Here is a 72,089-nt window from a genome sequence, read left to right as displayed (position 1 = left end):
TGAGGGTCCAGAGACAATTGATGCTCCGTAAGCTCTATTTCATGCATAAGAGCTGATTCTGCTCGGACAAGAAAGGCATCAAGGGCCCCAACTACCCCGGCGCCCACCCCTGACTTACGCCTACTCATGTTCAGCTAATTACAAGACACACAATAACAACAAATGCCGGATCACACAGTACCTTCTAACTCACACGCATACGTGGGTACAGATCTAACTGTCCGATATCAGTCCACCAATGTACACAAATGTCAATAGCTTGGCCCGGCCCGGCCTCCTTCGGGCTCTGACGGGCGCAGGCCCTTGGCCCGGGCTTCGCCCAGCGCGCCCTCATGCGTCCCGTGTAGCGGAGGGCTGAGCTCACTTTATGGGCAGTCTGTCGCGGGGGGGGGGCGTGACGCATGCGGCTCCTGCCGCAGCGCGCACTGGTTCTTGGGCACTGTGGTCCTCAATGAGCAGCCTGCAGAAAGGAAATGTGGTGGCAACAGAAAGAGTACGATGTGTCTCCAGGCACTATGGCGGTAAGCAGAAATGTGGCGTACTTTCAGAAAAGGCTCCCGCTATGCAGAGTCCTGACCTCGCTTTATGGGCAATCTGTTGCGGTGGGCGTGGTGCATGTGGCTCCTGCCGCAGTGCACGCTGGTTCCTGGCCTGTGGTCCTCAATGAGCAGGCTGCGGAAAGGAAATGCGGTGGCAATAGAAAGAGTTCAAAGTATCTCCAGGAGCTATGGCGGTAAGCAGAAATGTGGCGTGTGGCGTACTTTCAGAAGAGGCTCCTTGTTTATCAGTGAGATTGTATTCTGAAAACAGAGACGACGTGTTAATGAAATGCCAAGGCATATAGCCTGTACGCATGTTTTGTAGCATCCAGCCTAATAACAGAATAGAATGTAATTGAGACTGGCCTTGTCGCAGCAGGACCAAATCTTGTTCCACAATGTCTATAGCAGAGGATACAATGTTGCCCAGTGAATATATCCTGGATGACAGAGTCATTAATCCATTGTCGACCACAGCGAGAGATTTCTCTAAATTAATACGATCAATTTCTCGTATTCTTTCTGAGGCGTCTGCTTGGGTAACCTTCCATATTTCATTATAAGCAGCATAAATGCCGGCATATATGAAATGTTTTTTACACGGTTTTCTTGGACCTAGCAAGAAATCCCTAAGGTCTGCACCTTCTTTAAGTAAAGATAAGTGTTGTTTCACATCCTCTAGTGTAGATTTCTGTAGCTAATCAAGGCATATATTTCTTACACTGTATGTTTTTACTATCCCTGGATGCTGTATTTGAACATAACGGGTCTGGCCTATTGATTGTAAAACCCTGTATTCTGTTCAGGAATCTTTTGTGACAGATGTTTGTGTCTGTGGGCCAGATCAACCATTTTTCCCATTCAGGATCTGATCTGTTGTTTTGTTAAATAGTATGTACATCGACCACCCCCTGTGTAGTGCTATTACTTACAGGTGTAGGTACGGACGGTGTGTTCATGTCTTTAATCTTGGCTAACCCAAGGCAAGACGTTTGTTGGACAGTGTCATTCAAAAACATTATTTGCTGTGGGATGATGCAGGCTTTAAACAAAGCTTTTATCCCCTGCACTTGCCAATCTTTTGTTCCCCCAAACAGATTTCGTGTCAATTGTGTCTTTCCAAAAGCCGAAAACATGTCTAGACAGATGGGCAATAAAGGCTGCAGAATAAATCTGTTTTGTATTGGTTAACATATTTTTCGTTCCTGTTTTGTTCACATTTTTAAAGTAAAACGTTTCCGGATTGGATGTATTGTACCCTGAAAAATATGGAAACTTCATTGCAAACGTTTTTGAGCTACCCCTTGGTGGTGTAGGGCAATGTTCCCATTGGTTATACATATATAAATTTCTAGGTGTTGCAGATCTATGCAAGAAATGATGACCACAGTGGTTGTAACAATAAAGCAATTCATAGTCTGTTGAACCCTCTAAGTATTCATGCTTAGGGAATGCAGCAGACCTTTCTAGATCAGACATCATCTTATTAACAGTCTCAAAGTCCCAATTATCAGAATAGGTACTGGAGGTAATAAAGTCACTTAATGAAATTTTAAATAAGTGTGGAATCTTCAAAAGTTCAGACGGGCCAAATATATCATAATCTGTTTTGTCCCAAACTATACCATCTTGTATAGGAATGGCTGTGATGTTCACTGCTGACAAGTCTCTTGCTTTACGATGGGATGATTTGTGTGGTTTCAAAAGTAAGTTCACATTTTTACTTTCTGTGTCCAAGTGAATATATCTTCCATTTATCATCATGCTCAGAGTCATTACTAAAGCTAGCTAAAGCAGGAAGAAAAGTATTCCAGAAATAATCCATAGTTCAATCCATGGTGAAACCAGATAAGTCTTTTCCAGGAGATGAAACAAGTCTTGTGCTCGTTCTTTGAAAGTTCTTTTGGCTGGCATTGTTTCCGGTTCGCTTGGATCCTCAGAAAAAGTATCAAAGTTAATGAAATAGCCAGAGACAGTTCTGTCAATGGTTGAAATTGCATCAGGATGTTGGTGTAGACAGGTGTATCAGGACAAACTGTTATTTGAGTTTTAAGAGGAATGAGTTCCATAGCATTGTTGCTTAGTCCTTCATTTCTTACTGCTGAATTCTTGATGGTGATGAGTCTTTCAGTCTGAACCTCTTGGGTGGTAGCTAGAGGAGTGCGAATGCTACTTGGTTTGAGTCCAAAAGGCCTACAGCTTAGTATTGGCCACATAGTGTGGTTTGATGAGGTCTATTGACACAAATCTTTTCTCCTTTTTTCCAGCAAGGGGCGGCAGAAGTACTGTTCTTGTTCCGTGGGTGGCTAGGACAGGTACTGGTTGTCTATAAGAAGGCCCAAATTCCTTCTTGTCCGCGATCTCCTCTCTGACTAGATCCCCAAGCTTTGGGATCCAGACAGACCTTGCTGGGACGGCTAGAATTTACCCAGTGGTGGTTGGCTTCAGGAACACGTTGCTTTGTTTCGATCTTAGTTCATTTAAGTTGTGTAAAACAGCCAAACGATCTTTGATAACAAATGGTTTATTTTCCACCACTGTGCCTTTACCTTCGAGATCTGGAACCCACATTCTTGTCCCAAATAGGACCTCATATGGAGTGACCCCCCCAGAGAACTTCTTGGCAAATTGTTTAATGAGCGTTGGACCCCATAAAGATGTTTGACCCACCCATCACCGGAACCTAATACCCTAACTGTTATAGACTGCCTTATGTACCGGTTTTTCGTTTCCACAAAAGAATTTCCCTCAGGATGGAATGGAGAGGCGTACCGCAATGCAACGCCCAAACTGGCCATGGCTTCTTTGTAAGCTCGAGAGCTAAACGCAGGGCCCTGGTCAGAATGTAGTGTGCCAATTGCGTATGTGCCGATAAAGACTCGCAAATCTTTTATAACAGTTCGAGCGTCAGCCAAGCGCTGAGGCCACATCCATAGGAACCTGGACTTAATGTTTGTGGGATTGCATTTGTCCAAAGGGATGCCTGCGCGTAGATAGTTTAATGCTGTCTAACAATGATGTCTGCACTGGGCAGGCTACTTCGTAGTCTGGTGTCTGGTGGCGTTCTGCACTGCGATCTTTATTGCAGTCTATGCAGTTACTGATGAAGATGTGAATCAGTGTATTCATTCCAGGCCACCAGTAAATCTCTTTTAATGTTAATATGGTTTTAGAGATCCCCTGATGTGACAGACCCTCTCCCAGATGTGCTTCATAAATTAAAGCTGCTCTACATTCTATGTTTGGAATTACACTATCCCCCACTCCGGGGATTTGAGCAAGCGGAACGTTGTTCGCATCAATTATATACGAGTACTTGAGTGGAAATTTTTTAGGTAACGCTGAACCACTGCCTTTGCTTGATGCATTGACAGCCAACAGTATCTCACTGTCTATTCTTGTTTTTGAACGAGTGATCACAGCTACGGAAGCCGTTTGCACAGTCCCCTTTGCAGCTTCGTCAGCCAATGAATTCCCTGCAACGTAAATGCCATCATGTTGATGACTCATTGTATCACGTGAGTGTTTTGTAGTCCGTTTCGCAACTGAACTACTTGTTCCCAAAGCATTTTATGCTTGATTGTGCCACCTTTTGTATCTTTGAAACCATTTTGAAGCCAATTCTGTAAATATTCATTATATGATTAAACACAGTAAAAAGATTCGCACACTATAAGTGTGGGGAATTCGCAATCCGTATTTTCAAGTGCCAATCTGAATGCTTGTAGTTCAGCTCGCTGGGCTGTACAATCTCCTAGAGATTGTGTTTTAGTGACCATTGGTCAGAATTTACGATCGCGCATGCGACCTTTAACGATTGCGCACACTGCACTGTAAGCTTCCTTACTTTCCGTAGCGGGTTGTGCTGATCTGTCAGTATAAATTGTAAATTCATACTGATCAAGAGGGAGAATCTCAATAGGCAGATTACATTCATGTTCATATTTCAGGAATGCTTGTGTTTTTAAATAAGTATCAAAAACATATTCAACATCGGTTGCAGCAAGAGAATTAACCCATTGTATCCATCTTGGATGTAAAGCTTTTGCATTTGGAATGCTCGCTTTTGTAACTGCCTCTAAGGCTGGTACCGGACTCACGACAATAATGCGTCTTCCCTGAGCTAGAGCGCTTTCTTTTGCTACTGCGGTTTGAACTGCTGTCAGAATTGTATCTGTCGAAGTGAAGCGCATTTCCGCTTGTGTATACAAATGTGATTTGTATGCAATTGGTATTTTTTCTCTTCATTGAAAGTTAAGTAGGTGAATCCGCATTGACCCGAAATTATTCGGATCACTAAATTGCGTGTATTTACGCGTGTTTGCAAGTGATTTGTTGCTTACATGTCAGCTTGAAGTGAACGCAGGATATCTGTGTGTTCCTGTGTCCAATTTTTGATTAATTCGTAGAGAGGTTTAACCCTTTCTGCGTAATTTAGAATGTAAGTTCTTCCAAAATTCAGGAAACCCAGAATCGACTAAGTTTTTCAGCGTTTTTGGAGGTTGGAGCAGCGCACACTTTTCTAAAAAGTTAGCTGCCAGGCTTTTGCCTTCACTTGAAAGTTCATATCCCAGGAAAAGGACATTGAGATGGGCAACTCTGGATTTTTTAAAGTTGAATTTATAGCCCTCAGAGGCGAAGCCCTGTATAATGGTATTCACCCTGTTCAAGTGCCTATCCAGGTCATCGTCTGTCAGAAAAATGTCATCGACATATGACAATGCCTCGTCATCATAAATTTGTAGTTACTCTTGCTGAGAATAACCCCGGGCTATTCTTGAACCCTTGAGGGAGTTGACAAAAGTGATGCTGGGGCTCCATTATTGAGAAAGCTGTCAAGTACCTACTTTCAGGTGCTATGTTTTGACAAAAGAAACCATTTAAAATGTCCAATGTGGTTTTATATTTTTTACGCACAATGTTATTCATTAATGCTGTAGTGTGTGCATTTTGCACTGCAAATGTCTTAGAACAAGTGTTCAGGTGTCTGTAATCCAAAAACTAGACAGTATGTATTGTCTGGTTTGGAGACAGGAAACAAAGGATTGTTCATTAATGAGGTGCATGTTTCAATTACCCCTTGGTATTCAAGTTGATCTAAGATCTCCCTGACCTGTTGTTTAGCTTCTTGCTTAATTGGGTACTGCCTTTGTGCAGTAGGTTCATTTTTTAACTGTATCTTTTGGTGAGGTGCTCAGCTACTACTCAGCTATGGCGGATATTTTCCCTACCCACTACAGACGTCTTATGGAGTATTATGAGTAGGGGTCTCTGAGAAAAGCCCGACTGAGTTACTTCAGTATCTAGCGTTAAATTAGTGCCTTACCAAACACGTTGGGCACCATGTAGTGTAGTCCCTATTTCCCTTATAGGCTCTGCACATTGTAATAATATACACTATGGTAGTGGCATAGGCCTGAGGTCAGTACACCTCTATTGAGTACATTAAACTTAATTACTTTGTGTGCCAGCTAAGTCAGAGGCCACTAGGAACTCCTTGAATAAACAAGAAGGGAGTAGTTTCTGGGAACCGCATAAACATGACAACTTTGTTTCCCTTAGAATCGGAACATGTCTCAGAATCGTGGAAACAACAGATAACAGTTTCACTCAGTCAATCGTGCATGCTTAGTTTCTTCAGAGTTACACAGAAATAGATAGACGGGCGTTTCAATAAAAGGATTTATTGAACAGTCTTGTTTCTCGTGTAAGAGATATGAGCTGTTACAATTGCAAGACAGTATGCGAGATATATTACGCACATCGTAAGCAATAAGGAGAAATAATACTGCAACTGCATTGTCTTCTAGCTATGACATATATACACATACATAAATAACATAGAATAAAAAGTGGATACTCGTTTGATGCTTCTAAATAGTTCTACCCCAGTGTACCTAGCCTAAGTGTAGTACAAGGTTAAGACGTAGGTGCTGTATTCTATAGTATGGTATGCTATAGATTTGCATATGCCAAGAGTCCCTCTAGGTTCTAGTCAGCTCCATACCTAAGAATGAGAGAGGTGGGAATCTCTTTCCGGGTCTCAAACTCTAACACCCCACGAAGGGAGTCAGAACACTGGAAGCTGGATTCTCTGCGAGCAGGAATGACAACGTCTGGTCAGTGTGTCAGGCGGGGACTCAAATTCTTCCGAACTTGCCGTGGAAGCCGTATCGAGCTGTGCAGCCGAGCCGTGGATTGCCATGGTAAAGGAAAGTGCTTAGGAATGTTAGCATTGACGTAAAGTTGGGCAGAGGAAGACGTCATGAATTAACCCCTAAGGAATAGTAGTTCATGCATAATAGATGAGTTCTTGGAGAAATCAATGATCCTAGCTACTGAAAGTCCCAAAGGCTTAAGGGTCTGGTTTCTAAGAACTCATTGTGACATTGGGATGGATGGATGTAGGTGACCATGCCTGTATTTGGATAGCATGGCTAATGCCTAAATAAGGACTGGGATTCTATGCCTAAATAAGAGCAATACAAATTGTGCCTATATAAGGACATTATTTAGGAAAACCTACATACGGACATCTAAATTGGAACCCAACACTGTAAGTGCATGTACCGCACTCTGTTGAGATTTTGCTTACTCGTACCCGAATGCAACATCCCACAAGCTGTCAGTTAACCACGTATACCACGGTTTGGATTTATGATCTCTTTGGAATCAGATAGAGGGACACATTTTAATAAGGAAGTGATACGAATGCTTTAGCAGCATTGCAAATTGAACAGAAGTTACATTGTGCATATCAACCAGAGGCGTCTGTAGTGGTAGAACAAGTGAATGGAACACTAAAGTCCCGTTTGGCACGGGTGTGTGCATCCACATTTCTGAAATGGCCAGATGCTGTGCCTTTGGTGTTAATTAGTTTGAGTATCCCATATAGAAGAACTGGACTGTCCCCACACAAAATCATAATGGGGAAGGCTATGAGGCAGCCTAAAGTCCCAGCCAATCAGACAATAAATATAACTGATGATTTGGTACTCGATTCCCGAAAACGATTGGTTGATGTGGACCATTCTGAGTCTCACAAGGTTGGGAAGCTGCCAATTCAACACAGCAGGAGCAGTGCCATGACTTGTGCCCTTGAGGCTGGGTGCTAGTCAAGAAGCACATGCACAAAACAAGTTTGGAGACTCGTTGGCATGGGCCATTTCAAATGATTCTTGTTACCACAACTGCTGTCAAATGTGGTGATCTGCTTAATTGAGTGCATGACGCCCACACTCGCTGAGTCCCAGGTCCCCTTGAAAATGATGTGCCTGCAGTAAGACGTCCAACTCATGTCAGTCACATAGTAGAGGGGGTGCCAGCTACTGGGTCTTGAAGCACTGGTTCAAATGAAGGTCCGAGAGAGTAAGTCTCTGTAGGAAACGAGGGCCAAGTGGGAACGGACCTGACTAGGCGAAGTACTGACCCTCCCCACCCGTTCTGAAAAGTACAGGCGAAAAGCGAAAGGTAAATGGAGTCTATTGGCCCAAAGGAACTGACATATTGAGGCGAGTCTTGACAGAAAGTAAAATACCTTCAACTGTAATTGAAAACCCAAGCCAAGTTGAACAAGGCAACACAAACAATGAGAAAATCTAAAAGAGCGTGTACCAGAATGGACTTATTTAGCAGCAGCAAATGACTGGGAGAGAGCAAATCATGATTTTTGTTTCAACAACCTGAATGCGCAAAAACAACTTTAGGGAATTGATTTGACAAGAATACATGGAAAGTGGCCTTTGAATAACGGAAGAAACAAAATACACTGGATAATGCCAAACCATTGAAACTTGCAATAGTGGGAGAAGCAAAGAACATTTGTTTCATGAACTGGAGAAAAATACACATACTGCAAAGTCCAACGTTATAAGGCATTCTTACATTTTGACAAGAATTCTAAGGTCCTCTTCCGGAGAGATGGAAGATCCAAACTTGGTATCGTTAAAATGTAAACACATATGTGCTTGCTTTCTAGCTGCTTTTTCTATTATTTTCATATTAGGACTAATTGTTCTAAATCTCCCTCATCATTTCTACGTGAAGTATGACATTAAAACTACCCCTGTTACTAAGCCAGTAGAAGAAAAGAATGATCGAGTAGTAACTATCGATCTAACTGATAAGATCTTACATCATGATCATTCTATTTATGATCGCTCTTTAAATGACTTCACTAAACTCCTTTATGAGTATATAGATACTCTGAATGCAATGGATTATTAAGTGTACATGCAACTCCCTACCTCAGTATCAGAAGGAATTACTTACCGTCACTTACCTTTAACATATGGCACTTCTTGTAGCGTAGTAACTAGTTTATTTTATTGCAAGTGGAAAGTTCAATATTTTTACTCAAACTATGATTTGATCTTTTCTGAAATACCTGTCAAAAAGAATTTTAACGTTGTGCCAGACTCACATATGGCTGAAATAATGGGTGAGTGTGGGTTAAAATAAAGGGTGAATTTTTCCAACCTACACAGAGCATAGATACAGTATATGTGCATAGATATAATTTAACTTGCTTTTGACATAAGGTAGAAAAGTATTTTATAAATTCAGTTGAAGATAGACATTGGGATATTTTAAAAAAGCTGAAACTCAATCAAAAACTCCACCTTGAACACATCAGGAAGGCGAAATAAAAAAGGGGGCAGCACACTCTGCTATGGATCTGTATTGGCAACACAATGGGGAGCTATGCATACTACGACATACAACCGAATTTAACAATACATTTGTTGGTTCCAGTGAATATGATCACACTTTCCAAACTGTGGGAGGTCGAGGTTTATATCTTGAAGGGACTGATCCTGTTTTCCAGGGGTGTACTATATTTGTGGAAGAAGTGCCTACTATAGGTTGCCAAAACAATGGTATGGGTGCTGCTATATGGGAATAGTTTTTCCCAAAATTTACCATGTATGTCAAACAAGTGGAACCAATGATTTTAAATACACGTTTAAGAAGAGGAATAAGTGCTGCTGAAATAAATTGCTATATTTTTCGTGCAACAATACCATCAGTTGGGGTGATTCTAAATCCTCTCAAAATCTAAAAGTTCTCTACTGTAGTTGATCGTTTGTCAACTGATACAGCAGGAGGTTTCCTTGTTATAAATTCTGAAATGGTTGCTATCAGATCTTTGGTTTTACAAAACATACTTGCATTAGATGTCCTACTTGCAAAAGAGGGCGGAGTCGGTCACATGCTGAAAGTCCAACAGTGCTACACTTATATCCCTGACAAAAGTAAAGATTTTGGGGAATATATCAGTAATATTACTAAATTAGGAAAATATTTGACTGAATTGAAAGCTGACGGTGCATGGGAATCATTGGAAAAGGATTTAAGTTAGTAGGAAAATGGTTTGCCACCTTGGGAAATAACAATTGCTTTTGGCTTACTAATAATAATTTAGAGGTATTATAGACACACAAAATTAGAGTAGAGAAAAAGAGGGATAAAGAGAAACCAAACCGAAATTAAACTAAAAGATAGACAATGTGGATATGATGAATGGAAGGCCTTAAAACAAACAAGACTGAAACTAAAGAAGACATCTGCCTTATCAATGTGACATCAGATAAAGATAAAGATAAGAGTGAGGTGGCTTGATTTGCCATCAAAGGGGTAATTAATAGAGCCTAGATATTATCGTTCATCTGATGTCTATGAATTTACTCTGGAAAAAATATTTGTGACAATAATGTATGGATATGACAAATGTATGTTGAGGTACCATGTTTTAGGAACATGCACCCAATGAAGTTTGATTTAGATCATGCTTCGTAAAAGCATGCAGAATGTTAGACATAGATTTGTGATGACGTTTAACCAAAAATGAACTAATGAGAATTTTATTAAAGCTATTGGTATACTTTTCCTTTCTGCATAGATGAACATGGCATTCTAACTATGACATAGAAATTTCCTTATAAGTGTATGAATAAAGTTGTTTTAGGTGTTAAGAGAACAGACATTAACATTAGAATGTGTAATGTGAGCATTGACATTGCGGAGAAAAACAATTGCTGATAATGTGTTCTTCGTCAAGGTTTACTTTGGCTATGCCTCCAAATACTGAAAGATGCAATAAGCCTGTAACATGAGAAGAGTATTGAAAGATTAGTATACGATTTGACTATATGGTGTTATAATTTTTTTTCAACGGTATTTCATACTTACATAATGTAGATGCAATTATTAAGTGACCTAAATGAAGAACTAATGGATTGTATTTCGATAATGAGAAATTCATATTTTAGCACAACCTTAACGTGCACAAGCTGCATTTCATAAAGGCATAAACTTTTTCTTCTTAGCATTAACTAATTAACTCAATAGTCTGAAGCCTATGAGAACTTTTCGTAAAGATTACACTTGTGCTTTAACACTCACCGATGGGTTACCAGCTGAGTTATATGGATCTTTGGGTGAGGCGATAATCCCGGTATTGACTCAATTATTCAATAAGATACTAGCAGAGGGAGTAAGCCCCCCCCCCTCCCGGGTACTGGAATGACACTACAGTTGTCTTGATTCTGAAACCTGGTAAAAATCCAGCTAGCTGTGGGTCATATCAGCCCATTTTGCACTTAAATGCAGGTTATAAAATCTTTGCCTCGATTTTGGCAGCCAGGTTGGGGTCGGTGGCTGATGACATCCTTCACTCAGATCAAAAGGGGTTTGTTAAAGGAAGACTCCTATCAGACCTCACATATGATATGGTTGGAGCAATAGATATTGCCTCTACCTATTTAACTCCCTCTTGCAGCCTTGACTCTTGATGCCACCAAGGCTTTTGACAGGGTAAATTGGGCCTACTTGTCCGAAGTCATGGGGAAATTTAACTTGGGTAAAAAGTTCTGATGTACCATCCAGCTGTTATATCAAGCATCGTCAGTTAGGCTGTTGGTCAATGGCAACCTGACTAAACCACTTAAGATCACTATGGGTAACAGGCAGGGCTGTCCTCTTTCCCCTCTCCTTTTCGATATGTACACAGAGCCCTTGGCACAGAGGCTCAGAGAAGATCTTAGCATTGTGCCTTTTAGATATGGATAGTGGGAGAGAAAGGTGGCCCTGTATGCAGATGATATTCTGGTCCTTTCGGCAGACCTGGAAACAGCCTTCCTGGCAGACATCAGAATGGCACAGGAATTTGGGCAGGTCTCAGGATATGAGGTGAATGCCGAGAAGACTGAGATCATGACGTGGAATCTTGAGAGGTGCCAACATCAGCTCAGCCCTAGCATGCGATACTTGGGGGTTAGAATCGTCCAGGACATTGGCAAGATTGCAGAAGTTAATTTAGCGCGAATCTCAAGGGAGTGTCAAAAACAGATGAAATCTTGGGCCCATCTCCCTTTAACCATTCTTGGGAGGGTGAATTTAATTAAGATGGTGGTATTACCCAAGATAACCTTTCTCTTTAATTCAATCCCCCTACACTTTGACAAACCAGCCATTGATAAATTTCAGCAGGTCATAAACTCTTTTATCCGGCCATAAAGAACCACCATAATAGCCTGGAAAAAGTTAAGGCGTAGGAGAGAGAAACGGGGTCTTGCGCTACCTGACTTACAGTATTACGCTTGGGCGTTTCAGTTTTCACATAACCAGATGCTGTTAAAAAATAAAATGCCTGCAAGCATAGGGGCAGGAGGCATGTTCCTGGCCATGTTAAGAGGGGCCAGTCTACCTGAGGAGGACTTTTTGTTTAAATTTGGGGGACCAAAATTCTTTTAAAAGAGTAAACTCAAGGTCCTCCAGGCAATGGTTAGAGCATGGGCTAGAGTAAAGCACCTGGTGGGCCTCAATTACTTTTCAAGTTTAGCAGGACAGGCTTGCTTTACAACTCAGAGAAGCAGATCTGAAAGTATGGGGAGATCTGGCCTATGAGGGTACAGTCATTTCATGGGAACAACTGAGCGGGAGAGTGGGAGTGGTCCTTTCAAAGTTCAAGTACATTCAGCTGTAGAGCTGGGTTCAAACCCAGCAAAGCCAGAAAAAATCCATAGGTGGGGGCAATAGTCTTGAACAACACTAGTTGCCAGGCCAGTGGGAAGGAAGGAGGTTTCCTACTGGTACTGGGTGATAGAAGAGGCCGTGGATGGCAAATTCAAACTCGCAAATGAAGTATGGAGTGAACATCTTCCAAATATACAGTGTGAGCAGCTGTGGCAGAACTCATTTAAGACTCTCTTTAGCATAGTAAAACCTGCCTGGCTGAAGAGAAACCACCCATTCACTGTACATAGGGCCTATCTTTCCCCTCTAAAGTGGTCTGAGTTTTCAAATGGGTCTCAAGTCAGCTGTAGGAAGTGCGGTCTAGTTGAAGCCTCAGACATTCATATGTTCAAAGATTGTCCTGTCATTGTTTTGTTTTGGGAAGGAGTACGAAAGACATTGGAGAGTACTTTGAGAGCCCCAATTCAAATGAACTTGGCCTTGATAATCTTTGGCCTTACCAAACAAGTTACTGGTCCAGCTAGCTCTCTTTTATTTTATGCTATTTTGCTAGCCATGGGGCAAATATGCAAGCATTGGATTGATCCTGTTCCTTCCATGCATTCTGAATGGTTGACGTCAATGTACGAGACATCTAAGATTGACTTGACCAGAGCTTTCAGCAGGAAAAATACAGCATTTTGGTACCTGCTGCTAAAGTGGGTTAAGGCATGAATGAAAGGAAGGCTTACTCTTGTTCTATCTATGTTTCCATGAATGATGGGTCCTATGATTATGCCTCCTTGGTACTCTTCGGACCACGTTGCGCACCCTTGCTCAATTGCCAAAGAATATGTCCATTAGGCTCTTGTGGACCTAGTCGGAGAGAAACCTCTCCCCCTATTAGGGGAAGTAGCATCCATGTCTGCCAATGTACCTTACAGGCTGAAGGCACCGTGAGATCCTAACATACTGCCTACTCTCCTCAGATTGTTGAGTAATGGGACGGACAGACTGTATGTTCAATGGGGTTTGAGGTGAATGAGGAAAAAAAAAAACACTCAATGATTCCTTTCAAGTTTGTAGCTTACTTGATTAGACTTGCAAAACATTTTTACTTCCTAGAGTATATGCTTGGGAATGGACTGATAAAGAGAGCATGGACTCCTGGATGTCATAACCAATCATATGATTAAGGACAGTGGTCTTATGGAAAATGCAAAGGAACGGATTACTTAATCTTCCAGGTTTGAATATTTTTACCTATTACATCATGTCATCCTATTGAAACCGACCAATGGGACAAACTGGTATGACAAATTCGGTGAATTCAAGGGGTGTAACTATGAATCAATGGAGTACAATTACCTAAATTGTGGAAGGGGACACCGCCTAGTTTGTACACCTTCTCAATCCACCTTGTGGTACAGAGACTGATGATTTGGACATTCAGAAAGTAACACAAACTGGGAAGTATTACTGCGATAGCTGCCGGCTGGTATGCTTGTGTAAGTGGAAGGTTTCCGACTGGAAGATTACCAATGAAAACTGTGGCATTGACGCTGCAGTGTGGACAGGGGCAGATGCTACTACTCATGAACTGGAACTGGTCATTTGCCGATTCCTGAATTTATCTCTATAGGTTTGTTTGAGGGTTATATTGCTTTAAAGGACTCACTTCTCATAATATAATCTCCATCAGCTGAGGAAGGGAAAAATCTTTTTCAAACTTGATTCTTACAGCTTTATTAATGCTTATTAAATCTCTATAAGGCATATTTTAAGATTGGCATGGGAAATTCTTCAAATGCAAGAAAGATATCAATTTGAGAAAATTATTCTGATGATTCTGTTTCATTCATTGGTGTGGTCATTATATCTGTTCCAATAGCATTAACCTAAATAGATTCTGCCTAGGTAACATCTATTTGATCATGAACTAATACTAACTATTATCTATTCCAGGTCCTCATATGATAATAGTTCACCCCCTAAATATTCTAGTCCCCTTCAGCACAGAACAAGATCCATCGGAGGACCTAATGAGACCGATGTGGTAGTTGATGTTATTCTGAGGCTAATATGGTTGATGTATAGAGTTATTAAGACCCAAAACATTTACACTGCAACACAGCCACTTTGAAGTATCATTTCACAAATAAAATTGTTCTAGAAAAGAATACTGCTAAGCCATAATAGGTACGAACACAGTACAATCAGCCTTTTTTTAATGCGGCTCCACACAGAAAAGTATCTCCTTTACTGTGTTTGTCATACCGTATAGACGGTTTAAGTGTTTTGGTAAGCGTTTCATAACCCTATAAGAATTGATTGGTGTGCTTATCACAACAGGTTAAACTGTGTTGTTAGTACTTTTCCATACCTTATTTAATTTCCTTTTAGTTTTGAATTTACGGTAACAGCTGCCTCCTTCATGTGTTAAGTGCTTTCTGTTGAGCGCGTACTTTTCTTTTTCGCCTTTTTTTTGGCTTTCTTACCCTTACAAGCATTTTTCCCATATTTTCTTGGTATCCCAGTAAGGCCCAGTGCCCCATGTCTTCACACGCGCCATCATGTGAAGACCACCAGAGGCACCAAGGGCAGCTTGCACGCTGCCCTATGCTAATTTGGCAGAGGGGCGGAAGCCCTGCTTCCTCGGCCTTGAGGTTTTACCCCATTTTGGGCTACTTTGCAAGTGCCAGGATGGTCTGGCACTCACCTTTCCTCTAAGCTGAATTTCTTCCGCCACACAGAAATGGCATGACGAGTTCGGAGAATCATATTAGAGAAAACTAGTGGGCAACAGCCCTGCGCAGCTTAGAGCATTGGAGCAAATACAATATTTCTGATGGTTGGGCACAGTTGATCGCTCGAGATCCAGTGATGTCTTTAAGAACTTTGACAGTTGCGGCATCTCCATTGATCAGCTGTCCTCTCATTTAACAGCCGTTTAGTGGGCCTTTGACCCTTAAGAAATATTTCACTGGGCTTTAGCTTTATTGTCATTAAATTACAGTGTACACGTAAATGGGCCTCTCTCACCTTTGAAAGATATTTTTCTGGGTGTTAACATTCTTTTATCAATTGCAGTGTACTTGGAAAGGAGAATTCTTCTTCTTGGAATACCGTTGGTCTGTCTAAGGACACTCCTCATCATTTTTCCTGTTAATATGTCTGACCAAGTCACTCATAACTCAGCTCTTCTCTGTTAAAATTTTAACAAGGACCTGATTAAAAAGATAATTAATGAAGAGATGCACACCTGCATGCGCAAATCTTTTTATCAGGTTATGGCCAATTAGAGGCCTATGGTTTCGGATGAGGAAATAGACCTAAACTCCACATCAGGTGGAGACTCCGATGGCGGTAAGCAAGGGGGCAAAAAGTTACGAAAAATTAAACACACTACATCTTTCTTCTGTGTGCATTACGGGGGGTCCAAGCACCTCAAACAAACTGGAGGTCTGAGCACCTCAAATCAAAAGAGAGGTCTAAGCACCTCAAGAGTATTGGGTGCCCTATGAGGATAACATATGAAGAGTGCCCAAAACTGCAAATCTGTCCTTGGTGCTCAAAAAAAGGCACAGGACCATGCAATGGAAGACGTTGGGTCACTGAATTAGGAAACCCTTGTTCAATATGAATTTAATTTAAATCAGGGTGACTTGGAAGTCAATGGCCTCTTTACTGAAGAAGAAGCCCCTTCCACATTTAGAGGACTAGTTTTAGACCCTTAGGGTCAGGAGATGTTCTTCCCTAATAATATTAAGGCACCCAAGGTGTGCCGAATGGTGCCTCCAAGAACATGTAGAAAAATTCATTAAGTAATGGATCAGGAATCCCCTTGAGAAAGAGGCATTAAATGTCCTGTGAGCAGAATGCTCAAGACTTGTGATTTAGGAGAAGATCTGTCTGACTCCGAATCGAGACCCAGAGTTAATTCAAACTAGGCAGAGATCCTAGGAAAAGATTGGAGAGATCCTTTAAAGCCTGACAGGATAGTCTTCTGGACGCCCTAGGACCCCTTTCCAGAGTAATCAACATGGCAGAAGAGTGCCATGTCAATGAGACCCCGGTGGATGTCATGCTTCTCAGGTGTTGGAGCCAGAGGACCTTAATCCTTTTGGGTAATACTAAGGCTAGCATTAACACTGAACAGCATAGGTTTATTTTAACAAAGATAAACCCTAAATTGGGTGACTTGGCCATTAAGGAGCCTTCTGTGAACCCAAGGGTTTTCTGTTTGGGGAAGACATCATTAAATATTTAAGGAAACATGTTGCTACTTTTACAGCCCTAGATAAAGCCCAAACTAACATGAGGAAAGTCTTTAACCAAGGTATTTTTGGACAGGCCGGAAGAAGGTGCCTTTCTGCTGGCTGAGCTTCTTAAAGGCCCTATTTTAGACAAAGAGGTTCTGGTAGGGGCTTTCAACCGGGAACGTCCCCATCCTTCTACCCTCAACGTGAGCGAGCTGCTCGGGCAAGAGGCTTATGGGCCCATGAACAACTTTCACAGTGAGTACAAAGATTCATCCTTTTTCGTTTTCCCGGGGGAAAAGTGGGTGGTGGTCTCAGGTAGTTTTCCCAGACCTGGGAATCAATTACTCGGGATCCTTGGGTTTTGAACACCATTCAGGGGTTCACAATATACTTCTTGCAGTTACCATATCAAGCTCATTCCCCGAGAGAATTAAATCTATATCTAGACCAACAGAAAGTGGTGAAGGAAGCGGTGTCCTCCATGTCAAAAAATGGGGCTATAATAGAGGGTCCATAGGATCAGAAAGTTTTTTTAAGTACTTCCGTCCTGGTGGAAAAGAACGACTAAGGTTGGAGACCAGTAAAACATCCCAGAGATCTGATCAAGTTTCTAATATACAAACACTTCAAAATGGAAGCTTTCCATCTTTTAAGAGATATACTATTGGAAAGAGACTGGTTGGTGAAACTTGACCTCAAAGATGCCTACCTCACCATACCTAGGGCAAAAGAGTACCAGTGTTACCTCCAGTTTTCTGGAAGCACTGTCTCTTTCAATTCCAGGCACTTCACTTTGGACTCTCTTCAGCACCATGGTGTTTTACTAAGGGGATGAGAGTGGTCACGTTCTTCCTCAGAGAGAGGGGAGTACGTCTCATTATCTATCTGGATGCCTCCTAATAGTGACCGAATACCAGTCACATATTCTCAAGGACTTGGATATGTTTGTATCTCTCCTGGAGAACTTGAGCTTCATTATAAACTGGGATAAATCTATTCTGATTCCCTCTAGATCTCTAGAGTTTCTGGACTTAACTATAGACACTGTAGAACAAGTTATTTACCTTCGGTAACGATGTATCTGTAAGAAACATTAGTTAGTTAGATTCCTCACCTTAGAATATCCCCAGGCGTCAGGCTGGATCCGGAAAGATTTTTGTAGCAATACCCCTTGCGCGTCGCTAGACGTCGTCTGCGGCTCCGCGTCCGTCGTTGGCGTCGTGCGCCGGAATGACGTCGTCGGAGTACTTAGACGCCGCCCTCGCGCGCTGACGTCAGTTCTTGTACATAGCTTTCCGCGCCAGGAACGCAGAGCCATGCAAGAGACCGACACTGGTGCCAAAAAATCTAGGGCCCTGAAAAGGATAGCCTTAATCCTAGATGTCAGTTCGCAAAACGGGGAGGATGGGTGGGTCGGTGAGGAATCTAACTAACTAATCTTTCTTACAGATACATCGTTACCGAAGGTAAGTAACTTGTTCATCTGAAAGAAACACGTTAGTTAGATTCCTCACCTTAGAATAGATACCCCAACAATACCAACCCCGGTGGTGGGTCTGCGAACCAAGATCACACCAGAAAGTCCTGGAGAACAGAACAGCCAAAGTAGCCATCTCTCCGGACTTAGCTGTCCAGGCAATAGTTCTTGGCAAACGTGTGCAGTGAAGCCCACGTCGCCGCCTGACAGATGTCCTGCAAGGGAACTCCCCGGCCCAGGGCAGTAGTAGCCGCTGTGGCCCGGGTGGAATGGGCCCTCAGCCCAACAGGAGGGTCCTTTTTTGCCAAGGAGTAACAAAGTTTAATACACAACACGACCCACCGTGAGATGGTCCGTTTGTGTACCGCTTTCCCCTTCTTAGCTCCTACGTATCTAACAAAAAGTTGGTCGTCCACCCGGAACTGTTTGGTGCGGTCCAAATAAAAGGACAGCGCCCATTTTGGGTCCAGACGGTGGAGCCTCTCTTCCTCTTTTGAAGGATGCGGAGGCGCAAAGAAGGTGGGCAACGTGACAGATTGCCCGATGTAAAAGGGGGTCACCACTTTTGGTAGAAAAGAAGAACGAGTCCGGAGGACAACCTTGTCCGGAGGAACAGAAAGAAAGGGAGGCTTAGATGACAGAGCCTGGAGCTCACTCACCTGTCTAGCCGAGGTGATAGCTACCAGGAAAGCAGTTTTCAAGGTCAGAAGACAAATGGGACAATTGTGAAGAGGCTCAAAAGGAGCGCACATCAGAAAGGTCAGAACAAGATTCAAGTCCCACTGAGGCATTATGAAGGGGACAGGAGGGAACATGTGAGTAATGCCTTTGAGAAAACGTGAAACAACAGGGGACCGGAAAAGAGAAGGCTGATCAGGAAGCCGTAAGAGATTGCAGCAAGATAACCTTTCAAGGTGCCCAAAGCAGAGCCCTGCTGGGCCAAAGAAAGATGAAAGAGTAGAACCTCAGAGAGAGGGGCGGAAAGGGGATCCACAGCCTTTGCTGTGCACCATGCCACAAATTTGTTCCACCGGCAGGCATATACCGTCTTTGTGGAGGGACGCCTGGCTGCCAGAATAACATCACAGACTTCAGGAGGCAAGTCAAATGGCATCAACTGCCACCACTCAATCTCCACGCATGGAGGTGGAGGCTGGACAGGTTTGGGTGGAGGACCGTCCCCTGCTGCTGTGACAGAAGGTCCTCCTGAAGAGGCAGTCTTATCGGGGGATCGATTGACATACTGAGTAGCTCAGGATACCAGAACCTTCATGCCCAATCCGGAGCCACTAAGATAACTTGGGCCCGGTCGCGCCTGATCTTCTTCAGCACTCTGGGCAGAAGTGGTATAGGCGGAAAGGCGTACAACAGACCGCAACTCTACTTGCGACGAAAAGCGTCTCCGAGCGAGTGCTGCCTTGGAAATTCCAACGCGCAGAACTGCTGACATTGCGCGTTCTCTTCGGTGGCGAATAGATCTAACCAAGGCTCTCCCCACTGCAGAAAGAGACCTTGCGCCACGTCCGAGTTCAGGCGCCATTCGTGATCCATCATGCACCGGCGGCTGAGTTCGTCTGCTCTGGCGTTCAGAGAGCCCGCCAGATGTTGAACGACCAGGGTGATGCCCTGGTGTTCCAGCCATGTCCAGAGGCGCAGGGTCTCCTGACAAAGGGTCCATGACCCCACCCTGCCCTGTTTGTTGCAATACCACATGGCGGTGGTGTTGTCCGTGAACACCTGCAAGACACTTCCCCGGGCAGAGGGAAGGAAGGCTTTCAGTGCAAGCCGGATCGCTCTCAGCTCCAAAAGGTTGATATGGAGTTGAGCCTCCGCCGGAGACCAGAGTCCTCTGATCTCAGCCTCTCCCATATGGCCCCCCATCCCAGGAGGGACACGTCCGTCACTACTACGTGCTCTGGTTGGGGTAGGGAGAGGCATCTGCCGCTGACCCAATCGCGGTCCGTGAGCCACCACTGCAACTGGTTCACAGTGCCCTCCGAGATCAAGACATGGTCGGACAGGCTGACTTAATGCTGGGCCCACTGAAACTTCAGGTCCCACTGCAGAGCCTGCATTCGCCACCTGGCGTAATGCACCAACAGGATGCAGGAGGCCATCAGCCCCAGAAGCCACAGCACCAACCTGACCGAAACCCAGGATAGAGGCCGAAAGATGGGAATCAGAGCCTGAATATCCAGGACCTGCTGTTCCGGAGGATAAGCCCGGAACTGCGCCGAATCGAGAACCGCTCCGATGAAGAGGAGCTTCTGGGAGGGTCTCAGGTGTGACTTCGGCACTTTGATGGAGAACCCCAGCAAATGCAGGAGGTTGGCCGTAGTCTGGAGGTGGGAGACGACTTGCTGGGGCGAGCCCGCCTTCAACAGCCAGTCGCCGAGATAGGGGAAGACTGGAACCCCCGATCTGCGCAGATGAGCTGCGACCACCACCATCACTTTCGTGAACACCCGAGGGGCACTGGTGAGGCCGAAGGGGAGCACGGTGAACTGAAAGTGCTCCTGACCCACCGTGAACCGCAGGTAACACCGGTGGGCTGGCAGGACGGAGAAGTGAAAATAGGTGTCCTGCAAGTCCAACGCTACCATCCAGTCTCCAGGGTCGAGGGCAGCCAGAACCGGAGCTAAAGTTAGCATCTTGAACCGTTGCTTCCGGAGGAAGTTGTTGACGCTCCTGAGGTCCAAGATAGGGCGTAGGCCCCCTTTGCCCTTCTTGGGAACCAGAAAGTAGTGGGAATAGCAACCACGGCCTACTTCTGGACCAGGAACGTGCTCAACGGCCTCTTTGGCCAAGAGGGCCGTAACTTCCTCCCGCAGAAGATTCAAGTGATCCTCCGATTTACGGTGGCACTGCGGTGGCATTGCTGGAGGGGTTGTCTTGAAGTGGAGGGAGTAGCCCCTTCAGACGATTTGCAGCACCCACCTGTCCGAAGTGATGGAGTGCCAGTGGAGCAGGTGATGGCGAACTCTGCTGCCCACTGGCGTGGAATGGGCCTGAAAGCTCGGACTAGTAGGGCTTTGAGGCGGATGCTGCCGGGGTGGATGTGGACTGACCGGCACGTTGTACTCTAGTACCGCCACGGCGGAACCCACATCCGCGTGCAGGTTGGTTCTGCGGCCGGTGGTTAGGCGGAGGTGAGGAGGCGCCCCTTCCTTGGCCACGAAAGGGGCGAAAGGCTGAAGTTTGTGGCCGAGAGACCCAAGGACGTGGCCATAGCCCGGGAGTCCTTAAAACGAGCCAGCGCACTATACGCCTTCTCACCAAAAAGGCGAGCGCCATCAAAGGGCATATCCATGAGGGTACTCTGGACATCCCCCGAAAAAGACGTGGACCGCAGCCAGGCGTGGCGCCGGAGCGCCACCCTGGTGGAAATCACCCTACCCAGCGAGTCCGTGGTGTCAAGTCCACACCGTATTGCATGTCGCGCTGCATCTCGCCCGTCAGCAAGTGCCTGGGAGAGACGTGTCCGGGCCTCCTCCGGACACAGGGGCAGCCGCATACGACGCCTAGCGACGCGCAAGGGGTATTGCTACAAAAATCTTTCCAGATCCAGCCTGACGCCTGGAGATATTCTAAGGTGAGGAATCTAACTAACGTGTTTCTTTCAGATAGGGCTGTGCTGATCTTACCATGGAAGAAGGTCTCCAAATCTTGCAAGGAAATTTGATTTGTCTAAGACAAGACTCCCTAATCTTTCAAGAACTTACCAGACTTCCGGGCCTCCTCACCTCTTCCATTCAGGCAATATTTTTGGGCCCTCATCACTATCATGCTCTACAGAGAATAAAATCAAGAGCAATGCAAGCAGGTTTGTGGAAAAAACGTCAAAGTGTGTAGAATCCTTAAAAGTATCAGATTAATAAGACCCCCAAGACCTAAATACGAGACTCCTTGGGATGTGAATCTTTTTAATACATAAGTTATCCATTTATATTATGTGCATTGAATCTGTTTATCTGCTATTAACTTTTGGAGCGGTTTACACATTTGACTGTAGTGATGTACTAACATTCCTTTTTAATTTAAGATAATACCCAGTAGTTCAACTCTACGTGTATTTCCATCACCCTGAAGACTCTACAAACTGAGTGCCTTCTTTCCAGGGCTCTGCAACGCAGCTTCTTTGTTATCTAAGGAGTTTTTTCATATTCCTGTTATGCCCATACCGTTCTGGATTTTTCATAATACATAATGGAGGAATTTAGATTGCATTTCAAAGAAGCAGATTGCCCTGTGTGCATGTCAATTATGGTCTAGTGGTATTCTGTTCTAGAGCAATTTTATTTGTGATGTAATACTTCAAAGTGGTTGTGTGGAGTTTGCATTGAAGGAATAATGCATACTGTTCGCACCAGGGGAATGAAATCTGGGGCATCCAACATCTGCATGAAGCAAGATTATTTTAATGTATGCCAGTCTAAGATATGCACAATGCAGAATGTAGAATTGTAGATTCTTAAATCAAGAGTTACGCGATTCCTGGCACAGAAACAGCAAAGCTAATTCATGATCTTTATCATGTACAAGACACCTGAATTTTTCTTCCCAATTGTGCTGGAGCACACTCAGGTAAAATCAGGTTAGCTCTTGTTTTGTATAACCAAGTAATTAAATAACAGCCTGAACACATGGGTAAGATTGTCTGTAGTACCGGGAACATCACTGGCTTGAAAACAGAGGCATTCCATAGGGTGTTATAGGTGTGCATAAGGTGACAGCGCAAAAGAAGTTGCCAAGGTGGTAAATCAAAGTCAGCCATCAAGTGGTCAAAAGAAAAAAACTGCATGATCTGAAATAGGTCTCTCACTAAATGGTTCAAACAATTGGTCCAGGGGGCCATATCTGTGTGTGTATAGTGTCCAGGAAACTTAGAGTGTCCACTCAAAGGCAGCGCAGGGGCTAATGCGGAGAGTTTGTGGGACAAACGATGTACATGTTGTATACAGTCAAGAGACACATTCATAAGTTCATAATAATAACTTTAATCGGTCATTTGTGAAAAAACCATCGAAGTATACAAGGAATAAAATATAAATATATCTACAATTAAAATAGTATTAAACCATTGCAATCGCAAATACAAATGACATCTTGAATCATTTTAAGAACATAAATACATGTACCAACAATCTAATCATGCTAGGGGAGGGGCACAATGCAGTCACCAAGCACATGGAAACTAAACCAAGTCAGCTAAGAATGTAAGATACATATACATCATGAAAGGATAGGTAAAACAAGTTTTAAAATGGTGTCATGATTAGCAAAGACATTTTTTACGAATCAACCAAAAAGATAACAGAAAACGACTAAGAGAAAACACAATTGGTCCAGAAGTGTCTGTTTTTAAAATTCTAAATGCAAACTGGTACTTCCTAATACTCATGTTGAGGCATATAGGTCTAATCCATCTCCTGCGTACCTGCCTATACTTGGGGCAGACAAACAGAATATGTTCTTCCGTTTCGGCAGCTGCGCAGCATGCCGGGCAGGTTTCTATAGTTAGGTCCTTCGCTTCTTTCCCCGGAAATTTCAACAACAGATTACCATACCTAAACCTGATGTACAAACTTTTAGCAAGAGGGGGCGAGATCAGGTCAAGGAATGGTTCAAATAGGGAGCAAGATTTTATGATTAGGAAGTTTGTAGTTAACTGGCCGCTAGTTGGGTTGTTCATATAGTGCTCGCCCACCACCTTCCAGTAACTAGCTTTGAGAGACAAAATATCACGACTGGTAGCCCTTTCAGTATACTCCCATGGACCCATTAGGTTCATTTAGCGATGTGCTTGAACCAGGGGAGTTGTTTAGCCCCATTAAGCGCCAGTACCTCCCGTAAAGAGTTAAGATATTGATAGTGGAATAAGTGGTGTTGTGACAGGTAGTACAATCAAAGCCCTGGCAAAGTTGTTCTCACAAGTCGTTAACTGATTTACAGGAGTGAGCCCCCAGATCTCCGCTCCGTACAGTGCTCCATTTTGGGCCTTTGCACAGTATATTTCAAGGCCCGGGGAGAGGGGTTGAGTGTAAGATTTAAAAAAAAATCTTAAAAACAGATTTTGATCTCTGACATAATGTTAGGAGACTCTTCCGCAGCTGGTATTCCCAACTAAGTGACTCATTTATGCCAATGTCCAAGTAATCAAAATCTTTTTACTCAATCCAGGGTTTCACATTTGATCTTAACCTGTCATATGCTACCCCTTGATTTACCGAGCACCATAAATTTAGTTTTCGTAGTAATCAGTTCCAGCCTCCTCTCCTTGCAGAAGCTCAAGAATGTATTCAATAAAACTTGTAAACCCATAAGAGTAGTGGATATTAATAATGAATCATCGGCGAATGGCAAAATGGGTACTTTTGCATTATTCAATGAAGGGGCGTCATTTTTACAATCCAAAAGACAACTCACCACATTGTTAATATACAGAGAGAACAATGTGGGGGCGAGGAAACACCCCTGGCGCACCCCACGATCAATCGGAATCTTCTCCGTCAGTTCCCCATTTACCTCCCACCTAACCTGGGCATAATTATCCTTATGCAATCTAGCAAGCACAGTCACCAGGTCAGCCAGGCACCTTGATCAAGCATAGTCTTCCATAGTAGATTACGTGGTACCAAATCAAATGGAGCTCGCAGGTCCACGAAAGCCACATAAAGCCGCTGTTTCCTGAGTAGCACGTACTTCCATGCTAACAGAGAAAGTCTAAAAGCTTGGTCGCGCGTGCTAATTTTGTGTGGAAACCAGCTTGGGCTGGGGACAGTATCATCTTTTCATCCATCCAGTCCTGAAGCTTATCTAAAACTTGTCTAGCAAAAACCTTCTGTAAGCTGTCAATCAAACTGATGGGTCTATAAATAGAGGGTATAGCAGAGTTACCCTTTTTAAAAATGGTAATTACCTCTGCCCCCCTCCAAGTTTCGGGAATATCACCACCAGCTAATACACAGTTAGATAAAAGGTTAATGTATGGTGCCCATATCGCGGGTTCAGACTTATACAAGTCCCCTGGTATCAGGTCGGGTCCTGGGGCTTTACCTGTTTTTAATTTCTGGATTGCTGACAAAGTATCTTCAAGGCTGAAAACTCTCAGTGGGTTATCTGTGGGCCCATCAGAAGCAGTGACATCTAAAGACGGCACTGACTGAACAGCATAGGCATCTGTAATGACCCTATCATCAGAGTATAAGCCAGAGAAATGATCCACCCAAACCTCCGGCTGAATATAATGACTATTTGAGGTGGAATACTCCGCAGTCCCCTTAGACACAATCAACCGAAACTGATGGCAGTCTTTTGCCTTTGCTGCTAGAACTAAATCATTCCAATTGGTGTCAGCATATTCACGTTTGGCTTTACAAAGAATGGCTTCATATTTGTTGCGGGCAAGAATTAAATCCGATCTAGAACGCCCCCTAACTGCTAATTGTGGTGCCTTCTTAGCACTCTTACAGTCGTCATTAAACCAGTTGTGAGACCTTACGCTGACACTTTTCCCAGCTCGCCTAGGTTTTAAAAAGACTAGCTGCAACTTTTCAAAAAGGTGTTTGTGTGCGGCAGTAACATACAAAGTGTTAGACAAAACAGTGCTATCATTATGGCTGGACATACAAGTTAGGGTAACCGCTACAGACTTATATAAATTAGCATAAAGATCTTGATCAGCTTGGATTTTGGGCCATCTAATTTTCCTACGGTTATTAGTTGGACTTGGCTCTAATAGTTTAAAAATGTAATAATGAGCACCCCTAAACAGATCCTTGCCCTTTAATTTTAAAAACAGAGAGTTATGATCGCTATCAGTCCTCGGTTCAATTATCATGTCCTCCACTAAAGACCATGTTCTAACATCAGCGAGACACATTCACCTGTATGGAGAAGAAGGTGGTATACATACAGGCAGTAAGAGATGTAGAATAGCTGGAGGTGTCATCACCCCGTCCATATAACAGGTCACCCCCATGTATCTACCATCAGTCTAGTGCAACAACCCCTGCAGTTGTGTGGCAAGGAAATATGCCTCAAAGGAAGGGGTTCCAAGGCCCCCTCGGTCTAGTGGACGTTGCAGTTTACAAAGCGCTAAATGACGGTATTCATTACCCCATATAAGGTTACTTAACAAGGAGTTCAGTTCCTGGAAAAAAGAGGGGGGAGGAATGACTGGGAGGGGGTCAAAATTATAAAGCAGCCAAGATCATATAATCATTTTTGCCAGGGTGATCCCTCCCACTGGGGCGAGAGGCAGGGAGGACCAGAACTGTATTTGGGTTCCGATACCATTTAGTGTCTTACGGAGATTTTCCTCAAAGATATCAAATGGAGTGTGATAGAGGCTAATGACTAAGTAGCGCGTAGCTGCACTCTGCTATTGCAGGGGTGTAGAACAAAGCAAAATGGGTAATAATGGCTTATCGGGTCCAGTTGACAAGTAGTCCCGTGGCTGTCGAGAATTTGCTAAGTATTGCATGTAAAGGGGTTAGGTCCATTGTAATGTATTTCAGGTAAAGGAGAAGATCATCCGAGTAAATGAACACTATATGTATCCCATCCTTTAATGGGATCACTGAAGACACATCCTCAAGTCTCAAGCAGATAGCCAATGGCTCCTTTGAGAGAGCAAAAATTAACATGGAAAGGGGGCAGTCCCGTCAAATGCCCCTATCTGCAGGGAAAGGTGAGGAAATACGGCTAGCCAGCTGAACTCTGGAAGTCATGTTGGTGTAAATAAGGCAAGTGTTTTACAAGAGTCAGGGTCCAACACCAAACTTAATTAGGGTCTGGAAGAGATACTTCTATGCCAGCGAAACAAATGCCTTCTCCAGGTCCAAAATTAAACAAGTTGCTCTCGGATAACACGTCTTACTCTGTCTTGAACGTGGAAAAGGCGTCATATATTTTGAGAGGTACTGTGATCTGGGATGAACCCATTTTGGTCTATATGAATAAGGTCTGGCAACACCCGGGCATAGCAGTCAGCCAGTATCTTGCCTAGGTTACAATATATTACAATCAGCACGTAGTATGACGAATGGCCAATATGACGTTGGCTGAGTCGGGTCTCTGTTGGGTTTCAAATCTGAGACCAAGAGTGATTCTCTAAGTGATACCGGAAGTCCCCCCTGGGTAAGTCCGCTTCATACATGTCAACCAGTTTACAAGCGAGTTGCAAGGAGAAAGTTGTGTAAAATTCTAGCGGCATGCCATTTAGGTCTAGTGTGGGGACAGATCTCTTAGGGCTTGTAATACATCTTCTGTAGTGAGGTTAGCATCTAAGGTGCACCTGCATGTAAAAGGGATTTGGGGAAAGACAACTCTCTCAACAAAGGCACTGCAGTCAACATCCACATTTATATGTGGGTCTTGGTATAAAGTAGAGTAATAGGTGTAGAATTGACGTAGAATATTGTCCTGAGAGCAAAGTGGGATCCCCTTGGGTGACATGACTTCAGTAATGGGGCAATTGCAAAAACAACAGATGATGGACAGAATGCAGAACAATGTCACACATTCACCCCAGTACAGATATCTGGGCCGAAATCCATCGTTTTTTTGCTCACCATGCCATTCCAGTTTGAACCCAGCCATATGCAAATCAGTCTTGACCCTGTGCCTCATGGGAACAGTCCAGCCCGAACTGCCAAGCCAGGTCCTCCCTGGACTGGAAACAAGCTTCCTAGGACCAGTTTCGGAGTTTCACCCCTCTTCACTTACTTTGTATTACACTCCTGAGGCGGAAGCCGGGAGTTTTCTTGTTTTTAAAGTTGGATTGTCACTATTATTTCTGTGTTTTTAAAACCACCTACCCTCTGCTGCCTTTTCGGATTTGACAGCGGAATTAGCGCTGTTCGACTTCAGAGCTAGATACTCTTTCACGAGCACATCGCCCAGGCCGCAGGCCACGCCCCTGTTTCGATGGCCACGCCCACCGCCACTCGTCATAAAGCGACGCTGACTGCTAGCGCCGCCACTTACTTTGTATTACACTCCTGAGGCGGAAGCCGGGAGTTTTCTTGTTTTTAAAGTTGGATTGTCACTATTATTTCTGTGTTTTTAAAACCACTTACCCTCTGCTGCCTTTTCGGATTTGACAGCGGAATTAGCGCTGTTGGACTTCAGAGCTAGATACTCTTTCACGAGCACTTCGCCCGGGCCGCAGGCCATGCCCCCCTTTCCGGAGGCCACGCCCACCGCCACCCTTCTTTCTTCCATAAATCATGTGTCTCCCTCGGCCGCGCAGCGGACGAGCGCAGCGGGCGTGACGTTTGCGCACCGAAGGCCCGTCTGCGCCCGTCCGCGTCCGACCGGGGCCAGGGGCCAGCTACTCTGCCCACTCTACACAATACTCCTCCGTGCAGCTGACCAGTCTCCAAGGCCCATGGCCTCTGGATGATATCGTTACAGCACGAATTAACAGGCTAGGCCTGTCTCCCCCTTCCGCTTCCCCCTATCCCGATCCCACATTCCCGTTCCCCATCACTTGCTCCGACGTTGCTCCACTAGCCGGTTCACCCCCCGTCGTTCTCTCGGCTTTTTATCTTAACACCAGATCAGCTGTCAAGCATCACCATGAACTCTTTACCCTACTCGATTTACACAAACCAGACCTTCTATTTCTCACAGAGACCTGGTTCTGCGTCAGCTCCCTCCCTTCCCTATTGGCTATGCTTCCTGCATCCTATTACGCTCTTCGTGCCGACCGTCCTCCCGGTAAGTCGGGAGGCGGCGTCGCCCTGATTGCCCGCAGAGAAATCACTTTTCAAACCCTAGTTTGTCCCTCCATTGGATCATCGGACTGCCTAGTGGTCCGCTCACTTTCATTCAATTCCCCATTTACTTGTGTTCTTATTTACCGTCCCCCCTCTTCCCCTCTACTCTTTCTTCCAAGCTTCCAAGATCTGGTGGCCACCCTAGTAGTAAACCATTCCTCCATTGTGGCACTAGGTGACTTCAATTTTTGGCCCTCTGTCCCGGCCGAATGTTCAACATCTAAAGAGTTCTCGGAGTCTCTCCGCTCTTTCAACTTCATTTCTGCTGTCCACGCCCCAACCTATAGCCAGGGTCATATCCTTGACCAGATCTGGTCCCTCAACTGCTCTGTAACCTCACTGTCTATTTCTCCCTGCACTTGGTCCGATCATTCCCTTATTTCCTTCTCCTTATCCCTCAGCCCAGTTCTTAAGCCCGCTCTGGCCAAAAACATCTGGGCACGTTCATGGAACCGTGTGGATGTGGCTCTCTTATCTGCCACACTTTGCGCTTCCAGTCCGGACCTCCGTGGACTCTCATCCCTCGGCCAAGCAGACTCCATCAACGGGTGGCTTTGAGCAGGCTGCGACTCTGTCGCCCCTCTAAGGCGGATTTCATCCAGGCGTTCCAAAGATGCGAATCGCTGGTTCAACAAGGAACTGAAGGCTCAAAAACTCGACGTCCGCCGGGCTGAGCGCTCTTGGCGGCGAGATTACTGCCCGATTCTTAGAAGTCATTATATCACCCTCTTGGCCCTTTACAAAAATTCTATCTTGATAACTAAGAAGGCTTATTTCTCGTCCAAAATTCACACCGCCGAAAATCGGCCTAGAGAAATTTTTACCATTGTGCACGATCTAGCATACTCCGACAGGGCCACACTCAAACCCTCTCCCTCACAGCATCTTTGTGATTCCCTCAATTCTTTCTTTCTTGACAAAATAGCTGCTATTAAAGCTAACATCCCCCTTCCCTCCCCGTCCTTTGTTAGCCCTCAGTGTCCCCCAGCTGTAGCCCGTCTTGAATCCATTTCTCTTTTTACAGAAGATTCCTTCCTATCTCTTCTGCCTTTGGTTAAATCCGGCTCCCCTCTAGATCTTTGCTCAGCACACATCCTTAAACAAATCTACTCCACCTGTGCTCTGCCGCCTCTTACCTTCCTTAATAGCTCCCTTTCACAGGGCATTGTCATTTCTCCTCTTAAATCGGCCGTTATCCTGCCCATCCTAAAAAAACCTGGGGCTGACCCCTCGGTGCCTATCAACTACCGCCCCATTTCACTCTTACCCTTTTTGGCGAAGGTACTGGAACGCCATGTAACCAGATCTCTGAGCACCTTTGTGGAGATGAATAATGTATTGGCCCCCAGGCAGGCCGGTTTCCGCCCCGCTCACTCCACAGAATCCGTAGTCTTGTCGGTCCTTGACAAACTCAGAGAGGGCATGGACAGAAACCATCCTCAGGCCTTGGTCCTCCTCGATCTCTCTGCCGCTTTTGACACGGTTGATCATGCCATCTTACTTTCCCGTGTCAGAGCGGCGGGAATCGAGGGCTCGGCCTTGGTCTGGCTGTCCTCCTTCCTGCATGACCGCTCCCAAGCTGTGCATTTGGGTGATTATTCTGCGGATCTCCGTGCTGTTCAATGCGGGGTTCCCCAGGGATCCTCCCTTTCCCCTTTGTTATTTAATTTGTATATCGCCCCTCTTATTTTTGCCCTTCAACAATTGGAGGTCACCGTCTTTAATTATGCGGATGACCTCCAGCTTATTTTCTCCCTATCTTCTTCCCCTGAGTCAATATCCAATTTCCATTCAGTCATGACTTTCATCCAAGACTGGATGAATCACAAACACCTGAAGCTAAACCCCGACAAAACGGAGTTGGTGCTGACAGGTGGCTGCTCCAGTCCCTGGTCTTCTCTCTTCTGGCCCCCCTCTTTAGGTTCCCCCCCATCCCATCTTCCTCTGTTAAAACTCTTGGATTCAACCTTAATGACCAACTTTCTCTTCATTCCCAAGTCAGTTCGGTCGTCTCCTCATCTTTTCTTTCCCTACGTACCATCCGCAAAGTCTCTCGGTTTTTTTCCCCCTCCGCACTCAAACTCATAGTCCTGGCGATGGTTATTTCCCACCTGGACTACGGCAATGCCCTTTATTGGGGCATGCCCGCATACATCGTGAGACGACTCCAGCTGGTCCAGAACCAGGCGGCCCGCCTGGTTTTCAATTTACCCAAATCACACCATGTTACGTCCCTTCTTAAGTCTCTACACTGGCTCCCCATTCAGGAACGAGCCCAGTTTAAGATGGGCTGTATCATCTTTAATGCCCGGTCCGGCTCAGCCCCCGCCTATATCACTTCCGAAATTCATTCCTATGTTCCCCTCAGGGAGCTTCGCTCTTCCTCCCAACATTTGCTCATGGTTCCCCGCTTTAGAAGAAAAAAAGGGGGAGGATCTAAATTCTCCACACTTGCTCCCACATTTTGGAACTCCCTCCCGGCCCATTTGAGATCCTGCACCCAGTACTCACTCTTTCGCAAGTCACTTAAAACCTTACTTTTTACTCTAGCCTTCCCTTCCTAATGCCCTCTAGCTGACTCCGTCTTTCTGTCCCTCAGGAAATTTGTAGTACATTACAGCGCCATGAAACCGCTCGGTGTACGTGCGCTTAAGAAATATTTTAAACTCAAACTCATTCAGCCAGGATAGCTTGATTCCAGTGGCATGGAGAGCACGGGAATCACATCTGAGCATACCCGTCCCACTCGGGGTGACAATTGCAAAAACAACAGATGATGGACAGAATGCAGAACAATGTCATACATTCACCCCGGTAAAGAGATCTGGGCCGAAATCCATCGTTTTTGTGCTCACCATGCCATTCCAGTTTGAACCCAGCCATATGCAAATCAGTCTTGACCCTGTGCCTCATGGGAACAGTCCAGCCCGAACTGCCAAGCCAGGTCTTCCCTGGACTGGAAACAAGCATCCTAGGACCGGTTTTGGGGTTTCACCCCTCTTCAGCCAGGATAGCTTGATTCCAGTGGCATGGAGAGCACGGGACTCACGTCTAAGCATACCCGTCCCACTCGGGGTGACAATTGCAAAAACAACAGATGATGGACAGAATGCAGAACAATGTCATACATTCACCCCAGTACAGAGATCTGGGCCTAAATCCATCGTTTTTTTGCTCACCATGCCATTCCAGTTTGAACCCAGCCATATGCAAATCAGTCTTGACCCTGTGCCTCATGGGAACAGTCCAGCCCGAACTGCCAAGCCAGGTCCTCCCTGGATTGGAAACAAGCTTCCTAGGACCGGTTTCGGAGTTTCACCCCTCTTCAGCCAGGATAGCTTGATTCCAGTGGCATGGAGAGCACGGGAATCACATCTGAGCATACCCGTCCCACTCGGGGTGACAATTGCAAAAACAACAGATGATGGACAGAATGCAGAACAATGTCATACATTCACCCCAGTAAAGATATCTGGGCCAAAATCAATCGTTGTTTTGCTCACCATGCCATTCCAGTTTGAACCCAGCCATATGCAAATCAGTCTTGACCCTGTGCCTCATGGGAACAGTCCAGCCCGAACTGCCAAGCCTGGTCCTCCCTGGACTGGAAACAAGCATCCTAGGACCGGTTTTGGGGTTTCACCCCTCTTCAGCCATGATAGCTTGATTCCAGTGGCATGGAGAGCACGGGACTCATGTCTGAGCATACCCGTCCCACTCGGGGTGACAATTGCAAAAACAACAGATGATGGACAGAATGCAGAACAATGTCATACATTCACCCCAGTACAGAGATCTGGGCCTAAATCCATCGTTTTTTTGCTCACCATGCCATTCCAGTTTGAACCCAACCATATGCAAATCAGTCTTGACCCTGTGCCTCATGGGAACAGTCCAGCCCGAACTGCCAAGCCAGGTCCTCCCTGGGCTGGAAACAAGCATCCTAGGACCGGGTTCGGGGTTTCACCCCTCTTCAGCCAAAATAGCTTGATTCCAGTGGCATGGAGAGCACGGGAATCAGGTCTGAGAATACCCGTCCCACTCGGGTTACAATTGCAAAAACAACAGTTGATGGACAGAATGCAGAACAATCTCATACATTCACCCCAGTACAGAGATCTGGGCCTAAACCCATAGTTTTTTTGCTCACCATGCCATTCCAGTTTGAACCCAGCCATATGCAAATCAGTCTTGACCCTGTGCCTCATGGGAACAGTCCAGCCCGAACTGCTTGTTTCCGGTCCAGGGAGGACCTGGCTTGGCAGTTCGGGCTGGACTGTTTCCATGAGGCATAGGGTCAAGACTGATTTGCATATGGCCAGGTATAAACTGGGGTGGCATGGTGAGCAAAAGAATGATGGATTTAACCCAGATCTCTTGACTCGGGGTGAATGTTTTGATTTGTTCTGCATTCCGTCCATAAATTGTGTGTCTTCAGTAATAGGGTCTGTCACAAAACGGTTAGATACCGGAGGGTCAAAGGGAACATTTTTAAAGACCGCACAGGATTATATCCCCAAACAAAGTATTAAAGACACTGAAAACCCTGAGGTCTAAAATAGCAAAGAAAGAAAGATGAAAAGGTGGTATGTGAAATGAGAAACAAAAGCCCAATGCACATGGTGAAAGGGCAATCCCTTAGGAACGTAATCACTCACTCACCCCGGGTAACAAGCCCCATCACATGGGATTTTCATCCCAAAGAAAAATCTCAAACTCTCAGGGGCCCGCAAGCCCCTCTACGAGAGGTAAGAGCTCAACGATGTTTATGTTTTGCACTGAAAGGTGGACTAAATCCACATATGAAGAGCTGGGTGTGAGTAGGAGGTGCAGTGCTGATGAAATAATAGTGCAATAAGAGTGTGTTAAAACTAGTTACGGGACGGCAAGGAGGAATCTCTTTGACACCGCCGTACCGATGCTAGATTAAAAAAGTGAGAGCCCCACTAGTTCAATATAACCAATGGAGCAATGAATAAGACAGTGGTCAACATGTTTCAGCCAAGGCGCCTAACTAGGCTCGGCTTTCATCAGGACCTGGTTAGCTACTCCAAAAAAGAAAGAATTACGTATCAAAGGATACCGTGGGCACCCCAAAGTTGCTTGTAGGGTGTACGTCTCCTTAATGATTCAAACATCACCCGTGAAAACTGGGTGGAAAATTGACCTCCGCCTGGCAACCGCTCAGGAAGGAACACCGCTCTCTCCGTCGGGGAACCGGGCTGGAATGAGCCTGCAGCCGGCTTGCACAGAAGGCATACAAGCCAAGCCAAGAGTCAGCCTGATCTGTCACCTTCTTGATGGACTTTGGCTGCATGGGTCATGAAGTTGAAGCGACGCAGTCATTCCAAGAGTACAGCATAGGCAGTTTTAGTCACAGATAAGTGAGCTATTTTACCCAGATCATGGTCTTCTTCTTTTCGTAACTGAGCAATACGCCTCACTGTAGTCTGTAATTTGTGATCTAGTATTCTAAGAACCCTTTCCACCTGTTGTATACAATAGCCTCTCATCCCATTCCACCGTTCTTGAGGAGGTGGTGTCATCGTTCTCTGAAAAATAGTATCGGATCTGATCTCCCTGTGCTTTTTAAAGACCGGGTCATCAAGACACTCTGAAGACAGCATGTGGAAACTGGCGGCCTGGGAAATGTTCATTGAAGGTCTATATATTGAGCATCGTGATCTAAAATCACGTGCCCCAAATGATCAGAATCACAGTCTTGGAATGTCAAGGTGCCCGTGCATAGAAAACGATCTAGACGCACATGGAGTACATGTTGCGCAGAATAGAAGGAATTTAATTTATGTGTGGGATTTTGGGTGCAGCAGGGATCTAGGGGTGACCATTGCTGTGTCCAATTACGAAGTCATCCAATGCAATTGTGGGGTGGGCTGCCAGAAAGAGGAGGGTACAACCTATTCAGATGTAAATCTAGTGCACAATTAAAGTCCCCACCTAGGATCCATGGGTATTCAGTTTTATGAGAAAGTGTGGAAGAGAGAGTGTCTCAAAAGTGTGATTGTCCAGTATTAGGGTTGTAGATGCTGCCTACAAGTAAGGGACGTCCATCTAGTTAATGGTAACATTTCAGCAAGCGGGTCACTTTGTGCTAGTGTGATATGGGTCTACTGAAGGAAGACCATGTGTTCATGTTTTCGTTTGATGTAGGAGTATATTTCATATCTCTTACGGGAAGTATGCATGCCTCTCACATTTAGAGTGAGGAGACAAAATGTGTCTGATGATGATTGCATAACTGAGGTGTCGTGTAGGGATTAAAGGTGTAAATGGTCCTCTCTCCATATGTCTTCAACACTACATCCCATTGCCAGATCAGAAGTCAAGCTGATGTTACGAGCCCGCCAAGCATGTAATGATGGGATGGGAAGGAAAAAGATATGTAACTAGTTAAGTAAAACTGGGGTCGCCCACTGAGAATTCAGCATGCCCAAACATTATCTCTCTGATAACACAACGAAAATGCGGCGGGGGGGAACGAAGCAGCTTATGGTGGTGTTACACCAAGTGGTATTTGCCCTGTGGTAAGATATGTGTGCCAATGGAAGCCGGCAAACCTCCAGAGAGAAGATGGCCTTCTCTGCTCTATGGACCTGCAATGATCCATTAAGAACCGGAGTAACAGAATTATAAGTCACAGTGTGAGATAATACGGTGACATCTGGGGCACCCCCAAGACGCACCTCAAAAAAAGAGAAAAAAAACAGCGTAGAGTGATAAGAGAAAATAAAGAACATATTGAAATGTATACCAAAAGGCGAACATGAGAAGAAAAAGGAAGATATGAAGTAGCACCAAAATGCAATAGAAACATTGTGCATTAATAGCAACAATGACAAATGAAACAGTAGCTCATCTCATGCAGGTGGGTTTGGCTGTCGGCATCAGTGGCATCTCTGGCCGACTTGATGGTTCTCGTCTGTGACATTAGGCTCTGGTGCAATGTCCACAGCAGCTTCAATGGTGCGCTATATGTAATCAATGATCTGATCAAAGTTTGGAGGTGTTGCTGCAGAAGGGCATTGAGCGTTCTGGATATGAGATCTTTGATATTTTTATCTCTTTAATCAAGGTGGGAAGCAAGATGAGATTGTACCATCAACCTTCGCAGAGGCATATTGTTGCTCTATCCAGTCCCAAGCCTCTTTCGGATCAGTGGAAAAATGGGTAGAGTCATTCACTATGACCTTTAGGCAAGCTAGAAAGAGAAGCGAGTATTGATTACCATGTTTCCGGAGTTGACGTTTAACCCCCAAGAAACAGGACCTTTGCTGTTGGACAGTCCCGGTACAATCGGGAAACAGCATGACAACTTTGTCCTCTTCTTTTAGAGGTGATGCAAGGTATGCTGGACTTAGGATAGCGTCCCCATCTCTAAAATGTAAGAGTTTCATCAGCATCGTTGTGGAGGAAAGCCTGTGAGGTGCCTTGTAGGTACTCGAGGTGTTCCCTCTTGGATCTGAAAAGGAGTACATTCTGATTTTAGGGTGAATGTTCTAAAACAGGTCTCGAGATATTGAACAGGATCATGGCCCTAAATATCCTCCATAAGACCCATGATGCATACATTACTCCTTTGCTATCTACCTTAAAGGTCATCAACCCTGTCACCTAAATGCTGGACACGGGACTGCACCTCCTGGACAATGCGCTGACTTTCCACAACCATTGGTTGAAGAGTGGCCATCTGCATCCCTCCGTCCACCACTTTGATGGTAAATTTAGGATGGCTGTCACACAAAATGCTGAAGTCTGAAGCAAAAGCTGTGAAGTGTGTTTCAACAGCACACGTGAACTCTCAATGGCAGTAAGCACCAAATCCAGTTTATGTTCCGTGGGTGGCAATTGTGAAGGGGCATCAGGCAGAGTATCAGGGACGATGCTAGGCGTGGGCCCCAAGGGCAGTGTTATGGTTCACTGACACAACATCAATGTATTAAATATCGATGTAAAGAATATCGGGTAAAAAATCTAGACTACAAAAATATCGAGTCCTATACTTAAACGGGTATGCACAAAAATATCAACTAAAAAGTATTGATGTACAAAATATAGAATACAGAATTAACTTACGGCGAAATCGGCTCCATTTCGTACACATCTAATGAGAAGACCAAAGGTTGTCTTCATTTTTACTGAGAAGCTTATCACAACTATAAGGAACGACATTTCAACTATATACAGCACATGCTGTGGATGTAATTACAACATAACTGGACAGTATCGTGGAAATATACTACGATCAACAATGAATGGTACAGATGGTGCCTCTTTCTCTACTTAAATTTACACCCCCTGCCCGTTCACAATGGAATGCCTATGATTGTTGTCTTTGGTCCTGAGGAAGGTGGTGCTATTGCTATATCCCACCAAAATGCACTTAGTCCATCATTATATGGATGGAGAGTACCCACAGCGACGGGCATATTTATCGTGTTGAGCGTGAAATTCACCGCTTACGTCTGTCCATGTTTAATTGCTTGGTTTCCCTTAGGAGATTGTTTTTTAATCTTTGTATGAGTGTCAGTCTGTGTGAGTTCATTTGATGAGTGAATGCTAGAGAGAGATGCAGTGTGGGGTGTGATCTGTGCACATAATTGTTGAAAAACAAACTTCAGTCTTTTAACTTTTTGCTTTGTCCTTTCTTTTAACACATTACCATAGAAGAAACATTGACTACCTAGTGAATATATGCTGTGATGTACCAACACTTTGCTTAATAACATCTTTGTATGTCAATAATGTAAGATATAAAATGCATCATTATATTCATGTGTCATGTAGCTATTAGAACAATCATGTACAAAGCATAATGTATGATTAATTCATGTTTTAAAGAGAACAATGAATAAAGAGGCCTAGATTATTTGTATAGAAAGTATTTCATGTGATTTAACCTCTTGAGTGCCCATGACGAGATGGTCTCGTCATGGGCCGCGGTTGCGCTGTGCCCATGACGAGACTATCTCGTCATGAGCCCCGCCCGCTAATGAAACGCCCGGCACAGGGCGTGGAAAGGGTGGGGCACTCAAGGGGTTAATTGGATGGTTGCTTAGTTTGAACCTGTAAGGTCGCATTGTAAGGTAATATAGGTCAGATCAGAGGTTATTATTTTTTCTAGATTGTACCTTCCCCCCTCCTCTTGGACCTAAAGTACTTGGGTAGCACCTTTTTTCCTATTACAAAATATAGATGTATACAATATCGACTTTTAAATAAATATAAAATAAAATAAATGAAATATTACATTTTGGGGCCGATTCCGATAGCCGGTCGGCCAGCTGTCCGTAGCCTTACCGTGCGACCGACACGTACCCGGAGCCGGTCCGTCCTGTAGAGTAAGTACGATACGCATAACTGCCAAAAACACGACCGTCCGAGCCGTAGCTCCTAACGCTGAAACGAGTCGCCCGGAAGCAGTATCCATAGCAGTTTCCGGCATGACAAGTACGATGCGTACTTCCAATGCGCCGGACGGGTCGCCATGTACGGGACGTCACAGCATCCGGAAAACAAGCATATCAGCTACGATTCGCGCCACAACTCAATACACGGCTACGAGACGGACCAGCTTGCAGCGGGTACAAGACGGAGCAACAAGCAGCGTGTACGACACAAACACATCATGAATCCCATCGCGCAGGTCATACCAGTACTCTACATCTATGACTGGCTCAGGAACCGACGCCAACGGCGCAGGCGGTAAGTCAGACACCTACCACATAAACAAACGGCACGTACCCGCAAAATGGCACACACACACAGGGGATCCACATCCTGGCCACTAACAACAGCTCACCATAGGGGTTGCATGGCCAGCACCACTAACATCCCCACCCATAGGGCTTATGTTGCCCATCACCCCTGCCACCCACACTCATAGGGGACCTGTTGCGCATCACTACTGCCACCCCCAGCCATAGGGCTTATGTTGCCCATCACTACTGCCACCCCCAGCCATAGGGCCTATGTTGCCCATCAACACTGCCACCCACACCCATAGGGGACCTGTTGCCCATCACTACTGCCACCCCCACTCACAGGGGACCTGCTGCCCATCACTACTGCCACCCCCAGCCATAGGGCTGATGTTGCCCATCACCCCTGCCACCCCCACTCACAGGGGACCTGTTGCCCATCACCCCTGCCACCCCCACCCATAGGGCTTATGTTGCCCATCACTACTGCCACCCTCAGCCATAGGGCCTATGTTGCCCATCACTCCTGCCACCCACACCCATAGGGGACCTGTTGCCCATCACTACTGCCACCCCCAGCCAGAGGGCCTATGTTGCCCATCACCCCTGCCACCCACACCCATAGGGGACCTGTTGCCCATCAGTAGTGCCACCTCCAGACATAGGGCTTATGATGCCCATCACTACTGCCACCCCCAGCCATAGGGCTTATGTTGCCCATAACTATTGCCACCCCCAGCCATAGGGCCTATGTTGCCCATCACCCCTGCCACCCACACCCATAGGGGACCTGTTGCCCATCACTACTGCCACCCCCACTCACAGGGGACCTGTTGCCCATCACTACTGCCACCCCCAGCCATAGGGCTGATGTTGCCCATCACCCCTGCCACCCCCACTCACAGGGGACCTGTTGCCCATCACCCCTGTCACCCCCACCCATAGGGCTTATGTTGCCCATCACTACTGCCACCCCCAGCCACAGGACTTATGTTGCCCATCACTACTGCCACCCCCATCATAGGGCCTATGTTGCCCATCACCCATCACCCATCAACCCTGCCACCCACACCCATAGGGGACCTGTTGCCCATCACTACTGCCACCCCCACTCACAGGGGACCTGCTGCCCATCACTACTGCCACCCCCAGCCATAGGGCTGATGTTGCCCATCACCCCTGCCACCCCCACTCACAGGGGACCTGTTGCCCATCACCCCTGCCACCCCCACCCATAGGGCCCGATTCACAGAACAAACTTAAGACTAAATCCTAAACTTAGTACCATTCTGGTATTCACAGAATGCACCTAGTACTTCTGCTATTCACAGAATGAACTTACTACTTTTGCTATTCACAGAATGGATTTACGACTCCTAAACTTACGTCCGCACTCGGGCCGGAAATTCCGGCCCGGAGGCGGAGCTTCCGGCCCGGAGGCGGGGCTTCCGGCCCGGAGGCGGAGCTTCCGGCCCGGAGTTGGGGATTCCGGCCGATTTAGCTATGGCCGAAATCTCCACCTCCGGGCCGGAAGCTCCGCCTCCGGCCCGGAAGCTCCGCCTCCGGCCCGGAAGCCCCGCCTCCGGCCCGGAAGCCCCGCCTCCGGGCCGGAAGCTCCGCCTCCGGGCCGGAATTTCCGGCCCGAGTGCGGACGTAAGTTTAGGAGTCGTAAATCCATTCTGTGAATAGCAAAAGTACTAAGTTCATTCTGTGAATAGCAAAAGTAGTAAGTTCATTCTGTGAATACCAGAAGTACTAGGTGCATTCTGTGAATACCAGAATGGTACTAAGTTTAGGATTTAGTCTTAAGTTTGTTCTGTGAATCGGGCCCATAGGGCTTATGTTGCCCATCACTACTGCCACCCTCAGCCATAGGGCCTATGTTGCCCATCACTCCTGCCACCCACACCCATAGGGGACCTGTTGCCCATCACTACTGCCACCCCCAGCCAGAGGGCCTATGTTGCCCATCACCCCTGCCACCCACACCCATAGGGGACCTGTTGCCCATCAGTAGTGCCACCTCCAGACATAGGGCTTATGATGCCCATCACTACTGCCACCCCCAGCCATAGGGCTTATGTTGCCCATAACTATTGCCACCCCCCGCCATAGGGCCTATGTTGCCCATCACCCCTGCCACCCACACCCATAGGGGACCTGTTGCCCATCACTACTGCCACCCCCACTCACAGGGGACCTGTTGCCCATCACCCCTGTCACCCCCACCCATAGGGCTTATGTTGCCCATCACTACTGCCACCCCCAGCCACAGGGCTTATGTTGCCCATCACTACTGCCACCCCCATCATAGGGCCTATGTTGCCCATCACCCATCACCCCTGCCACCCACACCCATAGGGGACATGTTGCCCATCACTACTGCCACCCCCACCCATAGGGCCTACGTTGCCCATCACCCCTGCTACCCCCACTCACAGGGGACCTGTTGCCCATCACTACTGCCACCCCCAGCCATAGTGCCTATGTTGCCCATCACCCCTGCCACCCACACCCATAGGTGACCTGTTGCCCATCACTAATGCCACCACCAGCCATAGGGCTTATATTGCCCATCACTACTGCCACCCCCAGCCAAAGGGCCTATGTTGCCCATCACCCTTGCCACCCACACCCATTGGGGACCAGTTGCCCATCACTACTGCCACCCCCAGCCATAGGGCTTATGTTGGCCATCACCCCTGCCATCCCCACCCATAGAGCTTATGTTGCCCATCACTACTGCCACCCCCACCCATAGGGCCTATGTTGCCCATCACCCCTGCCACCCACACCCATAGGGGACCTGTTGCCCATCAGTACTGCCACGCCCACCCATAGGGCCTACGTTGCCCATCACCCCTGCTACCCCCACTCACAGGGGACCTGTTGCCCATCACTACTGCCACCCCCAGCCATAGGGCTCATGTTGCCCATCACTACTGCCACCCCCAGCCAAAGGGCCTATGTTGCCCATCACCCCTGCCACCCCCACTCACAGGGGACCTGTTGCCCATCACTACTGCCACCCCCATCCATAGGGCCTATGTTGCCCATCACCCCTGCCACCCCCACCCATAGGGCTTATGTTGTCCATCACTACTGACACCCCCAGCCATAGGGCTGATGTTACCCATCACCCCTGCCACCCACACCCATAGGGGACCTGTTGCCCATCACCCCTGCCACCCCCACCCATAGGGCTTATGTTGCCCATCACTACTGCCACCCCCAGCCATAGGTCTTATGTTGCCCATCACTACTGCCACCCCCAGCCATAGGGCTGATGTTGCCCATCACTACAGCCACTCCCAGCCATAGGATGGGTGATGCGCAACACATCCAGCATACTCCAACATCAGGTATGTCAGCAAAATACATCCCCCCTAACATCATGTCAACAGTGTGTAGTCTGTGACAAATGCCCACAACAGTGATTGTGGCTACGAACATACAATGTAAGTAACAGCACATGTGTGACCAACACATGAGTGTGACATACACAAGGCAAGCATCACCATAGCACTGTGGCAATGTAAAAATAACACCCCCTCACTGTGTAGAACAGAAGTTAAGTGTGGGTTTCCAAAATGCAGCAGATGTTGAGCATTGTGGTGATGGGGACTAAACCCCCCCTCATCACAGTGACCAAAAGTTAAGTGTCATCATGGTCAAAGCTGCAAATAACAAACAGCATGTATGATCCCTGCTCCCAACACATTAAACACATCTGGGGCAAACTAGTGGTTGTGTCCCATACACACAGAGATGTGGTGAGGCTAACAGTGCTGTGAAAACATAACACACTCTCGGCCATGTGCAGACAAGCACCACACATGGGGGCTGACAATGCATACAGTGTACAATAACACAAAAGCAGAAGTGACCACCACCAAGCATGCACACTTCTCAAAAATAGCCACACCAATCAAAACAACATGTGTAGACTGTAGGTGTCAGCTCACAAACTCACATTCCATGCCAGCAATGGCACCTAACAACCGGGATGAATGTGCACAATGATGTGATATGACTTACAGGGACAGCAGGCAAAATCACAGAAACAGCATCCAGACGAAGGCCCACAACAGCAATACCAATGCACTGGTGCAGATGCACAAACACAAACAGGCAAACTCACACTGCACATCTGACACAGCATATGTGTGTGTGTGTCACAGTATCCCCTGGCAACTACACAACACATGAGGGGGGCAGAACCACAGAGACACAGATGAGGACACAGTGCCATACAAAAGTAAACCATCATTGGGACACCCTCAGTGGGCAATCAGGCATTGGGAGATGAGAGGGAGCACAACAGACACATGTGACACAAGCTGGAATGAACACCAACTAACACAGCAAGAGACTGACACACAACAGCACTACCCCAGGGACCAGACATTGGGGTGACACAAGCATGCATGACACCTCCACTGTGATGACAAAGGCAGATGTCGTACAGACTGGGAAACCCAGACATGTGTCCTGTGCCACAAACGTACATCACACATACACAAAAACAAATCACTCAGCATGGCCCCTCATCCATGGACAAACGGGAGCTAGGGGACCATCCATGCAAACATTCACATCAGTCCACCCTCAACACCACACACCCTGAACTGCAACAATGTGTATCTGTGAAGCCCACATGGACAGGTGACATTGCACATGCACCCAGGACAAACACAGGAATGTTGGGAGGAACTAAGGTGCACAGACACATCACACAAGGACAGTTTACAACCCTGGGGAATGACAGACATACTGCACAGTATGCGGTATATGGCCATGAACTCAAAGCTCACGTATCCTTCAGAATCCTTGCCACAGTCCCAGGACAATGCAGAAGCCAAGGAGGACCACAAGGCACACATGCTGACACCTGCCAGCATCGCAGCCATGAACCTGACAAGTGGGAGCAGTCACACACACATACAAATGTCTCAATCACTGAAAACTACCACCTAGGGACAACTACATGATTTAGCAAATAAACAAGTGCCTTGAGGAACCCTGACCATGTCCCATCTGTGTCTGGCAACATCATCACCACTCAGAACTGACAAATCCCAATGAGGATACACCAATTACCAGTAGTGTGTCATGCACCCATACATCTGGTAGCCCATTGGAAAAGTAGTGGGATGAACCCAGTACCACTCAGCAAGCATCAACAACAGGAACATATCTGTGTATGAAGAGGGATGTGGACACACATACATGCTCATACAACACACACCATGGGCCCAGGCCATGTCACTGGACAACACACTTACTTGAGGGGACCCAACTCCTGTGGAAGCCCAGCTGTGCCAAACATATTCACCGCAAGTCTCACTCAAGTCTGCAGAACACTTGGTCAGTCAGCCATCAGTTACCACACAATGAAGGCTCTGGTCACAACAGCCTCGGTATGTGAGTCTCCCCTAAGTCATCTGCACATACCCAAAACACATGTCTAGCAAGTTGCACAGAGGACCCAGTTGCTCCTATAACAATGATGCCCACACCTGTAGGTCCAGTGTTGATGAGCACAAAGTCTGTGGAAGTGACAAATTGGACAATGGGAAGCACATCATATGTGCATGGGTGCAAGCTAGAGATGTGACCATGCAAATGAAATGCTCACAGAGAGATGTCCACAACTAGTTAATCCTGAAACACCCAGGTAGCTGCAAAGGATGACATGGATACCCACCAGAGTAGGATACATATCTCATGGACCACATGGAGTACCTCACAGCAACACATCAGTATTCAACATTGTAAACAAAGCATCACAGGTGCAAGGGCATGTTAAACATCATCAACATAATTTACAGCTAAATCTAGTTCACAGGGCTAAAGAAAAAAGCTTTATTCAGCATATTAAAAGTTAAACGTCTGTTCAAACAAAAGGCCAATGGCCAGTCCATGTCCAAATGCCAAGGAGTGAAGTAGAGTGACAACTGTCACACCTTGTTTGCCTGCACTGCTAAGGACCAGGGTCATCCCCTCGGAGGGGCATACATGTGGGCAGGCCAGGCACCGCAGGAACAGGATCAGGGCACAGCAGAAGGAGGCAGTGAAGAGGTGGTGGATGCAGGCGAGACACTTGCAACTGCAGTGGAGCTGACTGAAGTGGTGAGTGCTGTCACAAATGTGGGGCACAAGTCAGATGGGGTGGGTGCCGGCACAACTCCAGTGGGCAGGTCAGATGGAGTGGATTGGCTCACCACTGCAGTGCCCAAGTCAGACGGGGTGGTTGTGGATTCCAATGCAGTGCCTACATCCATGGGAGCGGAATGGGGGGACGGTGACGTCGGCAGGATGGGGGGGAACGGTCCCCACATCAGTGGCACTAACCATCTGACCAGGTGTGGAGGAGTATGTGCTAGGGGGGGATGGCTTTAGCATTTTGGGGATGGTGTATCTGTGGGTGGGGGAACCCGTGGCAGGGGAACCCCTGGAGTGGTGGCCTGGGGGATGGAGGATGGAGACTTTGCCTTGGAGCTGCATGGTGGCGGGGGGGTCTTGCTCTTCTGGTGCCGGGGGGACTTGCAGGTGGGGGTCTCTGTGTGACTGCGCCTGGGGGAGGGTGTCCGGGTGTGAGGGGCACTTCCCTCTGTGTGTGGGGACTTCCTCTTCCCCTTGTAATCAGGATCTGCTGGGTCGGTGGGGAAGAGGCCAAGGTCACAGAGGATGTGCTTCTGGGGAGATGGGGTTGCAGGTGAGGCAAGGGAAGGGAGCTGGGAGGGAGAGGTCTCGGAGGACTGCGGAGTGGTTGTTGATGACTGTGTGTGTGTCTGCAAATCAGCCCCAGTGAGTGTGGTATCAGTCCCCTGCGCTCGCTTGTGTGCACGTAGACCTTGGTTTGGGGGTTTCTGTGCTTGGGACAGGTAGGGTGCTAGGAATTGTGGGTCGTGCAGGGGTAGGAGGGGTGCGGGACTGTTGGAGGAGGGACACTGCTGCCATCAGGGAGGAGGCCACGGACTGATTGGTCCTCTATAGGGCAGACATGCCAGAGAAAATGCCCTCCATGAATGACACCAGTTGTGTCAACAGACCTGTGTGTGCATGGAGGACCTTCAGCATCGACATCTGCCCTACATGGATCTGTCTAAGTAAGTCCACAGACTCCTCACTCAGGGCAGCAGGGGACACAGGGGCAGGGGGTGCGGTGCCTGGCACAAAGGAGACATGCTCACGAACACGGTAGCCCACAGGGACCTCTGGGATGGGAGCTGATGGGAGGACGGTGGTGGTGGTGGTGGTGGTGGCGGGGACAGCCTCACTAGTTGGGGTCTGGTGGCTGCTGACACCCGCCTCCACAAGGGAGTTATCCTCAGAGCTGCTGTGGCCCTCAGCTGGGGGGATGGTGCTGACGACTCCTCTGTGTGGCTCCACTCGCCCTCCGTGCCACTGTGTTCACCCGACTCCTCTCCTTCGGTCCCTGTAAGGCTCTGTGGCTCCTCCTGGTCTGTGGAGCTGTCCCCTCCTGTGGCCGTGGATGTATCTGGATAGGAATAGGAAGTAAGAGAACAACATCAGTCACCTGCACCGACTGCACACACCACAGTGAGTACATCACATCACAGGGCAAGCTCTGGCATCATCAGCTGAACATAGCTCAAAATGCCAACACTGTTCAGAATAAGACAATTGTCATTCTCAACATCAACCATGACACACCTATCCCTCCTTGACTTTCACACATATGTCCGTTGCATGTTCGATGCTAACACCCCAATGTGCCAACATGCACCACCCACACATTAGTTGTTCATGCAAGTGAACATGTAGGAGTATGTCACTATACACACAACACATCTCTTGCTACTGACTCAGTACAGGTGTCCGGATGAAGGGATGGGCAGAGACTCATTTCACATGCTTGTGATGCATGCCAGCAACACACACTATGATGTACCCATGTCCTGATGGGCAATGCCACAATGGGGTGCATGGTGCACACTTGAACACAATGCAGGATCACTCATAGCAAGTTCAATGCCATGGCGCTAGGATGCCCTGAAAGTAAGTCAAAACTGTCTCCTGTCACAGGGGCAGGGCATCAAGACAACAACAATATGCACTGACTCACAATCCTAGCTCAGGGGTAAAGCTAACTCTGCAGATGACCGGCGCACTTGCCCATCCCATGCAAACAACATATCCAGGACCCAGAAGACCCCACATCATGCAAATCATACATATGAGTCTCTGCAAACACAAATCCCTGTACATTAACACATCACAGTCTGCCATGCATGTAACCCAGCTGCATGAAGGACACAGTTGCATACACCATTGTGCGCTGTCAGATGATCACACACCTATATGTCACACAGGTCTTGTCTCTCACAGTCACATTTCAGATGTCATGCTGACCCACGTGAAACAGTGTTTGGCCCTGGACAGTAGTCAGGTGGCTAAGCAAGTGTGACATACTTGATATACACACTCCTGAGGCCCCAAATTGGAGTCCCCTGCTGCATGGGTTTCTTTGGAATACCCCAACCACATGTTGCGAGTCAGATTAGCAATTGGAACACATCTCAATGGCACACACAGATCACAAGTCAAATCTCAGGCATTGTGTAAACAATTGGGCCCACACATGAAACACACAACAGAGTCACGGGAACAGATGCTGACCGGTAGCTGAAGCATAGCTGACTGCAGGGACACAGTGCCCTAGTGACACAAGCAACAGACTGTAGGGGCCACACCTGTGGAACAGATGAGGAGGGTGCATCACACAATTGAGGGACCTGAGTATTGGACTACAAGACCTACGTAATGTGGAAGTGTGACCAGGCCAAAAGACTGCTATTAGCATGTCAGACATAGTACACAGATTAGGCATGGACTTACCCCCTTCCTGCTGCTGTCTGGCCTTCAGCTGCCTATCCAGGTCCGGGAAGACCACCGCCAGTATCCGGAGCATGTGGGGAGTCAGGGTCCGGTGTCTGCCCCTCCTGCGTGAAGGTGACAGCTTCAGCTGGACTCTAGCTATCCTCCGGGTCCAGCCCCGAAGGTCCTGCCACCTCTTCTGGCAGTTGCGGATCCGGCGCTTGTAGACCCCCACAGAACGAACAGCCCGGGCGATGGTCAGCCAGATCTCCTGCTTCTGGTGGGCATCAACCTGTGAGGATGAAAAGTACATTAACACACATGCCCCAGATTTGTGCAGCACACATTTGGATATACATGTCATCATCACAAACGGAAATGAATTACACAGGTAGTGCAACCATGGGGAAGGAAAAATCACCTGCATGTCTGACATGTTAACAATGCCTGGATAGTTTAAGCTTGCAATAATGCACTTTAGCAGCAGGAAACCTATTCATTACATATACCTACACACTTTGGGGGATGAAAGTAGTCAGTGAGAATGCTTGCCACTGGTGTACACACTGCTAGTACTGCTAGTCAGACAACATGCATAATTAGGAAGTCAGTGGACTGCACACTCACCTGCTCCCCTGGATTCCCATAGAGCTTGCTGTACTGTGGAAGGAGCCCGTCCAGCAGGGCCTAGTTCTCCTCCTCAGTGAAGGCTGGGGACCTCTCCAGAGTACGTACCATAGCAGGAGCCAGAGGATGCAGAGACAGCAGCAGTGGTAGCAGGGATGTGGTCCAGTAGCATGTAGTGCAGGAAAGTGAGCTCCCTGGGGGCCAGCCAGCCTTACATCTGTGCTGCAGAGGCAGAATCTGTGCCATGTGTCCCAAGTGATCGGTCCAACACGGTTGCATTCTATGAATCTGGCCAATCCATTTAAAAGTACGAATCATACACGCCTTCCACATTGTTCAAATCTTCACCTTCATGGAACACTTGAAATTGCAACATTGTTGTAGGCATCCAACTGAATTTCCAGTGCACAACTCGTACAAGTTTTGAATACGCATCCGTCTCCATGACAGTCCGGAGCCTGTACAAAGCATATTTTGAAAATACACATGCACCCGTCTCCATACGATTCAAAGGCCAAGGCGTACGCCTGTCTTGGACCATGCCTGTCCGACGCGTATGCATGATAGTCACCCGCGTCGGTCCTCATTGCATTCAATGACAAAGCGTACGCACGGCTCGGACATGACCCGTGCAATGCGTACGCATTGTCACCCACGTCGGTCCTCATTGCATTCAGTGACAAAGCGTACGCACGGCTTGGACATGACCCGTGCAATGCGTACGCAGTGTCATCCGCGTCGGTCCTCATTGCATTCAATGACAAAGCGTATGCACGGCTCGGACATGACCCGTGCATTGCGTACGCAGTGTCACCCGCGTCGGTCCTCATTGCATTCAATGACAAAGCGTACGCACAGCTCTGATATGACCCGTGCAAAGCATACGCAGTGTCACCCGCGTCGGACCTCATTAGTGTGACTATTATACGGATGCAACACACATATACTGGCCAGGGACACCTGTGCACACCTACCACACTACAGCATTGGCCACACAGTGTCCCATGGCATGTAAGGCTGCATTCCCTGGGTGTTTGGGGGGGGGCACATCTGTTTTTTTGGCTGGCACTTTGTGCAGCCACTCCCAGGCTGTGCACGTGTACATGGGGGCAGAATCCTTTGTGTATTGTGCACATTACCACTATGATGTGCAATTGGACAGTAATGTGCATGAGTCACGGACACAGTGTCAGGTTGGATATGTTTAGGACAGGTCACATACACCCTGAGTCCTGGGGGTGATGGCATGTACGTCACAGTGAGACCTGTAGCCACAATACTGATGTGCACCCACAGTCTGTGTGCATGTTGTGTCTGATCAAATGTGCCCAATGGGTGACAGTCTCCACATCCTTGTGGTATATGCATCACCCTTGATGGGGTGTGTGTCTAAGAGACATACATGTAGGGCCGGCAGGAACAACAGTGGCCACTACCTGTGGGACTTACGCGTGCCTTGTGGTGTGTACGTGATATGCCATGTCCATTGCTGTGTTGATGTGGCAATACAGGGACCTTGGGTTTCTGCATGGAAAAGATCTGTGATGCCTGGGAGACATGAGTCCGCAATTGTCACTGTGGTGTGTTTGGAACATTGCAGCAGCAATTTGGTTGGGTGAGACAGCCAGATGATTGGCCATTGCACTACATGGGATTCATGTGGACATGTGGAATTGAGATGTGAGGTGGTGGTCTTGTAGTTGACATATGTGTCCATGACCAACAGCACACACCTCAGTACATTGTGTAATGTCATGATCTAGCATGTGATATTGATCGTGGTCATGTCCACATGGGTGGATGAACTGACAATCTTCCTTTGTGCATCTCTGTACTGCAGGGCACCAGCTGTCCCTCAGCCGTTCCCAGACCTTGCAACCATGCAGGAACACGACTGCATCAGACGGTACCTCTTCACCAGGCCATTGATTGTGGAGTTGGTGGAGCAGTTGGCGCCACATCTGCTACCTGGCCAGACATACCCTACAGCATTGACTTCAGAGGTGGAGGTGATGGCAGCCCTGCACTTCTTTGCTACTGGTACCTTCCAGTACACTGTGGCTACTGCTGGTGGGATGTCGCAAACGATGTTTAGTCGGGTGCTACGCGATGTCTTGGAGGGGATGTTGCAATTCCTCGACCTATATATCAAGTTCCCGAGCCCAGTTGAACTCCCTGAAATAAAGGATGCCTTTTATACACAGGGGAGGATGCCAAACGTCATCGGATCTATTGCTGGGACACATGTTGCCCTGATACCAATACAGGCACATGAGCAGGCATACCGGAACAGGAAGCACTACCATTCGATCAATGCTCTGGTGGTCTGTCTTGCTGACATGTCGATCACACATGTGTGTGCACGGTTCCCTGGTTCTGCGCACAATGCCTACATTATGAGGAGTAGTCGCATTGTAACGCTGATGTTACAGATGCCAGCTCAGCATGCCTGGCTTGTCGGTGTGTATTGACAGTTTCTCATTGTGTGTGTTTGTCAATGTTGTTTCCGCACTCCTACAAAACTCAGCTACTTGTTCATTTTTGTGTGTGTAGGTGACTCCGGATACCCCAACATGCCGTGGTTGCTGACACCCCTCAGGAACCCTGTGACACCAGCCGAGCTGCGCTACAATGAGGCATATGGTCGGAGCAGGAGGGTGACTGAGCGGACATTCAGCCTCCTGAAAAGTCGCTTTCGCTGCCTGGACAAGACCGGAGGGGCCCTCCCATATGAGCCTGCAAAGGTGTGCAAAATAATCCTTGTCTGCTGCATGCTATACAACATGGCGGTGCGGAAGGAGGTGCTTTTCATCCAGGATGACGATGACCAATGTCCGGCACCTGTGGAGGATCCCGGCCTGGGCCAAGATGCCAGTGATGATGAAGATGATGGTGACGTCCGCTCACAGCTCTTCAACAACTTCTTCACCTGAATGTGAGTTTCCAGGGTTGTTATGTGAAAGTATGGAGGCAGCCTGGAATGTGTTGTGCCAGCTCTGTTGCTGTCTGAGTGTGTCTGTGTGCCACTTGACTGAATGCATGCTGTGATGTGTCCATTCAGGTGGTGTGTACTCCACAATAGGGTAGTACTGCTAACTAGTGTTTGTGTAGGTGTTTTGCAACATGTTTTGTGCATGTGTATTGCATTTCTCTCCTGTTCTTCTGTACTTTTGTATCGTGCCTGTCCTTCCCAGGGTACTTTGCCTCTTGTGTGGTCAACACTGACCCCCAGAAGCGAACACCAGTGTGGAAGTTGACAATTCCCATCAACTGATGTACCACACATCCCTGGACTTCCATTCTCCAACACATTGAGAGTGTGTGTCCACTGTTATGTAGAATTACCTTGAAACTATTGTGGAATAAACGTATTGCTGATGTGTAATGAACCTGTGCTACACTTTGTTATGTGCGTTGTCTGTCTTCCCACATCTGAGTGACATCTGCTTACCTCATCTGTGGACTTGTTACCACTGACTGGGGTTGGTGTTGTGTCTGTGCATGCCAATGCGTTTCAGGTCAACATCATTGTGTGTGATGAGTAACATGGCCATGGTGGGTATGTTTTGTGTTGCCATAGTGGTGTGTCGCCCTCACATGTGTCACATCCCCATGACTCACCTTACTTTGGTCACATTGTTGCAGTACTGTGTTGTGTAGCAGATCGACATCTCCCTGAACATGACAAGTTGGAATCACAACAGAGGCAAGTATGGTGTACTGGTGAGTTTATTTACAAAAATGTGTGAGGGAAGTGCACAGGATGGTGGATGCTGTACATTGGTTTGGGAATCCAAAGTTCACATTGGAGTTGGAAGTGCTAGTAGATGAAATGTCCAGAGTAAAGTCCGCAGTCATCTGATACATTGGCCCAACTTGGACCCTCCATGTCATGTGGGCGAGTTGTGTGCAATTGGACAAGGTGAACGGGTTGCGCACAAAAGACATTGTCCAGAACAGGTTTAGAGGCCCTGGGGGATGTGCTCTCACATGTCCTTCTTCGGATGACCCCTCTTCTTCCAGGGGGATCCTCATGTGCAGGCCTCTACGGTGCAGGGGACTCTCTGCCAGAGTCCTCCTCCCTCCCTGTGGCGCTGGCAGATGGTGTTGTGACAGATGTTATGGGCACACAGGGGGGTGTGGACAGGTTGGTGTTGATCTGGCGGAGGCATTGGAGTATGACCCGATGCACCGCAGTAATGTCATCCCACTTGGCCTCCATGCGGACATGGTGGGTGACCTGCTCGTGTTGCAAGTCCTTGAGGATGCCCACTACCTGGCCAAATCCTCCGGTGCTATCCTGGTACGCATCTAAGATGCGTGCCAGGTGGGGGTCATCATAGAGTCCAGACCCCTCTGCAAGGGGCGTCCTGTAACTCCCACCCCTCCCAGTACCCCTCTCCACACGGGCAGGACCAGCGGCGTGCCGCACAGGTGACACTGGGACCCCTTGGGTGGTGTTGCTGGTGGTGTTTGCTGTAGCTTCCAGGGGTCATGTGTCCCTGTGCTGTGGGTGTTGATTGGCCTTGGTCTGTCAGTGTTGGTGGGGGTGCCCTTTCGGTGTCCAGATGCTGGAGGCGTGGGTACAGGGGGTGCAGATGTCGATGCTGCTGGTGCTGCATGATGGCTCATGCCGGAGGGGCCAGGTTGGTCGTCGTCATCCAAAGAGGACAGTGAGAGAGTCAGACCAGAGAGCTCAGTGTCCGCCAGAGTCTGGTACTGGGTATCCTCATCATTTGGTGCTGGGTGCCCAGCACCACCTGTGTTTGGAAGAGACACAGAATGTGATTTATGTTTCTACATGCACCGTTGGGTCACAAACATTACTTTTTCTACTTTTCGAACAGATGCCTGCCTGTACACTGCTTTTTCACCAGCTGTTCACGGACAGAGTTTGATATTGTTGTTGGCCATTTCCCAGCATGGCCTTGTGCTCCCCACGACAGAGCCCAGTGTCAGACATCTTGTCAGTCCCTTCCCACTCCCTGTGAGGCGAGTGTGGTTCAGTTTGATCTTGCTGGGCCATGTGGGTGGGTGTAGGTTATCTATGACTGTGAGTCCCATCATACTCTTGGCTACACCCCCTTCCCAGCATGCCCATACTTCCTCCCTCTTGACACTGCTTCCCTGTGAGGGGGTGTGACAGCAATGGCAAGATGGATGACTATGAAGTCCTGATGTTTGTTGTTGGCCATTTCCCAGCATGGCCTTGTGCTCCCCACAACAGAGCTCAGTGTCAGACATCTTGTCAGTCCCTTCCCACTCCCTGTGAGGCGAGTGTGGTTCAGTTTGATCTTGCTGGGCCATGTGGGTGGGTGTAGGTTATCTATGACTGCGAGTCCCATCATACTCTTGGCTACACCCCCCTTCCCAGCATGCACATACTTCCTCCCTCTTGACTCTGCTTCCCTGGGAGGGGGTGTGACAGCAACGGCAAGATGGCTGACTGTGAAATCCTGCTGTTTGTTTGGCTACAAGTCCAAAGTGAGCCCGTGTGCTTCACACAGCAGCACCCAGTACGGGGTATCTTTTGCTGATATTTCAATGAGGTGTGTGTCAATGCATTGTACCCAGTGAGTTGTGTGGAGTTTGTGTTGAGGGGGGGTGTCTCCCCATGCTGATAAGTATGTTCAGGGCTGTCAGTCCTCCTTCCCATCATGAAACGTGCTTCCATTGTAGGGCGGGGAAGTTGTCTTTCAGGATGTCATTCAGTAGTGTCCTGCTTCTGATTTGCACACAACCCCTACCAGGGCCTGGTGCTCCCCACAGCAGGAGCCAGTGTCAGCCATCTTGTCAGTCTTGATGGGCCAATCAGGAGGGTGAGCATTATCTGTGACTACAGGCCCCATCATGCTTTTGGCTACACTCACTTCACCTGCATCCCCACTATTCCTTCCTGACAGTCAGCTGCACTGTGAGGTGGTGTGTTTGTGGTGACAAACTGTCTGGCAGGGTTTATTTGGCTTTGTGCCACTGGCTTGCTCTATTTGTTTGAAGGTTGGTGCATGTCATGACACAGTTCCCAGTCACTCTGAGATGGCAGGTATTGTGTTTGTCTGACTGGCATACACATCTTGGGCTGATTATCTATTGGTTAGTGTAGCTTTGCTTGCGGTGCATGGTTTCACTGTCCCCTTGCCACACAATCTTGGGTATGTTGTTTGTGTACTCACCAGGCTCTGGGATGTCTGTTAGGCCATGGACGCTCTCTGTTGGTAGGATGTCCCGCACCTTCTCCTCCCAGGTCCTGAAGTAGACTGGTTTGGCAGGAGGGCCACCGCCGGTGCACTGACTCAGGGCGTGATCTTTTTCGATGAGTTTCTTGACCGTCCTGCACACGCCATACCACCTGTTCTGGCTATCGTCCTTTGTGCGCCTTGCTGGTGCTTGTGCGTTCACCTTGTCTACAATCCTCGCCCACATCTTGGTTTTCTGTGAGATGGGGTCCTTTGGACCAATGTACCAAACAAATGTGACTCTACTCTGATGATCTCGTCTACCAGCACTTCTAACTCACTATCTGTGAACTTTGGATTCTTCTTTGGGGGCATGATGAAGGGTGATGGTGGTGAGGGATGTGTGTGTGAGGGTGCAAGTGAGGGTGGGATGGTTTTGCTGGCTGTATGTGTGTGTACTTTTGTATGAGGTGCTGATGGTGTGTGAGTTGTGTGATGGGGGAGTTGTGAGTGTGTCTGTGGTTGCTGGGTACTGGTGTTTGCTGCTGGCTGTGTCTCCTGTTTGCAAGGGATGGTGGTAGTGATTGCAGTCCTTTATATAGTTGGAGTTGTGTGTGTGTCTTTGTCCCATGTTGTTTTTTTGCGGTATTCATTGGCTTTGTCATTGCTTGTTTGGTCCTTTTTTTGTCTTTTTTCCTTTGGGTTTTGTAGGCATGAAGGAGACGTTCATGTGACGGAAACGGACGCTGCTGTTGTCTCGTGCGGGCTTCTCCGCCTCGTTCACGCTGCCTATCTTCTGTGTTTGGTACGCGTCGGTTGCGACGGTCTCTATTGCTTGTGTGCCGGGTTGTCTGTGCGTGTCGGTCGTGCGGCTTGGTCTCTGTGCGAGTCGGTCAGGTTTTACACGCATTGCATCGTACTGCACAAATCGTACATCGCGAGTACGGGTCGGTCGGGTTCATTCCGGGTTCGTGTCGGTCGGTGATAATCGCGTCGGTTTTCCGGCCGTATCACTATTTTCCCTACCGCTCGGTCGTAGGGCTTGTAGGGCGTGTCGGTTGTAATTCACACGTGTTGCATCGTACTGCACAGGTCGAACGGCACTGGTCCATGTCGGTCGGTATCCGGTCCGGGTCCGTGTCGGTCGGTACGTTTTGCGGCAGGAATCCGAATCGGCCCCTTTATTGTAACAAAATAAAATGAATTTACTATACCTTTTAATAAAATATAACAAATACACTTAATAAAAAAGATAAACAAACATAATTATTTATACATATATATTTACTTTCAAACAATAAATAAACTATTATTTTTCATTTATGTTAAAAGTTTAAAATTATATAAAAAATAAAATATATATAAATGATTTAAAATATTAAAAAAAAACTCTATAATAAATGAAAACATTAAACTATTAAAAAATATTTAAACTTAGATTTCATAATACAGTCAGTGTAACAGTAGGGAAAGTGTTGGACAGCGGAGGGGTAAAAATAACTATTCCCACTCCAGTGAGTGCAAGAGTAGGGAAAGTGTTGGATAGCAGAGGGGTAAAAATTTCTATTCCCACCCCAATGAGTGTAACAGTAGGGAAAGTGTTGGATAGCAGAGAGGCAAAAATTACTATTCACACTCCAACAGTTAAAAATATATATATATATATATATATGATCAAGTCAGTTTCACTGACGAAACGCGTTACGAGTGTTAATTAAACTTCGAGTTTATCCTTCCGAGTGCGAGTCCTTCTATTAGAAGTTTCTGTGTGCATATATATATATATATATATGTATATATATATTAACTGTGTATATTCACTGAAAAAAACATAGGTTTCAGGCACGTTATAGTTAGAAATTAGCGTTAAAAAAACCTCAGAAATTCACTGAAAAAAACATAGGTTTCAGGGATGTTATAGTTAGTTGGACATCTCACTCATACAAAACCAGAGAAATTCAGCCGTTATAGTTCGTTCAGTTAATTATAGCTCCCGCCACCGCAATGCACTGCTGATGACGTCACATATTACATCATTCATGACATGGTCAGTGACATCACTGATGACATCACCGATGACATCTCAAATGACATCAATGATGACATCACTGATGACATCATCCAGCGACAGTATTTCTGTAAAGTTTAAATTTGTTTTATATATATGCCAAGATGTATTGAAGAATAGGTGGGTGTATAAGTGTCTGGATGGAGGATTTAGTAGGTGGTGACTGTATAAGTGAGTGATTAAATGTGTCTTACTCAAAGCATGGGTTAGTGACTAAACTGTGTGAATGTCTGTATCAGTCTATCTGTTGTTGTGTAAGCTGCCGCATCGGTTGGTCAGTAGCTACATGAGCGTCTATAGGGGTTATTGATTGGTTGCCTGAGTTTTTGTATGGGAGACTGAGTGTGTCTGTGGGTGGGGTGGAGGTGTGTAACTCTGTGCATAGATGTGTGAGTGGTTGATTCACTGGGTGTATGGGTTCAAGAGTGCATGTGGAAACAGCTGTGTGGGTGGGTGAGTGTGTGTATGGATGTGTTGGTGAGTGAATGGATGTCTCAGTGGTACATGTCCAAGTAGCTACATATGTAAAAGGCAGTGTATGTGAGAGTTGGAGTATATAAATGACTATACATGAGAGTCAGTGATTGTGAGAGTGGCTGTATGGATGAGTGTGTACTTGTATCAGTGATTATATAAGAGAGTAAGTATGCCTTAGCATCTGTATGAATAAGTGAGGTGGTGCGTGTATAACTCTATAGGTGAGTAAATGGGAGTGTGATTGAATCTTTGCATGACTGACTAGGTGTGTGAGTAACTTCATGAATGAGTGGCAGTGTGTGAGTGTCTATATAGGTGTATGAGTGCATATGATAGTGTTATATTGATGAGTGACAGCATGTATGACTGATTGTATGGATGAATGAGTGAATGTGTGTGGAGACCTAGGAGTCAGTGAGTGCTTATGCATTAACTGGTATTGGTGCGTCAATTTTACAGTGGGTGTATCAAAGGTTATATTAGAGTGTGAGGAGGTGCATCAGATTACCATGTGGATGATTTAATCAGTGATGTCATTTGAGATGTCATTAGTGGTGTAACTGACCATGTCATGAATGATGTAATATGTGACGTCATCAGCAGTGCATTGCGGGGGCCTGAGTTATATTTAGCTGAACTAACTATAACGGCTGAATTTGTCTGGTTTTGTACAAGTGAAATGTCCAACTAACTATAATGTCCCTGAAACCTATGGTCTTTTCAGTGAATTTCTAAGGTTTTTTAAATGCTAATTTCTAACTATAACGTGCCTGAAACCTATTTTTTTTAGTGAATTTCAATGTTTTTTTAAATGCTAATTACCAACTATAACGTCCCTGAAACCTATGTTTTTTTTTGTGAATTTCAAAGGTTTTTTAAATGCGAATTTCTAACTATAACATACCAGTCACATTTCCAGAGTGGTGGAGAAAGGTGAGCGTGGCTTCCGAATCACCTTTTAGCAATCCCACTGTGTGGGATTTACTGGAGGTAACAGGAGGCGTAGTTAGACCCCAACGTCAACCTTGGGGGCCAACTATTCCTTTTATTACCACCAGTAAGTCCCACACAGCAGGATTGCTAACTTCTTATATCAGGCCAGCCCCGTCCCAGCACCACTGTGCAAACGTGCCCCCTAGCATGCTGTAAATTGGGGGATTACGTCCCCTTTAATCCCGAGGTTCACTGAGGGCCAACTAGCCCACCAGGTACCTCCAGTAAGTGCCACAGAGCTGCTTTGCAGAGAGGTGGTCCAAGGTCACGCCCCTTTTTTCACCTCTCTGCAACGCAGCTCTGTGGTGCTTACTGGAGGTACCTGGTGGGCTACTTGGCCCCCAGGGACCCTCAGGATTCAAGGGGACTTAATCCCCCAATTTACAATGCACCACAGGGCCCGTTTGCACAGTGGTGAAGGGAGGGGGTGGGGCCTAATGTGACAAGTGTGGAAACGCACCAGTGGCACATTTTAAGTTTGAGGATTAAGTCCCCTTGAATCCTGAGGGTCCCTGGGGGCTATCTAGCCCACCAGGTACCTCCAGCACGTGCCACAGGGGTGTGTTGCAGAGTAGTGGTCCGAGGCCCTGCCCCTTTTACACCTCTCTGCAACGCAACTCTGTGGCACTTACTGGAGGTACCTGGTGAGCTAGTTGGCCCCCAGGGACCCTCAGGATTCACGCCACAGGAAGTGTTTGCACACATGTCACATTAGGCCCCTCCCCCTCCCTTCATCACTGTGCAAACGCACCGCGGCGTGTTTTAAGTTGGAGGATTAAGTCCCCTTGAATCCTGAGGGTCCCTGGGGTCAACTAGCCACCCAGGTACCTCCAGTAAGTGCCACAGAGCTGCATTGCAGAGGTGTAAAAATGGGCGTGGTCTCAGATCACCTCTCTGTAACGCAGCCCTGAGGCGCATACTGGAGGTACCTGGTGGGCTAGTTGGCACCCAGGGACCCCAGTATTCAAGGGGAATTAATTCCCCAACTTACAACGTGCCACGGGGTGCGTTTGCAGAGTAATGCACTGAGGGGGCAGGTCCTCCGGCGTGATGCAGGTTTTTTATTGTATTTTATTTTTTAGAAGGGGGGATGTGTGGAGGGGGTGTTTGGCCCCCCTTTTCCTATTTTTTGGGCCATGGGGACCCCATCCCCCAGGGCCTGCCCCCTATTTGTTTTAATAATACGGGAAGGGGGCTGCATGGCCCCCTCCAGAGGCCATTTTCAGCCCCGGGGACCCCATCCCCCCGGGCATAGGCAGTATTTATGATTTATTTTACAATATTTGGAGGGGAGCCGTGTGGCCCCCATCCTCAGGCCATTTATGGCCATTTATGGCTCCGGGGACTACATCCCCCAGGTCCGGCCTTTCCTTTTTTATTTTTGGGAGGGAGGGGGCCTCCTGGGCCACTTCTAGCCCCAGGGACCCCATCCCTCGGTGCCTGGGCACTCTGTTGAGGAGTCGGCATTGCTTTTCCACAAGGGGAGCTGCTGACATGCAGCTCCCCTTGTGGGAAAGCAATCTGCTTTGGATTTTGTAGGCGAGAGCAGGAAACCTGCTTTTGCGTCCAAAATCCAAAGCAGTATTTGCTATGACAGGGCGGGAGCCACACGGCTCCCGCCCTGCAATAGCAAACAGCAGTGTCCCAGGGGTGGGCACCCCGGGACACTGCAGGAGCCAGCCCTGGGGGGCGGCGGTCCCCAGGGCCATGAAGGGCTCTAGGAGGGGGGCCCCCCTCCCTATCATTGCAAAGCCCTGGGGAGGTGGTGGTCCCTGGGGCATGTGGGGAGGCTCGAGCCCCCCACACATGTTTAAAAAAAAAAAAAAAGAGCTCCGGGGATGTGATGGTCCCTGGGCTGCATGGGGGGAATTGGGACCCCCATGCATTTTGTTCACAGGAGGTGGCAGTCCCTGGTGCTGCAGGGGGGCCACATGCCCCCCGCAGTTATTTCTGAAAGTCCCAGGGAGGTGGCAGTCCCCGGGGCAGCATTGGGGGGAATGGGACCCCCCACGCATTTTTATCACAGCCCCAGGGAGGTGGCAGTTACCGGGGCTGCTAATAAATTGTCAGTGCCCACCCAGGGACTTTTTTTAAACGAAGTGCAGGAGTCCGCGCTTTGTTTTTTTAAAATATTTCAGCGGGATTTTTGACCCCATCGCGATTTCCACCAAAAATATTTTAAAAAATGCTTCTTTTGGCCCTGGGGGTCCTTGTGCGACCCCCTGAGCAGGCCTAGGGGGTCAGGATGTTTCTATCCTGCCCAATTTTCTTGTATTTTAATGTTTTTTCTACTGTTTTCTTGTAACTCGTGGCTGCCAACACTTCCTGGTTTGGAGTGTTGGCAGCCAATCACAGTGAAGCTCGTGCTCAGGAGGGTTCGCGAACCCACCGCTGCCCCAGATATCGAAACTTTTTCTTTTCCTAATTTCTCAGGAACTACTGAACGGATTTACACCATTTAACAAAAAGGGCTCTTTCTGAAACAAGACCTACCTGTTTGCCAAACTTGGTGTAATTCTGTTCGGCAGTTCAGCCTGTAGCTTTGTCTAAAGTTTCCTATGGAAAAAAACATGGGGAAAACGCGTTTTGGGACCCCCCTTTTTTCTTGGCCCCCACTTGAGGAATCACCCCGAAACTTTCAAGATAGGAGCTGACCAGATCGGGTCACTAGTTTTAAACATTTCGCAAAGATTCGTCAACCGGCGCCAAAGTTATTAGGAAAAGAAAAAACGCTTTTCCTATGGAAACTAGGTCCTAAATTGAACTACCTTCTGGCGACCGCCAGTAGATAATATATATACATATATAAATATATATATATATATATATATATATATATTTTTCACCACGTTTCCCCGTCAGCTCCCTGCTCTCAACACAGCGGGTGCCCCAGCCGCGAGGACGAAAACTCGCGAATTCACGCCAGCCACAGTTCAAAGATTGCTGCGCACTCCAACCAGTATTTAAATTGTTTAAATTTTATTCGTTGCAAACACGATCAATAAAGTTACTGACAAACGCGTTTCAGCCTCCTGGCCTTCGTCAATGTCAGTGATTCCCTGCTCACACCTCCTATATAAACAAATCATTTCATTGGTTAACAGGGATTCCAATCAAAGTAAAAGAATGTGTAGTGATAAAAAATAAAAATAGAAAACAGTCCTGCAGAGACCAGATACTGCTTTGGGGAATTGTCAGCCATTTTGACACTATGTTCTCTATTATTAGACAGAATGACAATCTCACATTATACTCCACGTTTTCACAAGATAATCAAATGAAAAGCATTAAATCAATTCCTCAAATGGAATTAGTCACAATGTAGCATTGGCCTATCTCAAATCGCTCCTTGCTGATCATTTAATTGGTAAAAGTGTGCCCCAACATGTTTATCTAATGATGTAGACCCCTGAATAGAGTGGGCATGTAGACAACGTGGTTGGATTGTCAAGATCCAATCAAATCAAAATAAAGCTCTGAATGAGCAAACTCAAATTACTGCTGTCTGTTCTGTTTTAGGTAGTTATTTATGGTGAGCACAATACACCCAGCAAAGAAACGTGTATTAGAACATAAACGAGCCATAACCAACAGGGACAGAACATACCCAGTGGCGAGGCACTTTGCCAACATGCACGAGGCTAGGAGTGACAAACTAACATACTTTTGCCTAGACCAGATTCAACCGGCAGAAAGAGGGGGAGATAGAGTCAAAACACTTAGGCAATTGGAGGCCAAACTCATAGTGGAACTGCGTACCAGGATCCCGGGAGGGTTGAACCAGGAGGAGGAACTGTGGTCATTCATCGGATAAGTAGAATAATAGCAGAAACAATGCGCTGTACCTTAAGAGCTTAACCAATGGGGATAAGCAAGAACCATAAATAACTACCTAAAACAGAACAGACAGCAGTAATTTGAGTTTGCTCATTCAGAGCTTTATTTTGATTTGATTGGATCTTGACAATCCAACCACGTTGTCTACATGCCCACTCTATTCAGGGGTCTACATCATTAGATAAACATGTTGGGGCACACTTTTACCAATTAAATGATCAGCAAGGAGCGATTTGAGATAGGCCAATGCTACATTGTGACTAATTCCATTTGAGGAATTGATTTAATGCTTTTCATTTGATTATCTTGTGAAAACGTGGAGTATAATGTGAGATTGTCATTCTGTCTAATAATAGAGAACATAGTGTCAAAATGGCTGACAATTCCCCAAAGCAGTATCTGGTCTCTGCAGGACCGTTTTCTATTTTTATTTTTTATCACTACACATTCTTTTACTTTGATTGGAATCCCTGTTAACCAATGAAATGATTTGTTTATATAGGAGGTGTGAGCAGGGAATCACTGACATTGACGAAGGCCAGGAGGCTGAAACGCGTTTGTCAGTAACTTTATTGATCGTGTTTGCAACGAATAAAATTTAAACAATTTAAATACTGGTTGGAGTGCGCAGCAATCTTTGAACTGTGGCTGGTATATATATATATATATATATATATATATATATATATATATATATATATATATATATATATATATTTCTACAATGCCTTTTCCTGTGTTTTCAAAAAGCAGTCTTGAAGCGTGAATTATTTATTACAAAGTAGCAAACAAACGCCTGACGCATTACAGTGCAGCCGCACCTTGGTCATGTCAGTGATTGTGTAAGACAGTAAATATGTGTTAGTATCTGTATAAATAAGTGATGTGGTATGTCTAAAAATAACGAAGTTGGTGTGTATACCTGTATACATGATTAAAAGGGTATGTGATTCATTCTTTGCATTACTGACTAGGCGTGTGAGTAACTCTATGGAAGAGTGGCAGCGTGTGACTGCATGTAGAGATGTATGAGTGTATATTATAGTCCTCTATTGACGAGTAACTACATGTATAAGTGACTGGATGTGTGTGTAGACCTAGGAAATAGTGAGTGCTATGTATTATATGGCATTCTTCTGTGTATGGTTTCAAAAATAGCAGTCAGCATTTTAGAATTGGTGTATCAAAGTTTATATTAGAGCATCAGTATGTGCATCAGATTGTCACATGGATGATGTCATGAGTGATGTCATGAGTGATGTCATTTAAGATATCATCAGTGATGTCATCAGTGATGACACTGACCATGTCATTGCGGGCTCGTGAGTTATAGTTAGCTCAATTAACTATAACAGGAGAATTTCTCTGGTTTTATAGGAGTCAAATGTTCAACTAACTATAACATCCCTTAAACCTATGTTTTTTTTAGTGAATTTCTAAGGTTTTTCAAATGCTAATTCCTAACTATAACGTCTGTAAAACCTATGGTTTTTTCAGTGAATTTTGAAGGTTTTTTAACTGTTAATATCATATTTTAATGTTTATAAAACCTATATTTTTTCTATTATATTTTTAAATATTTTGGAACTCTACTATACTTCGTGTATTTAACTTTAAAAATCATGTAATGTTTTATATCTTTCCCCAAAAATATGTCTTTTTTTTGGGGGGGAGAAAACTGCACTCCCATACCGGTAGCGCACCAAGCTCTATCACCACCCGAATCCTATCCGCCATATTACTAAACTCGTAAATGATGTGCATTTCGTATCCGACGAGTTTGTGGCACCGCCTCCCGCGTAACATCATATACACATAAAGTCACCCCAGGAATTACTTTGGGATCCGACAGGTACGCAGTACCAAGCCACGTGTTACGTCATGTACGTATGGGGTCACGTCTGCTGAGCGTTGCGTATTCGACGAGTACACGCTGCCAGGCCCTGTGTTACGTCACAGACGTATAATATCGTGCCGGGTACGCCAGTCCCTTTTTTTTTTGGTCTCAAAAGTATATCTAAATAACTTTAAACAGTATATGAGAGCACACGAAAATCTAAATTATTGTAAACATTTAAATATTTCTAACAGTAATAAACTTATATTATGATAAATATATTTTGTCAAAATCACGTTGGGTGCGGCCTCCTTGCGCGCTTGGTGTGCGATTGCCATGTGACCTTAAAAAAAGCATTTGATTGGTTCATAACATTTCCCACTTGTAGCAGTTGTACGACCCCACCATTTTACTCATTCTCTCTACAGCGTTTGATGAGAGACACCTCTTCTGCTTAGAAAGCTTTTTTGAAAAGTGTTTTCCTGCATACACATATCTTATACTACACACAACATGCAACGATCATCTTGATCAATATTCATGCTCTGTACATTGGCCTTCCACGTGTGATTGCCATGCATCTCAAACGTTCCATCAAAAAACAAATATGTGTTACACGATGCCCCTGGTGTGTGTGTCTGCACATTATTCTGCTACACTAATCTAAATTACACACTCTGTGAGGTCAAAACTACAAAAGAAACACACATAAGTACACTTCCTGGCCAGGCAGGAACTGAACAATGCCCAAGTCCCCAAAATATGTATTCACACCCCTACACTGGCCTGGCGTGCGCAAGCCAGCCCACTTTGCGTAGGATAACCACGACGCCACACGTCCCTCTTCTTCCACACTACCTCAAATGATTTGCCGAATCCACCTCGCATTTCACAATGCGCAATAAAAAAAAGAAATGGATCCATGAGGTGTACTCCATCCTGGCAATCAACACGGGCTCTAAATTGTGAGCCCTACTCCCCATCGTCTATGAAAGGGATCCATGAGGTGTACACTCTCCTGCAATCAACACTCCATCTGAATTGTGATCACTGCTGCCCGTAGTGTTTGCTCACACAACAATGACAGCAGGTAAGGAGAGCGGCCTGGGTGCACAGGGCCTCCAATTGAGCTGCGGCGAGAGGGGAGGGGTGCTTCAGCCTAGCTGCGCAGGTCCGAACAAACGATATTGCCATGTGTTATGATTAGGGCTCCCGGTTTTATGGTATTTATTTTTTTGCCATTTCCGTCTGTATTTATCCATATTAATTTTTGGGGCATTTTTGTCTGTATTTATCCACATTTATTTTTGCCACAAGCAAAAGACGACGCTACAGCTAGTATTTTTCCACATTTATTTAAATTGACAATGCACACATGCACTCGGTTGTTATATGAGAGGCTACTGACACAGTCAATGTACGAGAGGGGAGACCTCGGAGGGCAATAGCTGCTTGCATGGATGAGGGAATCCATTTTGAGGAATTTCAATCAATTGCTTGGCTAGGGCTCTGCTGTAGGGGATTAGTCTTCTATTTGGTCGAACTGTGACGATGAATGTACAGATCTGTAGGTAGCTGTCTCCCCTGCATTGTTTCACAAACCAGTCAAAACACCCTACCAAGCACTCACATTACGCTGACTAGTTTCCAAGTGATCAGACCTCATTAGCATGGATTGTACAGGTTCCCGGGTTGCACAGTGGGGCCATCTCTCCCACCAAGCGCGCAGCACCCATTTGGCTCAAAGGGCTCCCCCCCTCGTGTTTCAGCCCGGGCTGAGACAGCTTCTTGGGCACACACACAGACAGTGTTTGACCTGCCAGCCACAACCAAGTACTTCACAGGTCTTTAAAAAGACCATTCACTTGTTAACAAGGCTTGGTTGTGTTTTTCACCCCTTCTTAGAGCCCCTGCATCTCCACTCTGCCTATGGCTGGAAGAATTAGCCCCCCGAAATTTTTATCAGTACCCCTCCCCTGAAATTTGGCTCTAGTTGCGCCTCTGTCTCCCACCACCTTGCAATTTTCTGAGACAGAGATGTAATGCCACTTCTGAGAATGCTTGTCAGTAAACCTCTCAATAAAACTTTCCAGACCAATGAACTAAAATTAGAGAGAGTAGGGCTGAGGTGGTTGAATGGGAGTGAGAGGGGCAAGTCAGGGTGAGAGAAGCATGTGGTGGTGGGGCAGTGGCGTAGCAAAACTTGAGGGGGGCCCCCTGCAAAGTACATGAAGGCACCTCTTCATGTTGTCCCGCTGCCAAAAACTTGAGTGTATCAAAACACTAACTGGTCCCAGACCCAGTCAGTGTAGTGTGCTGAGGGGGGCAATACACACATTGCAGGTCTCCAACTCTTTTGTTGCACGTCTAACAGTAACATGCTGGGGTGTAATAAGACAGGAGTGCCACAGGCATTTCAGGTGGCGGTAAAGCACCGAGGCTGCCGGGCGGCACACCTCGCACCCGCCAGAAGTTTACAGAAATGGGGAGTGTCATTTAAGCAAGGGATACGCATCTCCCTCCAGACTGCGGGCAGTATCCAAAGGACCCCCCCCCTGTGCTCAGTGGCTTAAACACCGAAACGTAAAGAGCTGTCTTTTACAGAATGGTTTATTTGGAATGTGGGTGACTTGGGTTGCAATAAACGACATGTTCCTCAGCTGAAACATCGGCGGATGTTATTACATACACCTATGCTTTCCGCTGAGACACATCATGTTCTCCAACCACCACATTGTTTTCCTTAAGGAATGTCAGCAGCAAAATACACGGTCATTGGGTGCAGCAGCAGTAATCCAGCACTGAGCGCATTTCTGCGGTGCTGTAACCTCAGATGCGGTTTCCGTACTGTTTCCTACCTGCCCTGCATCAGGCTAGCGACCCCCCATATACCTGGCAGCGAGCACCTCATCCCTGCCCTCAAACTTTCCTTCACAGCCCCTTGGCCACAGCACACTTCGGTATGATTCTGTTAAAGACCCGCATTGCGCGCATTCCCTGTGTCTGGCGTCACGCGTGATGTACACGGTCTTGTGCACTGGAGCACAGCAGCGTGGTAAAATCTGCTAGTATTTTGCCATTTCTAAATATAAATACAGACAAAGGAAATATAGTTTTCCGTCTGTATTTATATGTAAAAATCCGGAAAACCGGAAAACCGGGAGCCCTAGTTATGATATGATCTTTTGATCTTTGACCTCATTCAGTCACATCTCTGTCTAATTTTAAAGACCTGCTTCACTGTACTGTAGGCCTGAGCCAGCGGGCAGCGCTGCCCTACAGATACCTCTTCAGCGCGATGCTGCGGGAGGGATGGGATGCATCAGCCAGACTGCGCACGTGCGAATAAGCGATAATGCCATGTGTTATGATGTGATCTTTGACCTCATTCAGTCACATCTTTTTCTCATTTTAAAGACCTGCTATACTATAAGGTAGGCCTGAACCGACGGGCAGCACTGCCCTATAGACACCTGTTGAGGGTGGTTCTGCGGGAGGGGTGGGGTGCATCACCCTGACTGCGCATGTGCGAAAAAGCGATATTGCCGTGCATAATGATTTGATCTCTGACCTCATTCAGTCACATCGGTCTAATTTTAAGGACCTGCTGGACCGTACATGTAGGCCTGAGCCAGAGGGCAGCGCTGCCCTACAGACACGTGGCATTGGCTTTTAGGACACTGTAGTGAGCTCCTTACTAAGTGTACATGCACACAGGCTCCCGCCACTGCATTACACGCACACATTATGCTTCTAGCATGCGCTCTGTTCCTTTGTATGTGAACGTTGGCATAACATATTATTATTTAACCTTGTGTATTCTCGTGAACTCCAACTCCTCTTTGAACCACGATTACCACTAACAGTTGGTCGATCGTACTTCAAAAACTCCTATTTTCTATCAACCTTGAAATAAACCTTCATTTACCTCCAGACGTTTCCATCATTAAATTATTTCTCCCTTTTCAGACATTCCATTCATTGCCACAAGAAGGGCGGAGCGGGAGCTGACCCCACAATGATGCTCTGGCATTCTGACACCTTCCATCGTGGTATCAAGACACCGTCCCCGACCGGAGACCTGGTCTATCGTACAAACATACCCCGGACTTGGAGCTTGCACCAACATGTCGTGGGACACACCAGTGGTGGCAGGTGAGCAGTGAAGCCTCAGTGTACAAGACCTACAATTGAGCACAGTGCAGGGTAAGGGGTTGGGGTGCAGCACCCTGGGTGCACAGGTGCATGCAAGCGATTTTCCCGTAGCTAATAATGTAGGACTATATTATCAAACAACGGCGATAACATTATCACCACTTTAGCGACAGGAAACTGCCGCTAAAGCGACGATAAGGGGTTGATAATATGCCCTTGTAAATTCCCATAGAAGCCCAGGTTCACACCAGAACCTGGGCTTCTAAGGGAAATCACAAGGGCATATTATCAACCCCTTATCTCCGCTTTAGCGCCAGTTTCCTGCCGCTAAAGCGGCAATAATGTTATCGCCCTTCCTTCATAATATGGCCCATAATCTCTGGCCTCATGTATTTAATTTTATGGACTTGCTGAACCACACTCTTTCTCGCAGACCCCAGCGTCCTAGACAAATGGGTGACGAAGGGTAACACTAAGGGCTCGGTGCAATAGGCTGATACTCTGTCTCCTCCTCCCTCTCTTCTTTTGACTCTCCCTCCTCTTCTACCTTCCACCCACTCCCCCTCCCCCTCCCTTCCATTCTCACTATGGTCCTTTCATTTGGACTACCTTTCTTAACCTCTTCCACATAGCACACATACTTATGTTTCATTTTTGTCTTGCAGGTTTCCTACACTGCTTCCACTGGAGTCCAATGTACGTTTTTTTATTATACTGTTCTATTAAAGTTATATTTCTATTTATTTCTGTTTTAATTAAGGTTACTTATTTTTTCAAATAAATAACTGATTGTATAGGTCTTCTTTTTCTGACGACACTTGTCTATTGTTTATTGTGAAAATCATTTGTTTATAGGAGATTTTAAGGACAACATTATTTAATATTAGAGTGCACCTACCAAACATACTCTAACTGACTATTAGACAAATGAAGCCTGGGTAATTAACATTATAATCTTTATTTATATATAACACATATCTTTAAAAGAGTTTACAAGATTCACAGTCTGGGAATCCTGGGTAATTGTACAACTGCAAGAGTTCTATGAGTGTATCACTTTATAACACCATAAGTATTGCCCGTGTGATTACAGAACAAATAAGGCACTGCCTAGGACCACCAAGGCCTTAGGGACTGCCGAGGCCCACCCTGCATATTTAAATAAAGACCCGGAGTGTGGCAATCCCCAGACTTCAGTTGGCCTCGAACCCACCGAACAATTAGTAAACAATACCTGGGAAGGTGGCGCTTCCCTAGGCTGCAAAACATCTCTGTGCCCTTCTGCGCCTAATTTACATGTGACATTAAGATCCCCAGTCCTACAGAGACCCCGCAATATAATTGGATTGGCCACAGAACATTACCCACCCACCAGGGGCCTCATTTAAAAGAACGGGTGAGACCCCACTTTTTTTGTTGTTGTTCTTTTCTCTTCATTTTTACCATTCGCATCCCCTCTATTACAGCGATACGAGGTTTTCCTCCTATCGCTTCAAGTAGTCAAACAAGTATTTGCTATCACAGGGTGGAAGCCATGCACCACCCTCTAATAGCAAACACAAATGTCCAGCGAATGCACACCCTGGGACATTGTATGAGCTGCGCCTGAGACGTTGCCCTCCCTACTACCATGATGCATTTGTTAGTATAAACGCATACTAACACTACTTACACATGTGTAGTACAGCGCCCAGAATGTAGTGAAGAAGCAGAGGAAGCGAAAAATCTCAACATATAAATCCTACCAGAAGTCGGATGACATAGTTCAATGAGCCGACGACCCTGGCATGAGTAGAAACAGCTACACGAACAAAACGGGTCTTCAGCACAACTGAAGCAATTTTGAAATATTGCTGAGTGGTGCCTTCTTTTTTCCTTCTCCCACTCGTCACCAAATTTATGTAGTGAAGAGGCAGACAGCAGTGAATCCAATAAGTAGATTTATTACAAGAAAGCAAGACTCCTGAAACAACCACCAACAGGAGCAGACAGCAAAGCATATACAAACTCCGCAAGGTTCCCCTCATGACAGCCCTACATTCTAACATTACATACTGAGGGCCATATTATCAAGGAACGGCGTTAAAATTATCACCACGGCAATAATTTTAACGTCGTTCCTTGATAATATGCCCCTTAGATTCTAGTATAATTACATACTAACATTCTACTATGACTTACAATGGAATACTACACAGAGCACATGACTTTACAGCAATGAGCTCATAGTTTCATCCACGAGTCTTGACACTGGTAAGGGTAAGACTTTTGCTTCCCACTCCCTATATTGTACAAACGTAAACTAACACTTCTTCCACAAGTATGCTACAGCGCCGAGAGCACATCACTTTACAGCAATGAGCTCACAATTTGGGCTCACGGTTTAATCCCGAGTCTTCACACTAGTAGGGATGAGTAGGTCGCTTCCCACTCCCTATATACTATAAACGCATACTAAAACTACTTACACTCTTATACTACAGCGGCTAGTATCCTACACCGCCCAGAGCCCATCACTTTACAGCAATCAGCTTGGTTTCATCCCCAAGTCTTCACACTGGTAGGTGTAACTACTTCGCTTCCTGCTTCCGGTATACTATCAACACACAGTAGCGGTCAGTAGTTCGCTTCCCACTCCCTGTATGGTATAAACGCCTTCTAACACTACTTGCACTCGTAAGCTACAAACACCAGACCACATCACTTTACAACAATGACCTCACGGTTTAGGCTCTCGGTCTCATACCCGAGTGTAGCACCATATCATATCACCACCATGCCACTCTGAGCAACACCGCACTTTCAGACCGTTAACAGTGATAACTACCTACTGGCGTCCGCCAGTAGGTAATCAAGAACAAATTACAATAGTTCCTTGATTCTTTTAGCTTTCAAAAATTCTCTCTATTACTGTCTTTCTACTTTTCCATATAAATAGTTTTTTTAATATTCAAGTACACATCGAAGTCAGAAATGCAACGTATTCTATCAACACACATTCTAGAACATTCTACAACACGTGGAGGTTAAAAGTTCATACATTTTTTTTAAACCTAACAATATTTTTTTGCAACATTTTCTCGAACATTTAACGGCACGTGCAGGTTAAAAGGTCATGATTGTTTTAAGTTCGAACAGTGCCTTCCAAATGTAAGTAGCAGGTGTGGTTGAGTTGAGCAAATTTTATCCCATAATATGTACTATAATATGTACGTGCAAACTGCTTTTTCTTAACCAATCACAAACATACTTTTCCACAAAACTAATGTGCACCCTACTTTTAAAAAACAATGCTTTTCATCTCCCAATCCGGTACCGTTTTGTATGCAAAAAGAAACTAGTTCCCCATCTTTAAACATATCTCTTATTCTACGAAGTAACTACATGAGCTACAGACATCTTTCCATACCTTCCAGCCATACCTTCAAAATGCTAGTGCGGATCGTAGGACATAGCTATGTTTTCTGGTTCAAGGGGTATGCAGAACAGAGATGTATTGACTTAGACCTAGGTTTACAAAATGTGGACATTAAATGGTTTGGACAGAGAGGATTGAGGTGGCACTAATTGTTGCCTTTGGTTAAAACATGTTTGCATCTCCAACACCCTGACCTCATGATTGTGCACTGTGGTGGAAACGACCTAGGCACATTGACTGGGGTAGATTTGGAAATGCTTATGAAGGACAACTTTGGACAATTGATGTTACTTTTGCCTCAAACTGTCTTTGTATATTCCAATATATGCCAAAGACAGAAGTGGAAATGGTCCAAACAATTTTGTCCTCAGATTGAAAAATCTCAGAAAAAAGTCAACAAAGCTGTCTCTGCATACCTCAGAGACCACAAAATAGGGTCCATATACAGCAACAACATACGTTTTGATATGGCGGATATATACAGAAGTGATGGAGTACACTTCATAGATCAGGGAAACCGAGTTCTCCTGAATAACTGGAAGCTGTGCATCCGCACTTATATGTAGCTCCAACTAATGAACACAAGGGCTCTATTTAGAGCCACCCTATATTTGCAACTTAGGGCCATATAACGCCAACTCCCGCACCCTCGCCAAGATTTATTCTCCACACAGCTGTGGCACAGCGGCCAGACCATCTCACTTTGCAGCACAGACCTCTAGCTTTGATCCCCAGCTCTACTCACCCATAGGGGTGAGTAGTTTGCGCTCTACAAATACCATATTGATTTACATTTGCACTCCCTATACAATACCACCTAAGCACCATACACAAGCTACAATGTTCTACACAAAAGTTCATCCAAGTACCTATAACTACATGCTGACACTACTTGCACAGATGTGGCACAGCGGCCAGAGC

The sequence above is a fragment of the Triturus cristatus genome, chromosome 2_2 (assembly GCF_964204655.1).
Source record: "Triturus cristatus chromosome 2_2, aTriCri1.1, whole genome shotgun sequence".
NCBI lineage: Eukaryota > Metazoa > Chordata > Amphibia > Caudata > Salamandridae > Triturus > Triturus cristatus.
This window is presented reverse-complemented; position numbering follows the sequence as displayed.